Genomic DNA, 72089 nt, shown 5'->3' on the forward strand with positions numbered 1-72089 from the left:
TTTGTCCTACTGATCTAGGTGCCACACTTCAGGCCGTCTCCCTAAACTCTGGATACAACGACCCACAATGGTACATGGACTCAGGAGCCTCGTCTCACTTCACTGCAAATCCAGGTAAGATTCACGTCCCATCTACTAATTTTTTTAAAGGTGATATATTTGTTGGTAATGGTCAAACAATTCTTGTAACCAGGTCGGGCAACACATCCGTTAACCTACCGAATTCCACCCTTAAATTTAAAGATATCCTTTTAGCACCCAATATTATTAAAGATCTTATTCCTGTTCGTAACATGTCTCGTGATAATTTATTTCCATTGATTTTTATCCTTGGGGTTTTTCTTTGAAGGACCTCACGAGTGGAAAGATCCTTTCGCGCCATGATAGCATTGGGGACCTTTACCCGTTTACAACACCTCAAGTCACATGTCTACTCACAACTTTCGCCCACAATTGGCACAATCACCTTGGTCATCCAGGACACAATATCTTAAATTTACTTTCTAGTTGTCAATTTATTTCTTGTAATCGTACTTTATATAATTTTTGTCATTCTTGTCAAATTTCAAATAGTAAACGTCTACCATTTATGGAATCTCAATCTAATACTGTTGCCCCTTTTGATATAATACATTGCGATTTATGGACCTCGCTGGTCTTAAGTAAATCCGGATATAAATACTACATGGTATTAATAGACAATTTTTCACAATATGTTTGGGTTTATCCGCTTAAATTTAAATCCGAGGCATTTACTAATTTTTCCAAATTCCATAAGCTTATCGAAACTCAATTTCATCGAAAAATTAAAACGTTTCAATCTGATCTAGGAGGCGAGTTCGACAATCATAAATTTCACAATTTTGCCAGTACTAATGGACTCGTCTTTCGTTTTTCATGCCCTCAAACCTCTCCACAAAACGGACGGGCGGAACGCATGTTGCGACGCCTAAATGACATTTATCCGTCCACTCCTCATGCATGCACGCTTACCTCCCGAATTTTGGGTGGAGGCACTACACACAACAACCTATCTCCATAATATCTTACACACTAAACGTCTTAACTTCTTACTCCCACATATGCCCTTTTTCAACAACACCTCACTTACGAACACCTTCGTGTTTTTGGGTGTGCATGTTATCCAAATATGTCCGCTACCATGCCACACAAACTTCATCCCCGATCCACGCAATGTATATTTCTCGGGTACCCCGCAAATTTTAGGGGCTATCGTTGTTTTGACCCTCAAACCGGCAAAGTACTTATATCCCGACATGTTATCTTTAATGAATCTCTCTTTCCATTTTAGTGATCCCCTTCCCGAATGTCGTTATCAATTTTTCGGATGATGATCTACCATCACACTCATCATTCTCATTTTCTCCTACTGATACACATCCCAACTTTACAACCCCACAGCCACTCCCTCACCCCCTACACCACGCCAACCCACACCACACTCTACTACTACTAGTACTGATCAATCTACACCGGACCCTCAACCCAATACCAACATTGAACAACCAACGCAACCAGTAACCTCCATACCACATCCCATGACCACTCGTGCCAAATCAGGCATAATGAAACCTAACCCTCGTTATAATCTTCACACCAATCATTCACCACCAATCTCCCCAATACCGGCCAATTACCAACAAGGCTTGTCCGACCCTAACTGGAAACAGGCCATGATTAATGAATATAGAGCTTTAAAAGAAAATAGTACATGGGATTTAGTTCCTTACCCGGATGAGCAACTGGTTATTCGTTGCATGTGGCTTTTTCGTCACAAATTTAAATCTGATGGTACGTTAGAGAGATATAAAGCCAGATTAGTGATTAATGGAAAGTCTCAAACATTAGGCATTGATTGCCTTGAGACATTTAATCCGGTGGTTAAACCAGCTATGATACGCACGGTACTTTCTTTGGGTCTTAGCAGGTGTACATGTCTCAACCTCCAGGATTTAGAGACCCTGCAGCACCAAATCAGGTATGTCGTTTGCGCAAATCGCTTTACGGACTTAAACATCCCCCCGTGCATGGTTCGAGCATTTTTCGACATTTATTTTATCTAAAGGGTTTAAAGGAAGTGTTTGTGACACTTCCCTTTTTGTTTATCGGAATGGAAAAGACATGGCATACTTATTACTGTATGTGGACGATATCATACTCACTGCATCCTCCACTTCCCTTCTTATTAATATAATCTCTTCCCTTTCACTAGAGTTCGCCATGACAGATCTAGGGGCCTTACACCATTTTTTGGGTGTCACGGTTGAATGGGATGCTAACGGATTGTTTTTTGTCTCAAGGCAAATATGTCGCAGATATTCTTCAATGAGCCAATATGTCGTCATGCAAACCATGTGCTACTCCTGTTGAGCCTGGATCCAAGCTAAATGCTGATAGCGGCCCACTTTTGGAAGACAGCACCACTTATCGTAGTCTCGCGGGGGCTTTACAGTATCTTACGTTTACACGACCGGACATTTCATATGCAGTTAAACAGGTCTGTCTTTTCATGTATGCACCTCGTGCACCTCATCTCTCATTTTTGCATCGTATTTTACGCTATTTGCGTGGCACTATTGATCATGGTCTGTTGCTTACCCCATTGTCCACGATTTCTCTCACAGCATATTCCGATGCCGACTGGGGTGGTTGCCCAAAGTCTAGACGCTCTACCTCTGGGTATTGCGTTTCTCTGGGAAATAATTTAGTTTCGTGGTCATCTAAGAGACAACCTACGATATCTCGATCTAGTGCTGAAGCCGAATATAGAGGTATTGCTAATGTCGTGGCTGAGACAACGTGGCTTCGTAATTTACTACTGGAACTTCATGTTCCTTTGATTCGGGCTTCTATAGTCTATTGTGATAACGTATCTGCTGTTTACTTGTCTGGCAATCCAGTTCAGCACCAACGCACGAAACACGTTGAAATTGATATCCACTTTGTTCGTGAAAAGGTCAGGATAGGTCATATTCGAGTTCTTCATATAATCCGGCTTCCTATCAGTACGCCGATATCTTTACCAAGGGCTTATCAAGAGAATTGTTTCAGAATTTCCGATCCAGTTTGAGCGTGCTTTCCGCTCGAACTGAGGGGGCGTATTAACGGATATATGAAATATATCTATTAGGAATTATATTTGTCATAGAATTGTATACATATTGGTATTTGATCTAGTCCATAATTATATGTCGGTTAGTTGGAACTTCCCCCTATATATAAAGGGGTTCTATGTATTGTTTATTCATCAAATAATATGGTACCATAATTACTTTCATAATGCTGCTGTATGAAGATATAATGTCGCGGCAAAGTCTCAAATCAGTCCGTTTGTTAACCAAAATTTCAATTTATTAGTCTAATTTGTTTTCATCCAAATTATCAGATATATGATTTTTTTTTCCATATTTAGCTCACCCATACGTGTAGGTACTAGGTACATAGATAGTGTTCCAGGTCAGTGGTAAAATTAATATAAGCTAAAACTATGTAGCCATTTAATTCTTTTTAACACTAATTAAGTCTTGCAACTAAATGATCAAACCTGAAAGTAAGTGATTGATGTTCTCATCTTCATATTCATATAGTTCTCTTTTTTGTTTTCCTTGTATTTTGTTTCTTCTTAATTTCATCACAATTATGCCTGGGTTTAGCAGTTAAATCTTCAATCAAACTTTTGCATATTTTTTCATAATAAAATAAAACATATATACTACATATATACTAACCACATACTCCGAAAGATGTCCTGTTAACCTAGCTACCTATATTCTTTAAGTTTTTGTGTGAATTAGAGAGAGTTGTAAAACTACATTACAACCAAGGTTACAAAAGTCGCTAGGCGGACCCTAGACGGTCGACTGGAGAGTTGGGTGTACTCGGAGTACTCGGGGAGTACACGGAGAGTACTCGGACATGGTAAATATAAAGAAAATTAGTTTATGGATATTATATATATGTCGAATATCACAAATTTACTAATATTTATAACAAAATAGGTAAAGATCAATATAAATAAGAGAAATACATTTTTAAATAATAAATTGTTCTAAAAATTGTTAGTCATTAAGTAAAAAAATGATATTTATTCTTTAATTTTAAAGAAATATGAGTTATGTTTTATTTTTTCAAGCCAAAATCGGCTCAAGTTCACCGACTAGTTGCGATTATGACTAAGGTTCACCATCTTTAGTCAACACTTAGTAACTAGGCGGAATTATAGAAACTCGCCTCGGCAACATACCTTGTAGCGAGTACTCGGGGAGTGTTCGGCCTTGGAATCCTACTTTTACAACATTGATTACAACTTTTATGCGTTAATATGTTAAACATCAATGTTTGATTTTATTATTTTAATACTATATTGGACTACAACTATGTGGAATTGTATGAAACATAACTTGCCCTTATCAACAAAATTTGAGAAAGAAGATAGTAAAAACAACCTACAAATAAATAGAACACAAAATATAATCCACTAATTTGTAACACAAAGCTTACAACTTTTTAATAATGCCCTTAAACAAAGATGGAAATTTATAAAGAATATTGTCAGTAAATCTTCAATATCCATTGGCAAAGCCAAAGCTTTTATAACATTTAGGGTTTGGGAGGTCGTCGGTTAAGTCTCATAGATGACAGAAATTCAACGTTAAAAAAATCTAAAAACAAAATTAATTGCTATAAGAAATCTTCTTGCAACAATAGAAATTAAGAAACATAATAAACATATAGGGCATGTTTGGCAAAACTAGCTGCTGGCTGTTAGCTGTAAGCTGGAATCTGAAGGTTGGAAGCTGGTAGCTGGTAGTTGTTAGCTGTAGCTTTTTAATATATTTAGGTGTTTGGCAGAGTAGCAGAAACTTTTAATAAAACTAGCTGGGTGCCTGCGTGGTGCGGCGGAATGGGCGCACAACCTAACATTTAACCGCATAATCAGTGTTGGTACATGATTCCCTGATGACAGTGCATACATAACCTGAATGTAGACGTGTAATTCATGGAAAGGTAGTAAGCGTGTAACTGATGGCGAAAATCATGAAACAAAGCTGAAATATACAGTAATTTCAAATAGATAATTTTTTAAACCAACCTATATTGATATGAATCCCTTTCTGAACATGCACTGTTCTAATATGAAACATGTTATGACCTGACCCCTTTCGACTCAAAAGCGTACCGACACGAATCGAACTATTTTAACCCTTTTTGTATCGACTCGTTCTGACCCTAATCTGGTCTTACACATGACTCAAGTTCATCTGTCTCGACTCCTAATTTGGTCTTACACATGACTCGAGCTCACCTGACTCGACTTGTTATCGATCATAACCGATAATCACGTGGTATGTTAAATTTTTAAAGTTAAAGAAGTATAACAATATCATACTTAAATTAAAGAGAATAAAATGCTCGTTTTTATGATGGAATTTGTTTAAAAAATTATTAACGTGCGAAAAAGTTGCAACACCTAAAAAAGTCGCGGGGGTAGTTAGTTTTGAATAAGGGTTAAATGTGTAACTATTATATAAATTAACAAAAGTTGATAGAAGTTCAAGTACCAAACTTGTAAATTCAAATGTAAAAGCTTGTAGATAGCTTTTTCTCAAACGCTAGTAATAGTAGCGTTCAAATATGAAGCTTTTTCTACCAACCTAAAAGCTTGAAGCTACCTTAACCAAACAAAGCTTTTTATTGAATATGAGCTTTTTCTTAAAAGCTTGAAGCTTGAATCTCTTAAAAGCTCCTAAAAGCTCATTGCCAAACATACCCATAGTGTATGTTTGGCAAAACTAGCTGGTAGCTGTAGCTGGAAGCTGCTAGCTGGTAGCTGGTGGCTAGAAGCTGTAGATTGTAGCTGTTAGCTGTAGCTTTTTAAAAATATTTAGGTGTTTGGTAGATTAGCTAGAGCTTTGAATAAAACTAGCTGGGTGCTCGCGCGGTGCATCATTCTAATCCGAAACCTATTCTGACTTGGCCCCTTTCGACTCAAAACCGTACCAACATGAACCGGACTAAATTAGACCTTTTTGCATCGACTCGTTCCAACCCTAATTTGGTCTTACACATGACCCGGGCTTGCCTGCCTCGACCTGTTGCCGATCTTAACCAATAATCACATAATATGTTAATTTTTAAAGTTAAAGAAGTATAACAATATGATATTCAAATTAAAGAGAATAAAATACTCGTTTTTATGATGCAATTTTTTAAAAATATATATTAACATGTGAAAAAGTTATGGTATTTTAAAAAGTCACGGGGGGTAGTTGGTTTTGAATATGGTTAAATATGTAATTATTATATGAATTAACAAAATATGATGGAAGTTCAAGTACCAAAATTGTAAAATTTGAAATACTAAAAGCTTGTAGCCTTTTCTGAACGCTACTAGTTGGAGCTTTTAGCTTCAAGCTTTTTCTCCTAACCTAAAAGCTTAAAGCTACTCTAACCAAACAAGACTTTGAATAAATTTAAGTTTTTTCTTAAAAGTTTGTAACTTAAAGCTCATTAAAGCTGCTAAAAGCTCTTTGTCAAACATACCCATATTCTTATTAAATATAAAGTTCACAACCTTGCATAACTATAATAAAAACATGAATGATAAAAAAAAGATTCACAATATTTAATAACAGTATCATATAACCACATTTGATGGTGTGTAGAACTTGTTAAACCACTTTTAATACTCTAAAACACACTTTAAATCACAATTAAGCTTAAACCGACAATCAATGGAAAGTAACGACGATGTTGTTATGGTCATCGAAACAACACGATGCCCCGAGGTTTGGGTTCATTATGCTTTGTGTGTCATGACCGACTCACAAGAGATGGCCCGATGCAAGTATTGTTCCGAGTTTCTGGAAGCGGGGTCGAACTCCACCCTACGCAAGCATACCAATAAGTATTGCCATGATAAAAAAAGTTTGTATGCCAAGAAAGAGGTAGCGGGAGAGTTGTCCGGCTCTACAACTCAAGCACCTACCGCCGTCGGTAACAACGCTTAATCGTTGTAGAGCGCGGGATTAAAACGACGGACCTTTTTTTTTGTTTTAAGTTGTTATGTTTAATAATGTTTGTAATATGTTGTGTTTTTTATAATAAAATGTTCGTCGTTATTATAATCAATTGAAATCGTATCAAAAAATAAAACATGACTAATAAGAAATAAAACATTACTAGTAATAAACAAAACAAAACTAGTTAATAAAAAAAGCAAAACTAAAAATTACTTGAAATTTGATCGTGTTACAAATTAAGTTACTAAAACAAATAAAAATTACAAGTCTTCAAACTCTTCTTCTTAGACTTCATCCCCGTCTTCTTCACCACCCGGCATGCTAAACTTTCTGACACATAGTCAAAGATGAATTAGAAGGGAAAATTTTTGGAATTATTAAATTTGAGGGACAAAAACAGAATCTCTTTTCAAAATATGTTAGTTTTAGAAAATTTCAAGTTGTAATATTGATGCTCATCGATTATACATATAAAGCTAATTTCTATTGTGTTGGCTAATGATTATTATCACTTTTTAAGGTATTACAATAAACGAAAAAAACTGGATTAAAAATCCAATAACTAATATGGATTTTGGAGGATCATAAATTGATATTAGGTATTACTATTCTTAGTGTTAGAGCATTCATTCTCGATATGTCATTTACTTTTATCTTTATAATTACATTAAAAATCACTATATTTTTAATTAAATAATACACTTTTTTACATTTATCATTATTTTTTTCTTTCATCCACTCACAGTCATTTTTAACAAATATTTAAAAATTATGAAGTTTGAACCGTGTTTCTCCAAATTTATTCATGAAATTTAACATTTTTTCTATTTTCCACTTACAACCAGTCACTAAAAATTGAAGTACACAATCACATCTTAGAGCGTTTGTATCCTATCCAATATATTTTATGTGTGAGATTTTAATAATATAGGGAGTAGTTTAGGTTAATGTGAGTGAATGAGTGAGAAACGGTAATTATATTTATGTATATTTGAAAAACCACTGTTCATAATTTATATTTTTTTAAATATTTTTTTAAAGTGGTTGTGGGTAGAGGTGATAAAAATTGTAATGATAAATGTGTATAAAATTGTCATTTAATTGAAAAAAAGAGAAAAATATAGTGATTTTTAATGTAATTTTAGATTTGAAAGATAAAAAAATAAATGAGAATGCTCTTATAGGAAGTTGTTCTGAATGCTCTCAGTAATATAAGATTTTGTTTTTCTAATCATAATATATGGTTATGTAAGACCAATGAACATATCATTAAAAGAACATACTCTTAAGTCTAGCTAGGGTGGGAGTCATTTTGGGAGTCATTTTAATCTTTTTGTAGTATTGGATACTTGTAGAACTTGAGGTGTCGTTTAGCTAGCCTATCGTTTTGGGCTTTTTTACATACACCATATGGTGTTTCTAAAACACCCAACTAATATGTCGCGGATCGGCCGATATGCGGCGTATTGCTTGGGTGTTTTGGAAACACGTGTTTTTTTGTCATTTTGCTGTTTTTTTTTGTTTTATTATGTTTTTGTCTTTTTGTTGTCTTTTCTTTTATATATTTTCTTTTGTTTGTTTTGTTTTTTTGGTTCGGGTAACCTTTTTTTGATCGGTTTTGGAAGGTCACAACGAACCAACAATTTTAAAATTAAAAACGAACAAAATAAAACAAACGACTTTTATATAATAATTAGTACATAACGACTTATGTTTGCTTTCTTTTTTTGTATTACAGGTGTAACAGATTTTTTGTCTGTTTTAAAGTAATCACGAAACAACAATTTTAAAATTGAATACGAACAAAATAAGCATAACGCATAACCAGATTTATAAAATAATAATAATTAATACATTACGAGTTCGAAAAAAAAACCAAACGAATTCGGGAAAAAGTAACAGCATACAAAAAAGAAATCTAAAATGCGGCACCACCCGCGTCGTCATCGTTCCCCTCCTCGTCGAAACGTGGCGGTGTTACTATGTACTGGGCTCCATGCTGCTGGACAGACATATAACCAACCATCCAGCTGATTTGACTGCGAATCTGTGACACGTCAAGCTCTAGTCTCCGCAGCCAGGAGTCAGTGGCCGCATCCAAACTCATGGCGCGATGTGTACGCGGAACGTGCTATGGGTGCTGATGCGGTGGCTGTTAGGAACACGATAAGTTAACGTTATTAAGACGAAGATACAAAAAAAAATTAAAGGATAAAATATAACGTACCTGATCACCGTCCTCCTCGGCGACCTGAATATCCACCTCCGGCTCCTCGATTGGCGGAGGCTCAAAAAGTGGGACCTCTACGTATGGGCGAGAATCGAAATTAGTGACCAGGTGATACCGGCGGTTAATCTTCTTGACGATTTGCATGCCCTGTGCCCGTGCACGGTCCAGCTCTCGCGGCGAAAGCGGCGGCGGAATGGTTAGGTCTTCCGGTCGGTTCTCGTAGCCCAAAGCAATCGCAATCCGCGTAACGAACGTGCCACCGACCAATTTCCCGCGGCGCTGCCTGTGCTAGCAAATGGCGAAGTAGTCGCTGAAACTGCGAGCTAGGTTGCAGTGTCTCCCCGTAAGCAGGCATTGCAAAAAAAAAAAAAAAAAAAAACCGGTCACGGAGGTTGTAGTGCTCTGCCCTGTGGTGACGACCCTGTACGGTCTGAGCGATAAGCCTGTGTAGGTACCTGTACAAAAAAAACAATAAAATATTATTATAATATAATATAATATAATATATTATATTATATTATATTATATTATATTATATTATATTATATTATATTATATTATATTATATTATTATATTATATTATATTATATTATATTATATTATATTATATTATATTATATACAAACCTGTGCAACGGGTCCCTGATGGCTGAGGCTTTGCAGTCTGCCGCGTATTCTCCGCGGATTATAGGCCAAGGTGTATCGCTAATCGCCGTCCAAAAACGCCTCAACACGTCATCTGGTGTTTCGTGTATGCTCGCCGTCCAAACTGGGTCGGTTAAATCCTGAAATGTGTACAAGCCCAGCGCTAAGGCAAACTCCTCCATTGATAGAAAACGCTCCACCCCGAACATACGGAACCGAACCTCCGCCTGACTGGTATCCGCACCATCAGCCAACATCTCGACCTGCCGATCTCCCTCCGGGCGTGGTCTGAAACAATATTTACACGTTGGTTAAATCTACTTTATTTATAAGTTAATTGAAAAGGAAAAAAAATACCTGAAAACGAACGTAGAGTAAAACTTGAGCGTGAGAGCCCGGTACGATGGATGCAGGGCGGTAAACAATGTCTCCCATGGTGTATCCGTCCCAACAATTCTTTCTATCATGTCTTCCGCCCAAACCATTTTTATAAACTCCCAAGACAAGGTCGAGGAAGGTTGTGGCTCCATTTTCCGAAGCTACGTAAACCGGATATGATATTGGGACTCCGGGTCAAACCTCAAATGATTGTAATCATCAAGTAGTTCATCCCATTCAATGTATCTATCCGCCATCTATGTTTAACATATAAATATAACCCGTTATTGTCAAACCCGTTTCATTATCAACCCAAAATCCCGTAACCGAACCCGTAACCAAAATCCCGTAACCAAACCCGTTTCATTATCAACCCCAAAATCCGACCAAGTTTGTTGAACACATATGTATTAAACAAATTTGGTCAAACCCGTTTCATTATCAACCCGTTATTTTCAAACCCGTTTCATTATCAACCCCAAAATCCCGTAACCAAACCCGTAACCAAAATCCCGTAACAAAACCCGTTTCATTATCAACCCCAAAATCCGACCAAGTTTGTTAAACGCATGTGTATCAAACAAACTTGGTCAAACCTGTTTCATTATCAACCACAAAATCCCGTAACCAAAATCCCGTAACCAAACCCGTTTCATTATCAACCCCATTATCAACCCCGTATGATTATGAATCCAAACTAGATGTATCAAACAACTTTGTTAAACACATATGAAAACTAAACACATATGAATCCAACCCCGAATCCTGTAACTAAACCCGTATGAAACCCGTTTTGAAAACCTATATCAAAATCATATGAAAACTAAACACATATGATATAAATAAAGACGAAGTTACCTTATTATTGCCGGGTCATATGGATTTGGTGTTGTTAAACAAATACGATGTTCGGGACGGCGGACGGCGATTAGGGTTTGTGCTTGAAATGGGGTCGGGTTTGAGTGTGAATGTGTAACAAGATGGGGGAGGACGGCGATTAGGGTGACGTTTATAATTTGATATGCCGCGTATCGATCTATATGCGGCGTATCTGATCTACTTTTAATTATTTTAATATTTCTGGTTTTATATTATTTTTAATTTATATAATTTGTCATGATAATTTTAATTTGTTCAAAAAAAGTATATTATCGAAAGTATTTAAGTTAGATATTTTATCATGTTTTATATTTTTAAATATCATGTTTTATATTTTTAAATATTTTTTTTAATTTATTATGGAAAATATTATTTTAAAAAATATATTATTTTAAAAAATATATTTTTAAGTTATACATTTTATCAAGTTATTTTTATTTAAAAATTGTTGATAACACAAACATTTTATTCCTAATTATTCATAATAATACAAAACATTTTATTGATAGTATCTCAAACATTTTACAAATCATCCTAAATAAGTTGGCTCTTCAGTTTGCACTCGCCAAGTTTCCCTTATTCGCAGATACTCTTTTATACGATCTTCGTACAAAGACCTCCATTCGTGCGCCGCTGCATTGGCGTATCCTTCCCATTGACGTGCTGGTAGCGGCACGGGGAAATTCCCTTCTAATTGTATGTTGAGCCAATGATTATCCTTAACATTTAAGACTACTATTACCGGAATATGAGATAGTGGTTTCGGACTCATTCTCATTGGGAAGTAACTCTTACTGGAAGTCAGATGGAGATTGATTAAAACACAGTCATACGTTTAAGCCACTACGTGTCCGTGCCCAGGTAACGTAAACCACCTACTCTTTTGCTGGAATAAAGCAGACGTTGAGTAGTCCAGCGAATCATGACCGTGTCATAATTACCGGTTATCTCATAGTTCAACCTGTGCCTCCACCACGATTTGTTAGTGTCTATCTCATTCCTCATGCTTGCTCTGACCTCATTCCAGTTCATTTGACGCATGCCTAAGCCGACATCGATTGCTCTGAAACCGTAATTACCATATGGCTTTACATCTATTATTCCTAAAATGAACGGGTATGCCCAGGTGGGAATTATGTGCCTATAACGTTCTATGATTGGGACGTCCTTTGGGTCACGCAGTAATGGAAAACCAAGGTCGGTTGGAATCTCTTGATTTTTAGATGAGCGTTTCGGTGGTTTAGGTATCTTAAACCGGGTCTGAGACTGGGAAAGCGACAACGAATGGGTGGGGGTTTCGGGTGTTGGTTCCCGTGACAGGGAGGGGGCGTAGGAGTTGTGTCTGTTGGGATCAAAAGACGGGGAGGGGGCGTAGGAGCTATGTCTGTGGGGATCAAAAGACGGGGATGGGGCGTAGGAGCTGTGTCTGTGTGGATCAGTTGACGGGGACGGGGAGTACGAGCTGTGTCTGTGGGGATCAGTTGACGGGGAGGGGGAGTACGAGCTCTATCTAGGGGTTTCTCTTTTCTTGGCTTGTTGGTTTAGATTTGGACGCCCCCTAGGGTCCTCTCGTTTCTCAGACTCCTCCTTGTTTGATTTCCCAGGAAGAACAGACATTATCTTTGAGAATAGACTTTTTTTTTTGCATTCGGTTGTTTAGTCCTAGAACTTGTTTTTTCACATCTTCCAGTTCCGCTTCATAGTCTGGTTCTTCGTGTCGAACAAACGCCGGACTGAAATCGAGCTTCCTCCAAAAGGGGTCTATGTCTTTTAATGGAATACGTATATTGTTAATAGTGTACCAGTTAAGCTTACAAGCACACGACAAGCCCCATGATGTTTGTAACCGGTGGTCGCACCCCGCTCCCGTATCTTGCAATGTGTAAAGCAAAGTCAGCTCTTTGTCAAGTTTAGCGATAGAAAAAAGTGACACCCTATTATGTAGCTTTTCAAACAAAGTCAACTTGTGGAACTTCTTGATCCTAATACGGGAGTCTTCAAGGGTTGCACCGATTTCTTCCATTTGGGAATTCACCACTTCAAGGGCAAATGCCGCAATAGAATCCAGCGAATTGTTCAGCCTCGCAAGGTATCTCTTCAAGTTTGCGTGCTGGCCCTCTACTCTGTTTTTTGTATGCTCGCCGAAGTTTAGTCGGCCGTCAATCCAGCAGGACACGAACTTCTCTTTGTAGGGTACCAACCAGTTATCACGAATATAATACCAAGCCTCTACAAACAAATAATAAAAAAAACATTTTAGGCAATATACAACTAGATTCTAAAATCATGTGTACATACGGGACATAAAAAAAAAGCATTTTACCATGCCTGCCGTGTCCAGCTAACGTTGCATCCATTTGACCGCAGTTGTACTCGAACATAGATTTTGTTGGCGACGAGTAGAGTACTTTCCACCAGTAAGAGAATGACTCAAAGATATCTGTCTGAAAAAGACTCTTATGTTTTTTCTGTATGTTCTGGAAGATGTGCCACCTACAAAGGTTTTTGGTAGCATTGGGAAAGACTTTTTCACAGGATTTCATCAAGGCTTGGTCCTTGTCAGTCAGGATGACACGCGGCTCCCTACAATCGACGAGCATGCTCCCTAAAGATAACCGTGTGCGCAATACAGAAATACTTTGATGTCGACGTCACACCAACAAACTGAACAAACGGCCACCTGTACATGTTGGTGTTGTACGTCGTGTCAATCAGCAACAAATCTGGGAACACACGCCACATGGTATGCAACTTCTCGTGACAAAAGAAAACATTCTCCGTCCTATTGATGGAAGGATTCTCCCATGTATAAAAGGTAAACCCATGAGTTTGAAGAAAGTTTTCAAGTACCTACGTTGGGTTCAACAAAAAATTAATAAATATTACAAGGATTCTTATTAAACATCAGAATTATAATAAAATTAATATAATAAAATGATATTATAAATAATATTCTTATTAAATCTTACAGAATATATATATTTTATATATAATAAAACAAAATAATATATATTCAAAATAATAAATATTAAAAAGAGTTTTACAAAATAATAATATTCTAACAACAAGTACCTGCATGGGGGTGTCACCAATTTTATCTTGGTCATCAACAAGCTTCACGACGTTGTATATATCCCTAGTAATACATTTGTTACCGGGAAAACGTTTCTTTATGGCTGACTTAATTTTAGTAGGCCTCAGACCCTGCCTATGCAACGCCGCAACCATATCAATTTCCTCGTCGGTCAGTTTCCTTAGTGCCGGGTGCCCCTCCTCAAACAAAACGGGATCGTGGTTGTGCGTCTCGTTGACAACCTCTAGCTTCCAACAACCACCTGGCGCGTTGTACCTACCGACAAGTTTACATGGACAACCCCTTTTAATACTCCCGGTATGCCTCACCGTTGCCTTGAGTTTTCGTTCCCCACCTCGATTGCATACAAGTTCAACACTTCTGTTCCTTGAACGTTGGACTGAGATAACACAACCATGCTTACGTCCTGTCTTCTTAACCCAATCCACCAACTCAGCAACAAAATCAAAATACTGAAATCAAGCAATGTTAATAAAGTAATATTTAGTAACGTGTTGAAAAAGAATAATAGTAATTATTTTTTAAAAAAATATGGGTTATACATTATTAGTTACATAAGAAAATGTCGTCTCCCGTATGTAACGATCACCATCATCATCATCATCATCATCATCATCAACATCCTCATCGCCTCCTTCGCCGTGAGCCTCTTGAATGCCATCAACTACGTTGCTCATGACTGGTCTTGACACGTATGGTTGCTCTCCTAAAGGTAACTGGTACGAATTTGAGTTCCGTAATACGGACCGTCTACATGTAACCGCTGGTACGAATTTGAATTCCGTAATACTGACCATAAGACTCCTCGACTCTGGCCTCATATGTATTCGACGATGTCCTATTATCCTCCGGCCACGAAGGGTGACTACCTCCGTATATGATATACCCCTGATAAAAATGTTGGCAAGGCAACGTATAATATTTAAAATATAACTAACGCGCTATTGTAGTATATAAATACACTAAATAACCTAGTCAGAATTTGGTAAGTCAAACTGCTTGATATTTCCATACCCCGGCTCATGGTTCGAGTCATGAAGTTCATTCAAATCTGGCAAGCCCGACTGCTCCGGCTGATCGTTGTGTTCGTAGCCCGACTGCTCGTCGTTCCCGTCACCAAACAAAATATCATATAAATCCATTATATTTTAACAAACACAAAACACAAATCTGCACATTAGTCTGGGAAGACACGATATATGTAGAGAAAGGGAGACGGATGTGACCAAAATCAAATTATTATGTTTGTATTCTATACGCGGCGTATTGATCGATCCGCGGCATATTGAGTACAGTCAACCTGGGACTATCAAATCAAGTCATACATCGTACATGATACGCCGCCTATCGGCCGATACGCGACAGATCAAGTCAATAATTTGATTTTGGTCACATCCGTCTCCCTTTCTCTACATATAACGATATATGTAGAGAAAGGGAGACGGATGTGACCAAAATCAAATTATTGACTTGATCTGTCGCGTATCGGCCGATAGGCGGCGTATCATGTACGATGTATGACATGATTTGATAGTCCCAGGTTGACTGTACTCAATATGCCGCGGATCGATTAATACGCCGCGTATAGAATACAAACATAATAAGACAAAACCTTTGGACATAATAGGACAAAACCTCTGATACGCCTCATATCGGCCAATACGCCGCATAGTGAGTGAGTGTTTAAATTTTTGGGTGATGTCGATAGTAAGACCCATCGTTTCTCAGCCCATCTCTTTGAAAACAAATAAATTCTTCAATTATTGTTCGCTTTCTTTTTCTTTTTATAATATTTCCAAGTAGTCTCACATGTCAAATTAATTATTGTGATACACACAGTCACCCTAGCTTTTTCACAAATTAATTATTGTGAAACGCAAATAGTATGGTTTTTTTATATTATAATTACTATTGTATTATATATATATTTTTTTGTTTTTAACTTAGAAGAAAATTTATAATATATCTAAACCTATTTTAATTATGTTTGGTTACATTTTTTTATATATTTAGTTTAAAATAAAGTATTAAATGAATCATCTATGTGTTCATTTAAGTGTGTTTGTTTATATCCGTTTATGTTTGTTTGTGTTCGTTTACGTCTGTTCATATATGTTCATTTATGTTCGATTTTGTTGATGAGCTGTTATTTAAATTTTAAATTAACGCACATTTACACGGGTTTGTTAAGAGATTATTAAGATTATAAACTAAGTCAGGCATGCTTTTATAAATTTAAGACAACACAATTAGTAATCCGCCACCAATAACACCCACTATAGGCATGGAATCAAGGTTGGCATGGTGGTAGTATGAATGATTAAGATGAAAACAAGTTGATCCAGATATGGTTTCATAATTAAACAAAAGATAAGGTGAGACCAGATCTGAACCGGTAGCCGATTAACCAGTGTTTATTTGCCGATTATAGAGAAATCTAACAAAGAATGGGTGGTTAATTAAATAGGTGACGATGGTGGTTGATGCATGAGAGGGGATGTTGACAATAGTGGGTGGTAATAAGAAGTTAACCAGTGATGGTGAGGATAGACCGACGACGGAGACTATGTAGAGAGGTTAAATTAGGGTATGATGAAAGGTTTAACAAATAAATGATATGTTATAATTCGTTTAAGGGATATCCGGGTTTGGTGAAACTCATGTCTCGCGAAAATTATTGTTTGGTGATGAAAGAATTTCACCAATAAATGAGATGTTGTACCCATTTAAGGCCCATCCGGGTTCAATGAGACCTATGACCCGCTTATTATTATTATTTTTTTAAACTTAAACGGGTTAAACGTATAGAATTTCACCATTCAAAAATGAAGCATTCCGGTGGTGCCGTTGTGTGTGTGTGTGTGTGTGTGTTGGGGGGGGGGATGTTAGGGAAATTAGAGAGCGACACCCGAATTTTTTGGTAAACAATTATAAAAAGAATAAATATATTATATTTAATAAAAAAATTTATAATTTTTATCACTTGTCACTCTCACGTTAAACCTCATCATTTTTAAACTTATGTTAAATAAATTTATAATAATATTTATCACAACCTATGAAAATTAAAAGACAGATAATTGAAAAAGTTATATACAAGGTCTCGAAAACTTACCATTTCTAAAATATATTCAAATGATTTTTTTGGTGAAAAATGTTGGTACATTGACAGTTTGGTAATTTTCCATTATAAATACCCTCTAGCTAGAATGATCCAACTTCATCCACACCAGCAACAATGGAATCTCTTTCATGGCTTATTCTAGCCACTTTAATCTCTCTACTTATAATATTTAAGTTACTAAACAACCATCATGGCCGTAAAAACTTCCCCCCAGGCCCTCAACCATGGCCTCTCATTGGCAACCTTAACCTCATTGGCCCTCTCCTTCACCAATCTCTACACCAATTGTCCCAAACATATGGCAAACTCATGTACCTCAAGTTCGGTTCGACTCCGGTTGTAGTTGCATCATCCCCAGAGATGGCTAAGCAGTTCTTGAGGACCCATGACCGTATTTTTGCCTCTCGCCCACCAACTGCATCCGGGAAGTATTTAACGTATAACTATCGCAATATCACATGGTCTCCTTATGGACCTTATTGGAGACAAGGCAGGAAAATATTTCTTGATGAGGTTTTTAGCTCAACTAGGCTTGGTTCTTCCCAATACATTCGTGATGAAGAAATGCAAAGTTTTCTCTCTCGGCTACACAAGTTTTCGGGAGATCCTATCGTGCTAAAAGACCATGTGTCACGTGCGAATCTAAGTGTGATTAGTAGGATTGTTATGGGCCGTACGTACTATAGTGAGTCAGTGGACGAGAAGGAGATCGTGAGACTTGATGAGTTTCAAAAGATGTTGGATGAAGTGTTCGAGTTGAGTGGAGTGTTAGTTATTGGGGATTGGATGCCATGGCTAAGGTTTATGGATATTCAAGGGTATGTGAAGAGGATGAAGGCTTTGTTTAAGAGATTGGATAGGTTTTATGATCATGTGTTGGAGGAGCATAGAGCTCGAATGAAGGCTGTAGGGGACGGTTTTGTAGTGAAAGATATGGTGGACTTGTTGATAAAGTTGGCTGATGATCCTAATCTCGAGGTCAAGCTCGATCCTGATGGCGTCAAGGCGTTTATTCAGGTACAATTCCTCGGATAATCCTTTTGGGATGTGTACTAATCATTTTTAAATTAAGTAAATAATCGGTGCTACTCCAAATCTATATTCGAATAGTTCAAAAGAAACCACGAGTGAGTATGGAAGTTCTGTTATGAAAAACGTACATGGAATTAGATCAAAGATCGTCCATAGAATTATCTTCTTTTTTTTAACTAAGAAAACAAACTCTTTTTTTTTAACTAAGAAAACAAACTTTCATTTCACAAAAAATGATTGCAATTATACGACATTTAACACACGCAGGAGTTGAGATTGATCAAAATACCCTGAGATGCTGCTATACAGACAAACCAAATAAAACTCCCAATGTTGTGTAATTATTAAGGGGTACCCTTCTTTTGACTGAGGCCACGTGTAGGCAGGGGGTGACTCAACGCGTTCAGAAGCTTAAAATTAAATAAATAACTAAAATGCAGAGGCTTTTACTTTTCTTTTTATATATATATATATATATATATGATAATATGCAGTGATAATGGGTACGTGACATTCCTCTTTAACGTGTGGCCCATAATTGAATTATTAATTCTAGAAAAAACCCATAATACAAACCTCTATTTTAAATTGAGACCCTATAAAACTGGAGGCCTAAATCCTTATTTGATTTACTCACGAGACTGTCCTGGCAGGGGCCTCTATGATAACAACCCTGTTGTTAGCATCTTAATATTTATTGCTATATCCAATTGGATGTAGTGGATATATCTAACTATTGATTGAACTTCTTGAGTTGTCAGCTAGTTTGGGTTGTTTTTCTCCAGCCCATGTTGAACGCTTTGCCACTCTTGTTCTTTTGCAGCTGGATTATCAATCAGCTGTATAAATCATAACTTTCTTTCTTCGTATTAATTAAGATTACCAGCTCTTGCATGAATAGATTCCTGTTGAAGTGTAGAAATGCCGTGGCTCTATTTTGTAGAATTATATATCTAAGGGATTTACGCGTACATATATTAGTTCCCGAGTTACAGATAATTATGCAGGAAAATACGAACACATTTATAGAACTATGAGAACCATGCAACTTATTATGCGTTGATGATTAACTATTTATAGGAGTACAACGAGAATAATCATTAAGAAATTAAACCTAATCAAATGAGAATATTCAGTGATATATAAAAACCTAATCATATATGTTACATACAGGATCTGATAGCTGGTGGAACTGATACAGCCTCAACAACTGTGGAATGGGTGATGTCTGAGCTAATCAAACAGCCTCATCTAATGAAGAAGGCAACCGACGAGCTTGATAGGGTTATTGGTAGAGAAAGATGGGTCCAAGAGACCGATTTCCCGAATCTCCCGTTCATAAATCTATTTCTAAAAGAAAGCATGAGGTTGCACCCAGTGGTTCCCTTACTAGCACCACATTTAGCCCTTGAAGATTGCAAAGTGGCAGGTTATGATATCGCAAAAGGCACGGCGGTTTTCATCAACACATGGAGCATGGGGCGAGACTCAGATTTTTGGGAGGACGCAGAGAGTTTCCGACCCGAGAGGTTTTTGGGTAGGGTCATCGATGTTAAAGGCCAGCATTTTGAGTTGTTACCATTTGGATCGGGTCGGAGGATGTGCCCGGGTTATAACCTTGGATTGAAGATGATGAGGTCATTACTTGGGAACTTATTGCACGGGTTTAATTGGAATTTACCTGACAATATGAAGATCGAAGATATAGATATGGAAGAGGTGCATGGCTTGACTACGCAAAGGAAGTTCCCGTTAGTTGTTGTCCCGAAGCCTCGGTTAGCCACTCATTTGTATAACTAAATACTAGATTGATGTCACACCTTAATAAACTAGCGTAATATGTATGCCGATACATTTAAACAGGGTCCCAATGCATCGGCACAAGTAATAAACAGGGGCATTTCTTTGAATATTTTTGAAGTTTTTCTTTCGTCTTTGAAATCATATCAACTGTACGTTTGCCTCTAAATGACAACTCCTTTTGTTACACACTAAAAGTAAATTGCTAATACTAAAGGACTTATGGGATAATAATCTCCTGATATAGTAGTTATTGAGGTGTTGAAAACAATAAACATACCAGTTATTTGTTTGATAATGCCCAACTCAATAGAGTGAATTCCTTATTGAATCGCCATTACGACCTTCAAGAGTACCATGATATTGGATTAATCTTTCTTTTTACTACATACCTTTTTCAAACATGTTACATGTTGAATTCCCTCTTGTAGCCTTGTAGGTACGTCCCTAGTCGGACCTAAGCAAATGAATTTGCTTCTTTACAAAAGTTTTGTTATCTACAATATCTTTTGTTCGAGCTAATTATATCACGTAACATTTGTCTAAAAGCCTCTTTTGCATTTTTAATCATTTTTAGACCGTCTTGTTTTATGACGCGCAACAATTTAATATATCTATATCTAAGCAAATATATCTAATCAGTCTATAATTAAGCTAATGTATTTCAACCTGTGCCTCCACCACAATTTGTTAGTGTCTATCTCATTCCTCATGCTTGCTCTGACCTCATTCCAGTTCATTTGACGCATGCCTAAGCCGACATCGATTGCTCTGAAACCGTAATTACCATATGGCTTTACATCTGTTATTCCTGAAATGAACGGGTATGCCCAGGTGGGAATTATGTGCCTATAACGTTCTATGATTGGGACGTCCTTTGGGTCACGCAGTAATGGAAAACCAAGGTCGGTTGGAATCTCTTGATTTTTAGATGAGCGTTTCGGTGGTTTAGGTATCTTAAACCGGGCCTGAGACTGGGAAAGCGACAACGAATGGGTGGGGGTTTCGGGTGTTGGTTCCCGTGACAGGGAGGGGGCGTAGAAGTTGTGTCTGTGGGGATCAAAAGACGGGGAGGGGGCGTAGGAGCTATGTCTGTGGGGATCAAAAGACGGGGATGGGGCGTAGGAGTTGTGTCTGTGTGGATCAGTTGACGGGGACGGGGAGTACGAGCTGTGTCTGTGGGGATCAGTTGACGGGGAGGGGGAGTACGAGCTCTATCTAGGGGTTTCTCTTTTCTTGGCTTGTTGGTTTAGATTTGGACGCCCCCTAGGGTCCTCTCGTTTCTCAGACTCCTCCTTGTTTGATTTCCCAGGAAGAACAGACATTATCTTTGAGAATAGACTTTTTTTTTGCATTCGGTTGTTTAGTCCTAGAACTTGTTTTTTCACATCTTCCAGTTCCGCTTCATAGTCTGGTTCTTCGTGTCGAACAAACGCCGGACTGAAATCGAGCTTCCTCCAAAAGGGGTCTATGTCTTTTAATGGAATACGTATATTGTTATAGTGTACCAGTTAAGCTTACAAGTACACGACAAGCCCCATGATGTTTGTAACCGGTGGTCGCACCCCGCTCCCGTATCTTGCAATGTGTAAAGCAAAGTCAGCTCTTTGTCAAGTTTAGCGATAGAAAAAAGTGACACCCTATTATGTAGCTTTTCAAACAAAGTCAACTTGTGGTACTTCTTGATCATAATACGGGAGTCTTCAAGGGTTGCACCGATTTCTTCCATTTGGGAATTCACCACTTCAAGGGCAAATGCCGCAATAGAATCCAGCGAATTGTTCAGCCTCGCAAGGTATCTCTTCAAGTTTGCGTGCTGGCCCTCTACTCTGTTTTTTGTATGCTCGCCGAAGTTTAGTCGGCCGTCAATCCAGCAGGACACGAACTTCTCTTTGTAGGGTACCAACCAGTTATCGCGAATATAATACCAAGCCTCTACAAACAAATAATAAAAAAAACATTTTAGGCAATATACAACTAGAATCTAAAATCATGTGTACATACGGGACATAACAAAAAAAGCATTTTACCATGTCTGCCGTGTCCAGCTAACGTTGCTTCCATTTGACCGCAGTTGTACTCGAACATAGATTTTGTTGGCGACGAGTAGAGTACTTTCCACCAGTAAGAGAAGGACTCAAAGATATCTGTCTGAAAAAGACTCTTATGTTTTTTCTGTATGTTCTGGAAGATGTGCCACCTACAAAGGTTTTTGGTAGCATTGGGAAAGACTTTTTCACAGGATTTCATCAAGGCTTGGTCCTTGTCAGTCAGGATGACACGCGGCTCCCTACAATCGACGAGCATGCTCCCTAAAGATAACCGTGTGCGCAATACAGAAATACTTTGATGTCGACGTCACACCAACAAACTGAACAAATGGCCACCTGTACATGTTGGTGTTGTACGTCGTGTCAATCAGCAATAAATCTGGGAACACACGTCACATGGTATGCAACTTCTCGTGACAAAAGAAAACATTCTCCGGCCTATTGATGGAATGATTCTCCCATGTATAAAAGGTAAACCCATGAGTTTGAAGAAAGTTTTCAAGTACCTACGTTGGGTTCAACAAAAAATTAATAAATATTACAAGGATTCTTATTAAACATCATAATTATAATAAAATTAATATAATAAAATGATATTATAAATAATATTCTTATTAAATCTTACAGAATATATATATTTTATATATAATAAAACAAAATAATATATATTCAAAATAATAAATATTAAAAAGAGTTTTACAAAATAATAATATTCTAACAACAAGTACATGCATGGGGGTGTCACCAATTTTATCTTGGTCATCAACAAGCTTCACGACGTTGTATATATCCCTAGTAATACATTTGTTACCGGGAAAACGTTTCTTTATGGCTGACTTAATTTTAGCAGGCCTCAGACCCTGCCTATGCAACGCCGCAACCATATCAATTTCATCGTCGGTCAGTTTCCTTAGTGCCGGGTGCCCCTCCTCAAACAAAACGGGATCGTGGTTGTGCGTCTCGTTGACAACCTCTAGCTTCCAACAACCACCTGGCGCGTTGTACCTACCGACAAGTTTACATGGACAACCCCTTTTAATACTCCCGGTATGCCTCACCGTTGCCTTGAGTTTTTGTTCCCCACCTCGATTGCATACAAGTTCAACACTTCTGTTCCTTGAACGTTGGACTGAGATAACACAACCATGCTTACGTCCTGTCTTCTTAACCCAATCCACCAACTCAGCAACAAAATCAAAATACTGAAATCAAGCAATGTTAATAAAATAATATTTAGTAACGTGTTGAAAAAGAATAATAGTAATTATTTTTTTAAAAAAATATGGGTTATACATTATTAGTTACATAAGAAAATGTCGTCTCCCGTATGTAACGATCACCATCATCATCATCATCATTAACATCCTCATCGCCTCCTTCGCCGTGAGCCTCTTGAATGCCATCAACTACGTTGCTCATGACTTGTCTTGACATGTATGGTTGCTCTCCTAAAGGTAACTGGTACGAATTTGAGTTCCGTAATACGGACCGTCTACATGTAACCGCTGGTACGAATTTGAATTCCGTAATACTGACCATAAGACTCCTCGACTCTGGCCTCATATGTATTCGACGATGTCCTATTATCCTCGGGCCACGAAGGGTGACTACCTCCGTATATGATATAACCCTGATAAAAATGTTGGCAAGGCAACGTATAATATTTAAAATATAACTAACGCGCTATTGTAGTATATAAATACACTAAATAACCTGGTCAGGATTTGGTAAGTCGTACTGCTTGATATTTCCATACCCCGGCTCATGGTTCGAGTCATGAAGTTCATTCAAATCTGGCAAGCCCGACTGCTCCGGCTGATCGTTGTGTTCGTAGCCCGACTGCTCGTCGTTCCCGTCACCAAACAAAATATCATATAAATCCATTATATTTTAACAAACACAAAACACAAATATGCACATTAGTCTGGGAAGACACGATATATGTAGAGAAAGGGAGACGGATGTGACCAAAATCAAATTATTATGTTTGTATTCTATACGCGGCGTATTGATCGATCCGCGGCATATTGAGTACAGTCAACCTGGGACTATCAAATCATGTCATACATCGTACATGATACGCCGCCTATCGGCCGATACGCGACAGATCAAGTCAATAATTTGATTTTGGTCACATCCGTCTCCCTTTCTCTACATATATGTTTATGTAGAGAAAGGGAGACGGATGTGACCAAAATCAAATTATTGACTTGATCTGTCGCGTATCGGCCGATAGGCGGCGTATCATGTACGATGTATGACATGATTTGATAGTCCCAGGTTGACTGTACTCAATATGCCGCGGATCGATCAATACGCCGCGTATAGAATACAAACATAATAAGACAAAACCTTTGGACATAATAGGACAAAACCTCTGATACGCCTCATATCGGCCAATACGCCGCATAGTGAGTGAGTGTTTTAATTTTTGGGTGATGTCGATAGTAAGACCCATCGTTTCTCTGCCCATCTCTTTGGAAACAAATAAATTCTTCAATTATTGTTCGCTTTCTTTTTCTTTTTATAATATTTCCAAGTAGTCTCACATGTCAAATTAATTATTGTGATACACAGTCACCCTAGCTTTTTAACAAATTAATTATTGTGAAACGCAAATAGTATGGTTTTTTTATATTATAATTACTATTGTATTATATATATATATTTTTTGTTTTTAACTTAGAAGAAAATTTATAATATATCTAAACCTATTTTAATTATGTTTGGTTACATTTTTTTTATATATTTAGTTTAAAATAAAGTATTAAATGAATCATCTGCTTAATGTTTTATACTTATTCATATGTGTTCATTTAAGTGTGTTTGTTTATATCCGTTTATGTTTGTTTGTGTTCCTTTACGTCTGTTCATATATGTTCATTTATGTTCGATTTTGTTGATGAGCTGTTATTTAAATTTTAAATTAACGCACATTTACACGGGTTTGTTCAGAGATTTTTAAGATTATAAACTAAGTCAGGCATGCTTTTATAAATTTAAGACAACACAATTAGTAATCCGCCACCAATAACACCCACTATAGGCATAGAATCAAGGTTGGCATGGTGGTAGTATGAATGATTAAGATGAAAACAAGTTGATCCAGATATGGTTTCATAATTAAACAAAAGATAAGGTGAGACCAGATCTGAACCGGTAGCCGATTAACCAGTGTTTATTTGCCGATTATAGAGAAATCTAACAAAGAATGGGTGGTTAATTAAATAGGTGACGATGGTGGTTGATGCATGAGAGGGGATGTTGACAATAGTGGGTGGTAATAAGAAGTTAACCAGTGATGGAGAGGATAGACCAACGACGGAGATTATGTAGAGAGATTAAATTAGGGTATGATGAAAGGTTTAACAAATAAATGATATGTTATAATTCGTTTAAGGGATATCCGGGTTTAGTGAAACTCATGTCTCGCGAAAATTATTGTTTGGTGATGAAAGAATTTCACCAATAAATGAGATGTTGTACCCATTTAAGGCCCATCCGGGTTCAATGAGACCTATGACCCGCTTATTATTATTATTTTTTTAAACTTAAACGGGTTAAACGTATAGAATTTCACCATTCAAAAATGAAGCATTCCGGTGGTGCCGTTGTGTGTGTGTGTGTGTGTGTGTTGGGGGGGGGGATGTTAGGGAAATTAGAGAGCGACACCCGAATTTTTTGGTAAACAATTATAAAAAGAATAAATATATTATATTTAATAAAAAAATTTATAATTTTTATCACTTGTCACTCTCACGTTAAACCTCATCATTTTTAAACTTATGTTAAATAAATTTATAATAATATTTATCACAACCTATGAAAATTAAAAGACAGATAATTGAAAAAGTTATATACAAGGTCTCGAAAACTTACCATTTCTAAAATATATTCAAATGATTTTTTTGGTGAAAAATGTTGGTACATTGACAGTTTGGTAATTTTCCATTATAAATACCCTCTAGCTAGAATGATCCAACTTCATCCACACCAGCAACAATGGAATCTCTTTCATGGCTTATTCTAGCCACTTTAATCTCTCTACTTATAATATTTAAGTTACTAAACAACCATCATGGCCGTAAAAACTTCCCCCCAGGCCCTCAACCATGGCCTCTCATTGGCAACCTTAACCTCATTGGCCCTCTCCTTCACCAATCTCTACACCAATTGTCCCAAACATATGGCAAACTCATGTACCTCAAGTTCGGTTCGACTCCGGTTGTAGTTGCATCATCCCCAGAGATGGCTAAGCAGTTCTTGAGGACCCATGACCGTATTTTTGCCTCTCGCCCACCAACTGCATCCGGGAAGTATTTAACGTATAACTATCGCAATATCACATGGTCTCCTTATGGACCTTATTGGAGACAAGGCAGGAAAATATTTCTTGATGAGGTTTTTAGCTCAACTAGGCTTGGTTCTTCCCAATACATTCGTGATGAAGAAATGCAAAGTTTTCTCTCTCGGCTACACAAGTTTTCGGGAGATCCTATCGTGCTAAAAGACCATGTGTCACGTGCGAATCTAAGTGTGATTAGTAGGATTGTTATGGGCCGTACGTACTATAGTGAGTCAGTGGACGAGAAGGAGATCGTGAGACTTGATGAGTTTCAAAAGATGTTGGATGAAGTGTTCGAGTTGAGTGGAGTGTTAGTTATTGGGGATTGGATGCCATGGCTAAGGTTTATGGATATTCAAGGGTATGTGAAGAGGATGAAGGCTTTGTTTAAGAGATTGGATAGGTTTTATGATCATGTGTTGGAGGAGCATAGAGCTCGAATGAAGGCCGGCATTTTGAGTTGTTACCATTTGGATCGGGTCGGAGGATGTGCCCGGGTTATAACCTTGGATTGAAGATGATGAGGTCATTACTTGGGAACTTATTGCACGGGTTTAATTGGAATTTACCTGACAATATGAAGATCGAAGATATAGATATGGAAGAGGTGCATGGCTTGACTACGCAAAGGAAGTTCCCGTTAGTTGTTGTCCCGAAGCCTCGGTTAGCCACTCATTTGTATAACTAAATACTAGATTGATGTCACACCTTAATAAGCTAGCGTAATATGTATGCCGATACATTTAAACAGGGTCCCAATGCATCGGCACAAGTAATAAACAGGGGCATTTCTTTGAATATTTTTGAAGTTTTTCTTTCGTCTTTGAAATCATATCAACTGTACGTTTGCCTCTAAATGACAACTCCTTTTGTTACACACTAAAAGTAAATTGCTAATACTAAAGGACTTATGGGATAATAATCTCCTGATATAGTAGTTATTGAGGTGTTGAAAACAATAAACATACCAGTTATTTGTTTGATAATGCCCAACTCAATAGAGTGAATTCCTTATTGAATCGCCATTACGACCTTCAAGAGTACCATGATATTGGATTAATCTTTCTTTTTACTACATACCTTTTTCAAACATGTTACATGTTGAATTCCCTCTTGTAGCCTTGTAGGTACGTCCCTAGTCGGACCTAAGCAAATGAATTTGCTTCTTTACAAAAGTTTTGTTATCTACAATATCTTTTGTTCGAGCTAAATATATCACGTAACATTTGTCTAAAAGCCTCTTTTGCATTTTTAATTATTTTTAGACCGTCTTGTTTTATGACGCGCAACAATTTAATATATCTATATCTAAGCAAATATATCTAATCAGTCTATATTTAAGCTAATGTATTTCTTATGTATAGGGCTGTAATTAAACGAACCAAAGTTCAGCAACAGTTCGTGTAACATTCGGTTGAAAGTTCGTTAATGTTTGTTCGTTTAATAATGAACGAACATGAACAAGAAATTCCGTTTAATAAATGATATTACAACTAGTTACATCCAATTAATAGTAACAAATATTTTTACTTGTGTGTTACGTTGTAGCGGGTTGAATGTATTACATGTTCAAAAAAATGCATTATATGTTCGAAAGTTATCATGCGTTGTGGCGGGTACGTCGCACGAATCCAAGTGGTATCGATTTAATTCGCTATGGTAAAAGTTTGGTGGCAAAAGTTTCATTACTAAAGTTGAGGGGTCAAAAAGTAAATATGCAAGTTGAAAGAACAAAAGTCTTATTACCAGAGTTAACGGGTCAAAATGTAATATGTAAAACTAACTTGAGGGACCAAAAAGTATATATGTGAAACTTTTATTACAAAGTCTATTGAACCAAAGTTTGTAAGGTGCTGCTTGTTTTTTTCAGGGGTAAAATATCTGCAGTCTGCGGACCACATCTACAGACATCTGTAGAGGAGGTGGACCAAATCTTTGCAGTCTGCAAGAAGAACACTTTTTGTTTTTTAACGTCTATAGATTGCTAAAATAAACTGGTGGTGGTTTAAGAACTGTGGTAGTGGGTGATGGTGGTGCTGAATGGTGATAGTGGTAGTGGTGGTAGATAGCGGTGGTGAACGATGGTGGTAGGCGGTGGTGGGTGGTGGACGGTGGTAGTGGCAGACGATGGGTGGTGATGTACGATGGTGGTGGCAAACGGTGGGTGGGTGGTGGGAGTATATGGTGGTGATGGCGAATGATGGGTGGTGGCGGTGGTGGTGGTGGTTGATAGCAATGGTGAACGATGGTGGTAGACGGTGGTGGTGGGTGGTGGCCGGTGGTAGTTGCAGACGGTGGGTGGTGATGGACGATGGTGGTGGTAAACGGTGGGTGGGTGGTGGGAGTATATGGTGGTGGTGGCGAACGACGGGTAGTGGTGATGGTGTTGGGTGGTGGCGGGAACGGTGGGTGGGGGTGGTGGACAGCGGGTGTTGGTTGGGTTTGGTGTTTTAACCTTCTGCAGACCTTTATAGATATCAGAATTGGATGCACCAAGAAGAGCTTGCGCATACATCTTTTAATTAAACGTCTTCGATAAAACAAACATTCTTCAGATAGCAATGTCTGCGCGTGGTCTACGCGACACAGACAAAAGAGGCTGCAGAAACCTTTTAAAAAAAACAAACAACACCTAAATATAGTTAAAAAGCATGTATACCATACCCCCAAAGTCTAAATAACCTAGCAACCTGTAAACTATTTGTTTATTTCCACACCACTGAAAGAAAGCAATATAAAGTTGATAGAAACCTAACATTGGGTGATAAAATAATCTCTTAGAGTAAAAAAAACACAAATCATGCTCAGCTGCAGCTGCAGCTGCAGCTGCAGCTGCTGAAGATATAAGGTGTTTACCCGATGTTGACTAAAATAATGTTACGTCATCACAACCTCGCCAGGTCCTGACGATATATGTTGGCACGTATGTATGTATCATACATGAGCAAAATAAGTATGAAACAATAATAGGCAAAATGTATTTCTGGTCAAGCCAACTTTGACCCGTATAAAAATTAAAAAGTTATCGTGTGTAACCAGATAAACAATTTTGGGCAAAATGTAGAGCCAGTCCAACTTTTATCCGTAAAAAACGGCCATTTTGACCCATTACCCGACAAACCTAGTTGGCTAAATGATGATGTAGCTAGTTTCAAATGAGTGAATGCTTGCCACACCGATTTTATTTTGATGCGCTACACATGGAAATAACATGCAACTGTAAGAAGTATTGGGCTTTAATAGTGAAATTAAGAAAACAAATAAAGGTTAGAAAGTGGAGTCCAATTATTCCAATCATTAAAAACAAAGAGTTTACTTAAGACAAATGCAACCAACTTTGCTATGGTTTCGTATACCTTCCTTTACTTTCTCTTCAGAGCTTGTCCTCTTCCTTCTAATGAAATTTCTTAAATCTGCACATGTTGTTGCATGACTATTATATATCACATATGGGCTACTTAAAGTTAAAACATGAGAAAATAATAATATGCACATGTTATTGTTGCATGACTACCATATATGGAAACATTTATTTTGGTATGATTATGATTGGTAGGCTGGTCCACTGTAGTAGGGGTTTTAATTTGGTATTTTCAAGGGGTATCATGGGGTTGGGGTTTTTCTAAAAAATCCCACAAATTTGGTCTTATTATGTTTTTTATTTTAATTTTTTATGTTTTTTTCTCTGTTTTTATGTTTTATGTTTTAATTTTTTTTTTCTTTTTTTTATTATTTTTATATAATAATTTTGTTTAAAAAGATGTGTTTTTATAACAAAATTTTTTTACCATAACAATAAACACATATATACATCAAATCGAAACATTATTATATACAAAACATCGAGTTTGTACAAACTAAAACAAATATATTCAAACTATAGAAACAGCGTGTTATCGATGTCGGGGCTGTAAATGTCGCATCGTGAACATCAACGTGGTCGTCGGCCTTGCGTCTGACGCCCGATCCCTGACCGTCGTCGTCCACATCGTCGTCCCATCCGCGTCTAACGCCCAACGTGCTTGTCTCATGATCAAAAGTAGGTGGAGGTGGTACGATGGTGTAACGTACTCGACCGCTCGATCTCATACGTCACAAGCCACTAAAAATGATCAACTGATGACAGTGTTGTAGCGCGGTGTCATCTGTTAGAGGCGCAGATACCTATGGGAATGGTCGGTATAAGCCTGAAACTGTAGATATGGGTACCCAACTAGTATATCGTCACCCTCTACCAGATTCGGCACCTGGCCCTGCTCATGCTCATGCTCAATCTCCATCTCCATCTCCATCTCCAGCTCGTCCTCCATTTTTGATAATTAAATAATAATAAATATTGTAATAATTAAATTATAATAATAACAATAATAATAATAATAATAAGATATAACGGTGGTAGTAGTAGTAGTAGTAATAATAATAATAATGAATTAATAATAATATTCACATCCATACATGGCCCTTTTAACAAGAGGGGGGGTTAAAAGGGCCCTTATATGTCGCGTATATGTTATATGCGGCATATAGGTCCCCTTTAACCCCATACATGGCCCATTTTAACAAAAGGGAGGTTAAAAGGGGACCTATATGTCACGTATAGCGCTATAAGCGATATATAGGTCCCTTTTAACTCCCGTTTTATTAAAAGGGCCATGTGTAGATGTGAATTTATTTATTTATTATAATTATTATTATTATTGTTATTCTTTATTATTATTGTATATTATATATTATTGTTATTAATATTATGTATTATTATTATTGTTATTACGTAATATTATTATTATTATTATTTATTCATTATTATTTTTATTACTACTACTATTATTATTATCATACAAACAAACACCCACTCGTTCTACAACTTTTTACAGAAATATGTGAGTCTATATACAGAAATATGTATAACGATATTCCAACTTTTATACAGAATTACGTCAATCTAAAATACAATTGTTTAGGCGGGGCGGGGCAAGCTTGACTTATGTGGTATGAAGAAGACGACTGGCCTCCATAATCCGACCTGTCAATAGGTAACCGGTACATTGGCTCACTGTAAAATTGTTCAAGTTGACTCTCGTAAGCGAAATACTCCTGAAAAACGTAATGGTAAGATATATTAGTTAAAAATCAAATAACGACTTTATATTAAACGCATTCATAAGGGCTTGGTCCGCGTCAATCAGTATCACCCGTGGCTACATACTGTCACACCCCGACCAAAGGCGGCGAAACATGCCGGGGTGCAACGGATTGCCCAAAACACAAGACACTATTAAAGTGACAATATTTAATCAACTCATTTAAATTCATAAAATCATAACACATCACATAACTTGTTCACACAATAACCGATTTCAAACATAGTAAAGAATATATCGTTCGTTTTGCTAATATCCTATAGTCTTGACAACGTTTTTCTTCAAGTTCTCGAGTCAACCTAAATTCAAACCTGTAACATTGCATAAAATAGAATTTGTCAACACAAAGGTTGGTGAACAATTTCATAGTTTTGAACAATAAGTATGTAATAGGAAATTCCACAACTTGTATACAAAACAATAAATAATAGCAACAATTTAGATAATGAAATCGTTAATAAGAATACATTAACGACACCTTGCTATGAGAGAATACCAAATAGCTTCGGATTTATATGAAATCGTTAATAAGAATGCATTAATGACACCTTACTATAAGAGAATACCAAATAGCTTCGGATTTATATGAAATCGTTAATAAGAATACATTAACGACACCTTGCTATAAGAGAATACCAAATAGCTTCGGATTTATGAATCAACCAACCAAAAGCGGTAAACACATTAGCATATAAGCATGTAAACATAGAACACCAAATCGAGCATTTATTTAAGTAAAGTATACAATAACATTTGTGGTTTAAGACTCAAGTATAAAACGTTTAGTCTAAATAAGTATGCAATATCACTGATGCGTGTGCGAGTGTGGCTTGTAAAATATGATGGATTGGATATTTAGCTTTTGCACAAGATCGTGTTTTAAATTTATAAGAATGATTTCTACAACGACTAAACGCACACAAAATAGGCAAGTGTACCTATCGTATATGTAGAATAGTATTGGTAAGAACCAAGTATCGATCCGTGGACACAAATGTTTCTAATAATGAATATTCGTTTTACTTTAATCGGAGGTTTTAATCATTTTGAGGTTAATTTTTAAACTTTTATAAAATATATATACTTAAAAATAATATATAGGTGACCAAGACAAGAGATTCTAAACAAGTAATTCAATTATATGAAGGTTATCATCTAAGATCAAGAATCCACTCCATTTTATCATTGATAATTAATACGTAAACATGTGGTAAAACTTGCCGTAGTAATATATGATAGATAGCTCCTCATTTCTAAGCGAGCATCTATGACAAAAAGGGAGTAGCATGTGCATTTTAAAGTCGACCCTTTCCTAATGTCATGCTACCTCGAGAATGTCAATTTAAGTTGGCAAGTAGTTTCGTAAAGTAGAAAGATTATGATTGACTCCGATTTCTCAAATACCAATTCTAACAACTTCGGGTGGTTGTAGTTAACTCACACAACCTCCCCTTGGTTGATTTAAGTAGGTTATACTTACACATTCCATTAACATATGATTTCTTTAACTAGCATGATATCCTAAGCAAAGCCATTTTCGGATTACCAATACTTAGAGCAATAGATCATAACTTATATCTAATCATTTCTAAATACAATATAAGGATCCATGTTTCGATAATTTATCAAAGTATTTCTATCTTTCAAGAACATGAATCGATCATGAATGATTGCCAATAGAATTCACAATCACCAACTTTGAATTGTTGATTTAAGATGGTGAAACATTTCTCATCAAAAGCTAATTGCAAAATAACCATGTACTTTACTAGACTAAACCACATGTTTTATATAATTACAAGTAAAACAAAGCTTCTTCATAGATTTAAATGGTAAATGGAGTTTAGCTCATAATGAGCATAGTTATGAACATTAGAATGGATGATGATAACAAACACATGATTAAACTAGAACAATCTAACCAAATGTGGATGAATCTTCCTTCTTAATGATGATGATGATGGATAATGATGATGGTCTCCAAGCCTTCTAACTCTTCACTAGATCTTCAATATGAGTGTTAGTGGGTGTTTTGATAAGTGAAAACCGGATAGAACTCTCTTCAAGGCACACCAAATGAGTGCAACATGAGCCACTATTTATAGGCAATCTGGAGTGAGAAGCACGGCCCCGTGCTTACGTAGGCACGCCCCCGTGTTTTATTATGACATGTGGCAGATTTGTTTTGTCGTTTCTCATGTATGACCAGGCCCGTGGGCAAGGGGCACGACCTCGTGCTTTTGTTCCCAATTTTTGTCCTTTCTTGTAGTTTTTTTATCTTTTCTGGTATTCAAAATCACGGGGGCGTGTTTCTTGAGGCATGGGGGCGTGTTTCTTGCTTTTCTTGTGTTTTCTTCCGTTTTTCTTCGTCTTTTCGCTTGTTTCTTCGTTTGGGACTTGGTTTCACCTAAAATTGTATTTTATTATGACAAATAGCCTTCTGTGCTATGTTATTTGATAGAAATTGCAGTTTTTAGAGATTATTTGATGTTATAAAGATGCATAATTTTATGTAAATCAAATATCCTCACACTTGAACATTGCTTGTCCTCAAGCAATCTATTTATAAATACTCTCTAAAAACAGCAAGCTTGGATTATAGCCTAAACATCCCCTAAAAGAGTTCCAAGAAAATAGAAACAAAATAACCAACCTTAATTTATAGGAATATATCTAGTGATAAATAAAAAGACAATTTTGTTTTTATGAGCTTCTGTTAATGCAGAACGTCACGTTCTCATAATGTTCACTCTCACTCAGTTTTATATCTGGTCATACATGTGATATATGTATGTGAACACTCTTAGTCAATACGTAACCTGTGATAAATAAGCTTGTAATAAGTTCAAATCTCCACCTTTTTGAAGGGTTGCATAAATCAGAAGGTAATAATTGTTGGTTTTGGGTGTGAAGGGATTTAGGTATTTGGTGATGCAAGGGTTAAGGTTAATGGTGGTGAGGATGGTAAATAAAACTTTCTATTGATTGTCGAGAGTCATAAGATGGTTAGCTCTTTCTCCCATTGCTGAAAACTAAACTTTTTTTTACAAACCTAGTGACTCTTTTAAGGTCAGATCGTCAAGACCAGTTTTGTCGAGGATGTGGATTAGTTCTTCCTCAATCCTGTTCTGAACATAACTTCCAACTCAAGTGGATCGTTCGGCTTTGAGCCTAATAGCCCTCACCCTCATTAGTTCGTTATATTCATGCTGAGACTGAGTCTGACTTTTTCTACGTCTTCCTTCGTGGGACTAGTTTCTGCAGTCTAAACATCGTTCATATCTTTTTGCTCTTCTTTTCATTACGCTTTTGGAAACTATAAAAAATGGTGGCCTTTGTTCGTTTTGGCGCCACTTTTTCCTCACCTCATTGCTAAAGAAAAAAATCATCTCCTTAAGTTCTGGAGGCAACCTAGGTTTTGCTAAATGTATGCAGCAAAGGAAATTGAAATCGAAAGAATGCATTTTCTAGTCCTTTAGGGTTTGCTGGTAAAAGACCAGTGTTGTATTTTACCGGTGAGATAGATAAAGTGGTGAAGGTTTTTGGGTTTTGTGATTTGGGGAATGATTTGAGGGAAAGGTGAAAACATTACCTTCTTCTTTAAATAACTCTTCATGCGGTCTTGAAATGATTAGCTGTGACAAGTTCTAAATTACACGAAACATATGACTCACTCAAAACTTCCGAAAAAAATATTTATATGGCATGAGGTTTATCTCACAGTAACAGAGGGATTGCACTACGTGAAAATCGTCTTTTAGCCACACATATGGTCCGGGCGATTTGCCACACTCCGGCTTAAATGTGTGGCTAAAAGGTCTTTGACCATGTTTGAAAACCTTCCAGAATGTTTTGGCCATGCATGTTATTCTTCATGTGACCATTCTATACCTACTCAGGTACTTTTCGCCATACTTTGAAAAAAACTGTGACAAAAACTAGCCACATTAGTGGCGAAATGTGACCTACAGTCATAGTTTGTTTGATCTTTGATACATGTGACCAAAAATACATGCATTAGCCACAAACTGTGACAGTTAACTAGCCACATGTTTTAATAGTGTGGCCAAATGTGACGAGCGGCTACTTTATTGATAAGAGATGTGTCTAAAAGGTAAAAGATATAGCCACTTATATTACGTTGTGTGACCTAATGTCACATTTGTTAGCCACATTTTTAATAATGTGGCGAAATATGTCGAACAACCATTTTATTTACTAGTAATGTGGCTAAAACGCTTAAAATATATTGCCACTTATACGAGGTTGTGTGACCAAAGAGCAGTTTACTTTTATTTTTCCTAAGTTTTTTATTGTCACAGATACACTTATTATGTGTGGCTATAAGTGACAAATGGTCACACTTAAATATTTTTAAGTGTGTCCAAATGTAATTAATGGCCACTTATACGAGGTTGTGTGACCAAAGAGTATCTTAGTTTTATTTTTTCTAAGTTTTTTATTGTCACAGATACACTTATTATGTGTGGCTATAATTGATAAATGGTCACACTTAAATATTTTTAAGTGTGTATAAAATGTAATTAATGGCCACTTATACGAGGTTGTGTGACCAAAGAGTATCTTAGTTTTATTTTTTCTAAGTTTTTTATTGTCACAAATACACTTATTATGTGTGGCTATAAGTGATAAATGGTCACACTAAAATATTTTTAAGTGTGTCCAAACGTAATTAATGGCCACACGTTGATTTGACGAGTGGCTACGTCATCATTGTCTTTTCAGTTTCTTGTGCCTCCAATTTCAAATTGCTAGGGAGATGTACCGCCGGGTTCCGATGGTGTTTAAATACCAGTCACAATCCACAATCACAATCACAATCACAATCCAGCAAATCACAATCACAATCCACAATCACCTTCTTTCGATTAATTTTCGAAAAATGGCTTCAACATGGATCGAACGTGAACCGGGTACTCATGCCCCCATCTACTACGACCCCACCTTTTTCACCATTCTTTTCCACTTTTCTTCCGGCGCCGTTCGGAAGAATCAAAGGGTGAGGTTTGTGGACTATGTCCACCCTCAAACCTTCACGTACCAACAATTTAACCGAATGGTTAGGTTGCTTGGGTACACCACTGCTGACTATTTCAGCATTGATATGGTAGTCCCGGGAATCGAAGTGGCGCACATTGAGTTGAACTCCGTAGAGGACTTCAAAGCTGTGTCCCTTTATGGGGCATTCCATACTCAGGTGAACCTTCGCCTCCAAAGGCTTAAGGACTCCACCTTCACATCGGACGGCATGTGGGAGAGGATCATGCCCTCTCATACTCCAGAAGAGAATCCGGATGTGGATTCAGATACGGAATCTGATGGTAGGACTCCAGAAGCTGAGAATCCGATGAATGTAGATTCAGATATGGAATCTGATGCTAGGAGTTAGTTTTTTTTAATTAGTTTTTCTATATTAATGTAATGTAATTATTATATTTTGGTATTAAATGTAAATGTTATTATTATATTTTGGTTTAAGCGTATGTAAAGCGTATTGGATGTAGTTTTTTTTAATTATCTTTAAAATAGATGTTAGTGTGAGTGAATAACAAAATAGACCTAAAATTTAATTTTTGGTAGTTGAGACAGTAATTTAATGTAGTTAAGTTGATTTGTAGCCTATCTAGTAAGATATACTCCCTTCGTCCCTTTGGAAGTGTCCACATTTCCTTTTTATTTTATTCCATTACAAATGTCCACTTTCAAACTTTATTAATTAATTTACAAATTTACCCTTAAAATGCAATCATTCAAAGTTTCTTAAATTTTGTCTTTTTATATATGTCAAGGGAATTATAGTCATTTGTTAAGAAAAAAGTGTAATAATTCAAACTTTCTTAAATTTTGTGTTTTTCAAACCATGAAACTTGTAGAGGGACGGAGGGAGTAGTTTATTTAAAGCGTACTACTAGCGTGATTTATATTTCCAAGATATATTAGCTTGTGAGCGTTTCCAAAGCGTTTGGAAACCATTTTGATAGGTAGTATGCAGTTTTACACTCAACAACTAACTATAAAACAACAGAGACTTTATTGACTGCAATAAAACTAGTGACTGAAATTTAATAGGCTTTAATATATGTTATGTGAATTCCAAACTTGGCCAAGCAGAAAAGATCTAAGGTTTCCACAGATCTTAAACTTCCCAAAGATCTTAAATTTTGATAAAATCCCTTCCAAAACTCAACGCCATCACCAAATCTAAAATTAGGTTACTGGTGATGGCATTGAGTTTGGAAGGTGTTTTTCAAAACTGAATTTTATTTGTTCAAAGGCTTCTTCAAAGTCTAAGACCCATAGATGCTTTGGTCAAAGATCTGAGTATGGAGGGTACAATTTTGGTATGCAGGTTAGTGAAAAGAAGGGCATAATGGTCTTTTTTTTATAAAATGAGTTGATAATGTTTTGTAGGAAACCAACTGTTAAAAATTATGTTGAAACATAACCAAATAGAGGTTGTTCAAGGAACAAAACCATCAGACGAGAAATGATGACTGTCACCGATGGCCGGTTTGGGCGGTTTCGCAGTTTCCAACCGAACCATGAACACCCTAGACAACATGATGCATTTTTGGGCTTTCTTTGTATTAATGTAACTTTGATATAGCACGAGTCAGTTATGAGTGTAATGACTTTATTGATCTTACTATGATACACTACAAGTCAATTGTGACTTTTATCGATGTAACATGATGTATGTTTGAACTTGACACCAATTGACCAAAATAGCCAGAAGATGAAATGAATTCAACAAACCGGCCTGTATAAGTAGTAATAGTATTAAAAACAATAAATATTTCTTTAGTTTGAATTAATAAGTACAAAGTAAAGAATGGTGATATCGTGTATCACAACTAAATTTAAACATATACTTACATCTAACTAGCCGAACGAACACAACTGCTGGGTCGACAACCCCGACGTCGGTGTCAATCTCCATTGCGAATAGTTGTAGGCTTTTTCCCGGGCCTCCAGTAATCATCCGGGGACTCATTACGAAGCAGTTGATTTGGTTGTACAAGTGGCAATGTATTACCCTCATGAGGGAAAGTTACCGTACTAGATTCCTCATGGACGTCGTCATACGAATGCCTATAATTCTTGGGTGGAGTCATGAGGACAACATGCTTTTTTCTATCCAGCTGATCTTGAACATAAAACACCTGGCGTGCTTGCGAGGCCAATATGAACGGATCATCCTTGTGGCCAAATTTGTTTAGGTCGACCGACGTGTAACCAAGAATATCATGTTTGACATGTTTACGGTCAACCCATTGGCACATGAAGACCGAAATTCTTTTAGTATGATAATCTAAGACCCATATCTCTTGCAAAACCCCAAAATAAAAGTTTTGTCCATAGGTCACCACGTCTTTTTTGATGTGCATGTCATCCGCCTCTACACCAACCCCGTTGTTCTGTTAAACTCTAACATCATGAGATTTTATGCGAAATTCAAAACCGTTGATGTCGTATAAGTCGTATTTCTAAACGTGCGGTGTGCTCCGTGTGTAATCCACTTTACGGTTTCCGATATAGAACCTGGGGAGCCCGCTAGCTCTCTTTCAACCTGAATTTCATTACAAGGATTAGATTCTTCACCTACATTGCAGGAACTATAAAAGATTTTTAAAAATTATAGAAGACTTAATAAATTGATCTACCTTGTCGCATAACCAATCACCAAACTTTAAAGTATGCTCCTTCTCCTGCAATGCTTGTCGTTTACCAGACATTTGGTTTTTCAAAGAGGTCTTGTGTTGTCTACAAGTAGGAGTATAATATATTGTGAATTTATATATATATATATATATATATATATATATATATATATATATATATATATATGGGTGCAGTTACTGTACGCTAATGCCTTAACGTACGGTATATTCTGAATTAATATATATATATATATATATATATATATGGGTGTGTTTGCTGAGCGTTTAAGTTTTCTGAGTGTTTAGGTTTTTTTCTTTGTTTTTTGCCTTTGAGCGTCTCGCGTATCTATTGTACGTTAAGACATTAGCGTACAGTAACTGCACACACTATATATATATAATGTAGAGTATATATGTTAGTAATACTTACTCGATATACGACGCTATTACAGGCGTATTCTGCAGCACATAGAAATGTGCTCTCTTGAAGAGATCAGGAGAAACTTCAACTGATTTAGCGCATGTGACAGGACTTTTCTCCCCATTATCATCATGCTTATCATGTGGAATACCAACAGTACTCTTGATGTTTTTTTGGTATTCGCTCAGAAACTCGATTGTTTCTTCCGCAATGTTCTCCTCAGCAATACACCCTTCTGGATAAGTTTTGTTTCGCACATGCCCTTTGATAACCTTCATACACCTTTCAAAGGGATACATCCAACGAAAGCATGGTGGCCCACATAATTTTATCTCCCTGACAAGGTGCACGGTTAAGTGAACCATGACATCAAAAAATGATGGAGGAAAGTACTTCTCCAGCAGGCACAGTGTAACTATTTGCTCTTCCTGCATCTTATCAAGCTCTTCTACAATATGATTTCTTTGCTACAAATTGACTTGAAAAAAAAAACAAAGCCTGATTATAGCATTTCTCATTGGTTCTGGCATGATGGACCGTATTGAAAGGGGCATAAACTATCGCATAAGCATGTGATAATCATGTGATTTAAGGCCTTGTAGCTTCCTTTCTTTAAGATTCACCAAACTAGAGAAGTTAGAACAATACCCTAGTGGAGCCTTCAGTTTATACAATGATTAAAGAAACATGTCTTTTTCTTGTGCTGATAATGTGAAGCATGCTGCAGGCAGTTCTGTATTCTTGTTTTTGCTTTCGGTTGCAACTCCTTTTTAATCCCTAAAAACTCCAAATCCTTTCTAGCTGCCAATCCGTCTTTTGTCCTACCGGGAATGTTCAGCAACGTCCCGACAATACTTTCTGCCACATTCTTTTCAACATGCATCAAATCAATACAATGTTGGACAGGTAAATACTTCCAATAGCTGAGCCGTTGGAACCATATGTTGAACTTCTTCCAATAGGGCTGCGGCGTTGTGTTATCCCTTTTTCTCTTACTCTCACTTAGGGATTCAGATCCCTTTCCCCATTCATTGTTAATGTTTTTGACCTCGTCGTAATCTCTTCCCCTGCCATAGGCTCTTTTGCGGTAAGGGCAACCACTGTAAGGGCAACCACATAAGGGCAACACATAGTTTACACACTGAGTGTCACCCCGACACACTACACAACCTTTGAATCCACTGTAAGGGCAACCACATAGTGTACCAAGAGCAGGGTAATTATTAATCGTCCATAACATAACTGCACGTAGTGTAAACATTTTGATATAATGCTAAATGTTTATGTTTCCTGTGTATATATTAATTAATATTTTAATTGTTTTTATTCGTTTTTAGTCGATATTTGTATACTACTAACATTTTTATGTTTCTTAGGTTCCGGGATTTGATCGTGATTAAAAAGGGCGAAAAACGAGCTAAAACGAGCCGAAACAGAGATCCGGAACGCGTTAGGAAGGAGTCAGAACAGAGAACCGGTCAGACCGGGCCGGTCTGACCGGCCCCCTTGGTAGATCACGCCGCGCCGTGTGACCGGGGAAGCCAAAGCCCGTCGCGCGGCGCCTAGGCAAAGCTGGAGGATTTTTAATTTCGTTTTTTATCACTTGTTGGGCCTTGTTTTGGGTATTTAAACGTCTTTAACTTAAACCTGAAAAAAACCTGAACCTCATACTCGTTTTTAGCAGACCCCAAACCTCTTTTGCTACTGATTTCAAGAGAATTGAAAGTCTTGGAGGCTTTGATCGAAGTGGTGAAGCGCAAGACACATATACGCGAAGACTACGGGTTTTATCACCTTTAATCTTTTGTTTGCTTATTGTTTATCATGTCTTGCTATTTTGTTATGTTTGTTTTTGATTATATGATGCTAGGCTAAGATCTTAAAGCTACCTAGGCTATGATGAACCTTTGTTTGATTGTCGTTTGATTGGGATTTTTTATGTTATGAATTTTATGTTTTAAGTAAATTGCTATGTTGAACTTGATTGATGCATATGTTTATTTGGTTTTGTTTGTTTAGATTTATTGTTTCACATTACCTTGGTTGCTTGTCGCATAAGGCTAGGGTTTTGTTAGGTCAACTACTTTGTGTTATTGACTAGTTTATGATTGAATCGCGAATAAAATCATAGAAACAATAAACCTAATCAAATAAATAAAAGTGAGCCGATAGTCTAAAAAGCTGTAAGGTGATAGGCTATTGATAGATCTTTGCTTGTCGGGATTACTAGATTGAGTTCTTCGTAAGGAGTCCGTCTAGATTTTTTTGTCAGCTTAGTCTATTAAGTTAATTGAGTCTGCTTTGCTATCTTTGAATTCCGCGCTGTAAGGTAGGTTTTCGTCATAAAGATACTTAGACATAAGTTATTAAATAACCGTAAGGAAGTTTAATTCATGAAACTGGTGAGTCCTAAAACTTGTTAGAAATCCACAGGTGTCTTCTTGAAGGTCAAGGGTCATGTTCGGGTTTTCAGTCAAGGGTCTATTTTATGAACTCAGTTCCATACCTTAAGTTTCCCATTTGATTGACTGCCGTAACATTGAGGATTCTAGCCTAGGTAGTTATTTTCATCATCTGAGTTAATCTAAGTGTTTTAATAGTTTATTATATTTTATTTAATTAGGGTTAGGGTTTATTATTTAAGTATTAGTTTAATAATTAGGTTTATTAAGTAATAATTAGTTAATCATTAGTTATGTTTTAATTAAATAGTTTAAAACTCCCCCCTTAAATAATATTATTAAATAGTCGTGTCAGTAAGTCGAGTCTAATTAGCTAGTATACGTAACTTATAGAGTCTCGTGGGTTCGATATTCGGACTTACTTAGCTGTACTAGAGTCGACCGGTACACTTGCCGGTTAGTAGTTTAAGAGTCTAGAGTATTATTTAGTATCTAGTTTAGCGTAATTTTAATTAATAAATTATTTGACTACTTTTAGCACATTACATTTCTTGTTTATATGCATCTTATGTTGGCTCCCCGACCTCAAATAAATATGATAGATCGTCAATTAAAGGCTGTAAAAACACATCAATATTGTTACTTGGCACTCTGGATATTAATAAGGAAAACATGATGAATTTTATTTTCATACACATCCAAGGTGGAAGGTTGTAAATGACTGCTAAAACAGGCCAGACACTGTGATTTCTGTTTCCTCTATGGACGTCAACCCCATCAGTGCAAATTCCTAGACGAAGATTTCTTGGATCGCTTCTGATGGTATCGGAGTACCTGTCATCTATGGCTTTCCATGCTGGTGAATCTGATGGGTGGCGTAAAACACCGAGTTTATTGGTACTCGTGGCGTGCCATGTTAAATTCTCTGCTGTGGTCTTTGATTGAAAGAGGCGCTTGAATCGTGGAATAATGGGAAAGTACCACAATACCTTAGCGGGCGTGTTTATGTAAGTTTTATTAGTCTTCTCATCCACCTTCCACCTTGACTTGTTACAAACTGGACATGCTTCCAAATCCTTGTATAATCCTTATAGTAAATAATGCAGTCGTTGATACACACATGTACCTTTTCGTATCCTGAGCCCATTACCATTTCGTTATCTGCAGGTAGCATCTTTTTCAATAATTTAAGAAGTTCATCAACGAACTTATGAGATACCCCGTGCTTGCTCTTCAAGTTGAGTAGTTGTACTAATGCAGACAACTTGGTGAAGTCAGGACTTCCTTTATACAGGGGCTTCTTAGCGTCATTAAGTAGTTCAAGAAAATTGTTGATACTTCTTGTCGCCTTTGAAATTGTCTTTTGTAACATTTACCATTTCTACAGTTTCACAGGCATCTGTCGGAATGTTGGTGTCAGCAAGCCCAGTATTATTATCATAATTAGTTGGAATGCAGGTGCAGGCAAACCCAGTATTATTAACATAATTAGTTGGAATGTTGGTGTCAGCTTCTCCATGTTTTATCCAAGTAGTATAATTCTTATCAATTCCAAACCTGTACAAGTGATGTTCTACATCGTCTACACTAAGAGATACGTGGTTCGCACACCAAACACATGGACATGAAATAGAAATTGGTGGTGATGTCTCCTTGCAATTACGAACCGCAAAATCTAGAAATGCCCTAAGACCATCTTTATATGCTTTACTGCACATGTCGCCTACTGACATCCAAGACTTATCCATCTTCCAAGAATTTTTTTATTAACTATATCATCAACGATATATATATATATATATATATATATATATATATATATATATATACTAATTAACGCCAATAAATTTAATTGAGATTTTATTATGTATGACACTAAAAACAAAAATATTTGGTACTGACCTGAGATTAATGAAGCTGTTTGGTAGGAATTAATTGATAAGAGTTCAATAAATACACTAACAGATCATTTATTAGGTTTTAGTGAGATTGTGAGATTTTATTTGGTCAATACTAATTGATTTGGGAGTCTTCCAGAAGATAAGTCGATTAATTGGCGGGTAAAAATAAAAATTTTAAACATCGAAATTTTGTTATATAAATATTAGAAGAGGTTTTGCTATGTTCTCAGGATGTACCTCAAACGGTTGAGGCGCTTGTGATTAAACATAGATTGCAAATATCGCGGGTTCGAAACTCAGGAGGGAACATATTTTTATTAATTTTTTATTATAACCTCTTTTTAATGAAATAAATATACTGTGATTTTGAAAACACTCAAACTAAACTACTCATTAAAAGGCCTTTAAATCCGTTCAAAAACATAAAAATACATCATAATAGCTGGTCTAAAATCATAACAAAGTTTCTTAGCTTTTAATTACAAAACTAATTAAAAGCCCTAAAAACAACAAGAAACAAATAAAATATAATATCTTCACTTTTTTTTTCTGATTCAATCAGTGAAGCTACACTCCTTGCAAGTTGATCCTCTAATGACTTATTTGCCCTTATCAAGATAGGAATTATGTCTGTACATCTTGTGCACACATCAGAGCTTGTGGACGAAACACAATCAGACCATGTAAAGAAATCACATTTTTTGACCTAAGTTAAAAAATATAGAGTTTAGGGTCAACAATTGTAGATGAATTCCAACTTTATTTGCAATTTCACTAACCTGAGATGCACAATTGTAGAACCTTCGACCTGGATTTTTGGTGGTTCTTGATGTTCTTAGAATGGCTTCTTGACCACAAAAACAATAAACCTGAGATCGATTGTTACTGGATGTTGTGGTCCGCGATAAGATTTCTTCCATGGATGTTGTGGTTTTTTTAAGTGTTTTATTTTAGTGTTTATGGGGGTGAAAAAGGAGTTTTTATTGAAAACAAAACTAGATATACATGTATGTATGTATGTATATATATATAGGAGGGTTTAGAAAGGAGTTATTGTACAGAAGCGTGCTACTAGCGTATTAGGATATTTATATATGTCTTTGTACATTAGCGTGTTACAAGCGTAATAGACTCGTTTGAACAAATATATAACATATTTTAACCTAATCGATTACATAGTGTTTTTTGTTTTATTTTTAGATTTAACAAAGTGTTGTTTATGATTTAATAAGCGTATCACAAGCGTTTTTAACAAAGAAAGAGATAGCCATTAGATGATCCATAAAACATGTTAAGAAAGCATTTTAAGATAATCTATAGTTACCATTCATCAAAAGATGCCATACAAAAAGTACCATTAATTACAATACATCACAAACAAACCAAAAAGAGAGAAGCTAACATCACCATCACTCCGCCCTGTCCACAATCTCCTTCCCCAACTCCTTTAAACTCATGTTGGTTGACACCGTAGTTACGGTGTCCACCAGAGTCCCGCACACTGAGTCGTAGCATGCAGACTGTTGTTTCAGATAATCAACAGCCTTTGCCTTAAACTTAGTGTCTAGTTCAAACAACATGAGTTTACATGAGTCGAGGGTCTTTGATTTTTCAAACGTGAGTCTAGCCCTAATCCCTTCGACTTTCTTCAACAAAGTGTCGTCTTTCTCTTTCTCAAGATTCATCCTTGCTTTCACCATGTTCTTCACGGTTTTGTCATAAGAATACATTTTTATTATCTTTTTGAAAATGTTTGTGTGATTGAATAACAGATTAGACAGGTGAGTATATCACTACGTGAAAATTGACCTTCGGCCACACGAAAAAAGTGTGGCCGTAGGCCTTTAGCCACACACATTTGGTTCAGGTCATATGTGGCCAAAGGTCGCAACACCGTGGGTATGATATGGCTACACACAGTTTTTAGTGGTCTTATGTGATAATAAGTGTGGCTAAAGGGTACAGGCATTAGTTGTTGGCCATCAAGAAGCCTCTCCAATAAGTGTGGCTAAACGGTAGAAAATGGCCACATGACAAATTACTATGAGTAACCATTGCACGTATATAGCCACATGAATTCATGTTTCAGGCACATGAATTTTATATTATTGTGGCCAATATGGTTTTGTTAAGCTTGCATTGTGACCTATACCATGTGGATATAGCAAAGAAATGGCCACTTAAATTTAATAATAAAGTGGCTAATTATATGATATAGACACTGGATATTACATTAAAAGTGGCTAAATATGTTTACTTGCCACTCAAACACTCCTTTGTAGATTATAGTGTGGCCATTGACTTACCGTTTGTCACACATAATGCTTTTCGTAATTTAAAGTTTGGCTATTGTCAAACTTTTCGTCACACATAGTGAGGTACTGTGTGGCTAATAATATCACATAGACACTGGAGGTTGTTGTCAATGTAGCTAAAAATGTGAAGTTGCCACTCAAACACTCTTTTTTAGTTTGTGGTGTGGCCATTGTCTTACCGTTTGTCACACATAATGCTTTACCTAATTTAAAGTATGGCAATTGTCAAAATTTTCGTCACACATAGTGAGGTACTGTGTGGCTAATCATATCTTATAGACACTGGAGGTTGTTGTCAATGTAGCTAAAAATGTGAAGTTGCCACTCAAACACTCTTTTGTAGTTTATGGTGTGGCCATTGTCTTACCGTTTGTCACACATAATGCTTTTCCTAATTTAAAGTGTGGCTATTGTCAAACTTTTCGTCACACATAGTGAGGTACTCTGTGGCTAATCATATCTTATAGACACTGGAGGTTATTGTGAATGTGGCTAAAAATGTGAACTTGCTAGTCAAAAACTCTTTTGTAGTTTGTTGTGTGGCCATTGTCTTACCGTTTGTCACACATAATGCTTTTCGTAATTTAAAGTGTGGCTATTGTCAAACTTTTCGTCACACATAGTGAGGTACTGTGTGGCTAATAATATCATATAGACACTGGAGGTTGTTGTCAATGTGGCTAAAAATGTTAAGTTGCCACTCAAACACTCTTTTGTAGTTTGTGGTGTGGCCATTGTCTTACCGTTTGTCACACATAATGCTTTTGTAATATAAAGTGAGGCTATTATCATACTTTTCGTCACACAAAAATGTTTATGTTGTGGCTAATGGTCATTTATAGACTCTAATTTTTTTAATTTCAGGTGTGGCTATTGTCTTAATTTTGGCCACACCTATTTAATGTGTTCTATGTGGCCAAATTGTGTGTAATTAGGCAATATATAATTATTTTTATTTTTGTGCAGTAATATAAAACAGCTATAAGCAAGCATGACAAAACAAAATTAGAAACAAATTATAATAACAATAATATTCACTTAAGAAAATGTATATGCAAAATATCATACAAAATACAAAAATAACGACTACCTATATACTGGCTAAGGCGTCGGTTTTCTTGGCACTACTCCTTGTCTTCTGTTTGGTCACCCGGTCTATAGTTGTGTACTTTGCCTTTGCTTTCTTGCCAGCTCTGTCTGGCTCTTTTGAGGATGGGAGTGGTGGTAGCTGGAACAACAGAATATGAAAAACAAATATGTATAATTAATGTCGTATTTTGTAATTGAATAGAACAAAATAGTAGGCCTGCAGACGAACCGAACGTTCGTTTAACTGTTCGTGAACCTTTCGGCTGGATGTTTGTTTATGTTTGTTTATCTTTGTTCAATTACGTGAGTTTAGATTATAAACAAATGAACATAAACGAACATACGTGTTCATTTTTTAAACTAAATGAAAATGAACATAGATATTGGTTCGGTTAAGTTAAAAGGGAACCAACCACCTGGTCACATAAGATTAGGTGTTCTGGCCAAGCAACAAAAGTACCAATTGCGTCGACAACAGTCGTAATTTCACCTGCCTCACATGGAATAATTGCTTGTTCCTTTATAACTCCATCAATATTAACTTTATAGCAACCCTCCGGGATTGCTTTTCCATGCAACTGTTGTGGAACCGATGACCAATGAACTTTACCATTTGCCACCTTGTTACCCTTGTCATGCACACACAAACGACACTCATACACCTATAAACCAGCATGTGAAATTAAGATGGCTTAGTTGAAGTCAATATATAAGTACATACCCATGTTGGTGGGAAATTAACAATGTTTCGTGCAGTACATACCTTTATGTCAGCAGGTGGGGAAGCTTCATCCGTAGATACATCAACTTTTCTTTTACGGCTTCTTCGTTTTACCTAAAAACCATTAAATGAATCAATCAACAATTAAAGGAAAAACTGAAATTGCCAAATACTTACTGATGGTTTTTTCGAGCCGTTACTATCCGGAGTGTGGTGTAGTTGTGTTGATGCTTGGTCAACATTGTTCTTTATAGGCTTCATTGGTAATATAAAAGAAATTGGAATTGTTAGACTTATTAGGTTATAAAATATAAAAACTGAAATTGCAAAATACTTACTGATGTCGCGCTATGGGAATCGACTACCGTTTGGTCAACACTTTTTTCCACAGACTTGGCCTGCAATTCGGTAATAGAAAATGAGCACACTCACATTGGAAATGAATTATAAAAAGTACTGAAATTGTCAAATACTTACTGATGTCGCGATATGGGGAGCAGGTACCGTTTTGACAACTATTTTATCCGCAGACTTGGCCTACAATTAACTTATGCAAAATCAGCACACTCACATGGAAAGTTAATTATTAAAACAAATCAATTAAACTGTCAAATGCTTACCTGAGAAGCGGATTCTTGTTGCACAGCCTCACCCGAGGTTAAGATATTTCCCACAGAACTGGCCTACAAATCAATTTATTAGGTTATGGAAAATGAAAAATCACATGGAAAGTTGTAATAAACAAAGAAACTGTCAGATACTTACTGGTGCTGGCATTTTATTTTGTGCCACAGCACTAGTACTTTGGTTAGAACCAACCTGGTTGGGATCAGGATTTACCTACGAATTGTGACAAAAACAGTGCCAATTATGTATGTCGAATGCATTAATTAATATGTAGCATACGTCACTTACTTGACTTGCCGACATTTGCGGCAACAATCCTTCGAGATGTCTGAACCTGGCCTCAAATGCTAACTGTTTCTTCTCACAGCTTGCTAGCATAGCATTCGTGGATTCTAGTAGAGTCGTCAACCTATTCACCACTTAATCTCTCTGCACCGTCTCATACTCAAGTTGGGCAATCCGTTGCTTAAACGAGCCTTTTACCCGACTCACACCCCAATATTTACCTGTTATCAATCCGTACCCAATCCCTTTTAAAAACCCACCTTTCTCTTTGCCAAGCACTAAGGTGACGACATCTGTGCACGGTTCAAATGCTAGGGTTCTGGAGGCGATCTGCTCCTCATGCTGAACCTTCAAGAAAACAAATATTCTAATACACTTGTAACACGCTTACGTACAAAAACATATATAAATATTCTAATACGCTAGTAACACGCTTATGCATCCACATCAAGTGTTGAGACAAGTTATACAGGCTCAAGTTTTCTTGACACCAATATAAGGCAATGAATTGACTATAACATGATTTAAAAAGTTTAATACTAAAACATACTAATTTTGCTGCCTCGCCTTCGACAACAACATTCTTGTATGCACCATCTTTGTCCTCCCTTCCTTTCATCCACATTAATGCACGGCCGGGGATCTCATCCAGTTCGATTTCCTTCTTTTTGACCTTGTAAAATATTCAAGAGAAAGCAGCTGACGGTCATGCGTTAGACACATAACCAACAAATCATTGAACTAGAGAGAAAGCAGCTGACGGTGATTACCAGTTTTTCTCGAAGGTAGGTATAACCCCTCGTCCCATGTGATGATCAAAAACATTCTTTCCTCGAGGTCCCTTTTATGAAGCCGATTTTTCTTCAACCACACATTATAATCATTTCATTATATTTAAACAAAAAACATAAACCATATATAGTCAATCAATCTACGTTTGCAGAGTAGAGGATTTATACCTGAAACTGCTCTGATTGCGTGTACTCAACGAAGCGATCCCAGTCTTCTTGCCTGATCATCGTCCTGTGTCCCTTGGGTATCGCCTTCAGCTTCAGAGGTTTACCGATGTTCGGCATAATGTATTTGGCATACATTTTTCTTCTGAAATCCCGAAGAAGGCGTCCAAGCCATTCATCACAGAAGGCCTGTGAGACGCCTCAATCTCAAAATATTTCTGCATAATATAATACAATAAAGGTAAATTACTTCTCAAATTATAAAATTCACAAATAAAAATTAAGAATAACCGTTATTTGTTCCCACAATTTATCTCTAAGCTCCTTTGTGACCTCCCTCCAACTTAAATGTCTTAAGCCAACTATTTCCCTTACAACATCCCCTAAAAAACTTGCAAACTTTGATTTGTTTTAGCCAGTGAACCTACCCAGATTATCAAAATCCACTACCAGTCTGACACCACCAGAGTTTGAATATTCGGTACGTAGCTTAGGTAACCTCGTCAACCTCCGTGTAGGTTTTTGAGTAGTAGCAAAACTGTTGATGGGTTAGATAGCCATCGTCCCTATATCATCGTCCATACCAGTCTCACCGTCGTTGTCGTTGGCTTCCTTGCTAAAGTAGCCTTCAGTGTCGTCTGATTGAGCGTCGTCATCGTCGTTGGCTTCCTCATCGAAGTATAAAACATTATCTTCTTCGATTCTTTCATCTATAAGCTTCATCATCGATTGTTTTTTAATAATTTGAAGTGTAATTTGGAGTATAAATCACTGTCGTGCTGATTTGTGGAGTGGAAAATTTTTAATAATTTGGAGTGTAATTTGATTTTGGAGTGTTAAATGTAATTTGGAGGTTTTGAATATTTGGAGCCAATATTTTGGAGCTTTTTGAGTTTTGCCTCCCTTTTAGTTAAGAACCAATAGATTATTGGCATAATTTTTACGACAGAGAACCTGTGGCTGAAAATAGACACTTTGACAGAAGATGGTTGGATAAGTGTGTTACTTGCGTATTAGGATATTTATATATGTTTATGTACATTAGCGTGTTACAAGCGTAATAGTGTTTTTTAACAAAGTGTTTTTTGTTTTATTTTTAGATTTAACCAAGTGTTTTTAGTTTTTTCGATTTGTTTTAAGATACTCCATAATTACCATTCATTAAAAGTTTTCATACAAAAGGCACCATTACAATACATTCCATGAAACAAAATAAGAGTGAATAACAAAATAGATGATACAAGAAACTATAAAAGTAAAGCATTTAAAAGCTAACCAACCAACATTCAACACAATAAACTAAAAAGTGTATCAATACAACCATACAAATATTACCCAGAGTGACCAAATCACAAATGTTCCAAAATTCACAAACACATCACCAAATATTCCCAAATGTTCCAAACATCACCAAATCACTAATCAACTTTTGAAATGAACAAAGTACCTTCATTGAAGTCATATTCAAATATTCACTTATCACCAATCTGTAATTCATTTTCCTCCTTGAAAATTTTCCATTTTTTAAAGAATATCTGAATTTCAGCTTCGACACTTCACCATGGAGTTTCATTTTTTTTACGACCTTCGGGATTGACCAAAGTGATTAGCATTCCATCATAGGCATCATTCTTGGTAGCAATGTGACCCGGAAGACGCTGTGAAAATCAAATTTCAAATATACTTGTAAATAAAAAAGAAATTTAAAAATTCAATTTACCAATTTTTGGTGACGTTCATGTGGAAGACGATTTTAGAGTCATCATTTTGTTCATCAAGATGAATTGGGTTTTGGGAGGAACTACCTTGATTGCTTAATTGATAGTTGAGAAACAGCTGATTTGGACCAGGAATGATAAATTCTATGCCATCTTCATGAAAGACATTAATATGAAATGTCTTATCTGATATGATTTCAAACACAAAAAACGAACCACCTTTCAAGTTGGTTTGTTTAAAAACCTCAATCCATCCATCCTCTAGCCTACAACCCATTCCATCCCAAAGACATGAAACTTTAAACATATATCGATCTGGAGCAATAAGCTCGAAAAGCAAATTCATGTAATTGTCACCAAATTCTTGAATCACGTACCACTCAGGGAAATTCTATTAAACATGTTAATTAAAAGACATTTGAATTTGGAAACAATCATTAAAAACAAAAATTAAAACTTAATAAGTAATGGACGTGTCGGTTTCTGACTGGAATACATATCATAGTACCGAATTGATCATTTACATTTCTTTTGAAAGTAAACATATTCAACATAGATCTTGATTTAAGCTCAAAAACAACATATGTTCCAGCTTCTATACAACATTCTCTGATTAATTCAGTCCAACCGGTTCCAAAATAAAAGTCATCAGGTACTTTGATTATAACAACATAAAACGTTCTACCACTTTGATCATAAATCAAACAACAGCCGGTATTCGATTTCATGTCAGCAAACATTGGTTGAACAGCTTTAGGAATGAGCTATAAGTAACACAAAAAATGTTCTTAGAATGTATATGTTGCAAAACTGTAAAATGTTTCATAAAAAAAATTAACCAGATAACATTAACATACCATCCTACTCATGGAATCGCTGTCGATATCTACCAGGAACTTAACTCCATTATTGAGACGTGGCATTTTTATATTCTTACCAGGATAAGCGATGTCTATGAATTACAGTAAAGCGAAGCAGAAGTCGATTTAGGGTTTTGAAGTTAAAAGGGGTTTGAATTTTGGTTTTATTTATTTCTACACATTTAATTATATATATATTTTGGTTTTTGTTTTATAACTTTTTAAAAATAGTATAAAAACATTTACTTTTAGTTTTTTTTATTAACATTCCGATATTAAATTTCGATAAAAGTTGAGTTCGTTTAATAAATCGTATTTTTTAAATAAAATTAAAATTTTTTCCATTATTGAAGTATTATCTTAACCATTAGTAAGATTTTCTGGATAAGATTTACAACTTCGTAATAGAGAAGCTCATAACATTCTAGTGTTATCATTATCATATGTAGTTTTGTATCATTATCATCTTCTAGGTTATCATCATCACCATATGTGTTATGATGATGATCAACATCATAAAGTTATCATGGTTATCATGTATTATAGTGGTTATCATCATCATAATCATCAATCACCGTCACCATGAAATGGCATCATCATCAGACGTGCGGGTAATCAACGTGGTCATTGTATAGGCTATCGTAGTCGGCGTTGATCATACGGGTAACATATATCTTGCTATCAGTGTCGTCATCATCGTCACACATCATCATCATCAATATCATCGTCAGCATCATCATCATCATCCGATTGCCATGTACAGGATGGAGTCAGCATCGTATGGGTTATCGTAAACAAAACGCCCAATATTAACGATCACTGTCAGCACCGTCTTATGAATTGTTGTCGTCATCAAACGACATCATCATTCGTACATGCTACCATCAGTATGACCATCGTATACGTTATCATGGTCGTCGTCGATCATACGGGTTACATGTCATTAAACATCGGTGTCACCATCATCATCAACATATACATATGTGTGTGTGTGCGCGCGCGCGCCTGTGTGGCGTATTGTCATATAGGTACATATAATTGGTCATCATCATATATGTGTGATCATCATCATAGACGTCATGCTCTTCGTACAAGCTACAATCGCCATCGTATGGGTTGGCGTAAGCAAACCGTACCATATAGGTTAGCAGCATCAATATGATAACCACCAATAACCCAGGTTGTTATATTAGCATCGTCTCGTCATAATTGGGCCAATCATCACGGTCATCATACGGGATAGCACCGTCATCGTCTCATGTATTACATATCCACAATCATACTACACACCACCTACTACCACCATCCACCGCCCACATTCTCCACAACGACCTCCAGCACCGACCACTAACCACACTCCACCACCACCCACCACAACCACCCACCACACCACCACCACCCACTAATATTATATATAAATATATATACATTTGTTTATACCCATCCACCACCACCCACTGCCCAACACCACCACCACCCACCCGCCACCACCGACCTCCGCCACCACCACCCACCCACTACCACCACCACCGACCTCCGCCACCACCACCCACTGCCCACCACCACCACACATCCGCCACCACAAACCACCACACCTCCGCCACCGTCCACCACCATCTAATATTATATATATATATATATATATATATATTGCTACTATGAAATACAAACCGTACGATTAAAATTTAAAAGCACGCGCCTTTTTGCTGCTATACAATACTAACCGTACGATTAACTAATCTACTTCTGGAATGGCGATAATTATTCCCAAAATTCAACCTCGTAACTCAATATTCCTAAAAACCGTCGACGATTCGTTTCTACTGTGAAGCACAAGCACAAGCCCGAGTGGTTTAATTATTCTGGAACGGAACCAAAATGAAGAACCCTAACTCATCTACTTCTGGAACGGAACCAAGGACGAAGCAAAAGCACGATAGGTCTCAGAATAAAAATGGAACAGGTGTTAATTTATGATTTTTTAGCATTTTAGGTTTACTTAATCTTAAAATGTAAGCATTTGTTTGAATCTTCGTATGTATTAAAGCGTTTGATTAGTGTGTTGTTGTAATACATATCTTTGTTTTTTTAAATCTATGTATAATATTAAAGCATGTTATAAGTGTATGATTAGCGTGCTATGGATTTGGTATGAGAATTATCATTGTGATGTTTGATAAGAGTTTTCTGTTTCCTTGTGATTCGTGTTGTTATCCCCTACCCCCGTGTTTTATTGTATGTATGTGATTCAGTTGTCGAAAAAAACAAGACTGATAAAAGGAAGACTAAAAAAGTTGCTCCGGTGGGGAAAACAAAACATGTTGTGGAAGCAGACTCTGATTCAGACCTTGACACAAAAATCGACAGGTTGTTGTCAAAGCGGAAACAGGTGGAACACAGCACCTCTGGCCCGGACTTCCAGCGTTCGAAAAAGAGAGCCATTAAAGAAAAGAAGCCAGCCGAGAGGGGAAAACCTTTTGTTGAATTTGTAGACAAAAAATTGAAGAATAGATGTGCACCTATTAATGTTGTTGATGCAGTGAAGGCAATGACCACTGCCCTAAAAACTTGTGTAGAAGAAATGGGTTTCGGGTCAATGTTAAGACTTCAAGTAACCCAAACTCCAACAACTTTGGAATATTGGTTGCTCATGAACTATAATAACCGTTTAAATGAATTGAACATTGGGAGCGGTGTTATTAAGATAACACCACAAAAAGTACATGAAGTGTTGGGGATATCAATGGGTAAGATTCCTGTATTAGATAAGAGTAGACCAAGATTGAGGGAAGATGTTAATACAGATTTGTTCAAAAATCAATTCCTGACAAATTCAAGAATAAGTATAAAGCATGTGAAAGACAAACTGGCCGCGGATCAAGGAGTTGGTGAACTGTTTAAGATTAATTTCCTTGTGTTGTTCAACACCTGTATAGGATTTGTGACAAAATCAACAACAGTCAATCAACGATTCATCTCCGCAGTTGATAAAACCTCGGATTTTCCAAATATGGACTGGTGCAGCTATGTTATTGAAAACTTGAAAATGACAAAGGAAGAATGGAGAGGTATCAACGCTCAATACAACGGTCCGATCACCTTCCTTGTGATGCTTTACACGCATGAATACCAGAAAAAATATGGTCCATTTAGGACTCCCGTCACAACGCCTGCAGTCAACTACATAACAACAACTACTATTAATAAGATGGAAAAACACTTGGAGAATAATGGTCCTCCCTTAGAAGAAGATGCTACTGAGGTTGCTGCTGTGACGTTTAGTGTTGACGGGAAAGGGATTGATGCGGATGCTGCTGCTTCTGCTGCTGTGACCGTTAGTGCTGCCGGGAAGGGACTTGATGAGACTGCTAATTCTGCTATTGCTAATACTGCTGCTGTGACAGTTAGTGCTGCCGGGAAGAGATTTGATGAGACTGCTGCTGCGGCTGCTACTGCTACTGCTGCTGTGACAGTTAGTGCTGCCGGTAAGCCTGGAGTTGAAGAAAACACTGCAGTTGAGGAGAAACAAGAACATGGTATTAAACTTGTTATTTTCTTCTAAAAAACTCTCATATCTCTTATCTCTACATGCATTTTATGTAATACAACATTATATGTAATTAAAAAACAGATGGTCAAAGTGCATCTGAAACAGATAATGCCGATCAAACAGCTGAACAAGATTTGGATGATTATGTAAGAGATTATTCACCTTTAAGTTTGCAAATGCCTATCGTGCTTGTTGACTATTATTTAACTCCATTACAACTGGCTGGGATAAATATAAAATGTGTTTGAATTAACAATAACTACATTTTCTTTTTACAGTCTTGGAATAAGGAAATGGATAACAAGTTGAAGAAATTTGATAAAATTTTCTCCGGGAACAACGAGTTGGTCCGTCAAGGAAAGGATAGACATCCATCAAATGAGAATATCTTTGCTAGATGTCGTGAATGGGAAAACAGATTCACTAATAATGTGGTCCCTAAAACACAAGATTCAGATGTTGGTGTTGGTGGTCCAGTGGCTGCTCTAAAAGGTATTTGGGCTAAATTAATTATTAGTATAATTAAAACGCTCTTAAAACACTTATGTTGTTATTTTAAACTTATTACATTTGTGTGATGCAGTTGATTCAGATGTTGGTGTTGGTGGTCCAGTGGATGCTCAAAAAGGTATATCATATATGTATCAGCTTAATTATATACCAGCTTAATTATAATCACAATTGAACATATTACATCTTTGGCTGTCGTAAAAAATGATGCAAGTGATGCAGGTCAAGAAAACAATGTTGCAGATATTGATGAAGTTGTTAATACAGTGATTGCGTAGGCAAAAGAAGGTATTTAATTATAAACAAAAACCAAAAGGGGTTGAAGGTATTTAATTATAGTTATAATTATTTTCAGTCAAATTTAATGTGAGTTGTTTTATGTTTAACAGTTGACACTGGATTGTCAACAAGTGATAGCCTCATTACACTAAACTCTCCATATCTTCTGAGAGAGGTTGACGTATCCGCTAGTGTCACAGTAGATGAAGAAATAATTTCAGAGTATATATTTTTTTGTCTTGAAGACATTTGGGAGGAGGTCTACAAGTCCACTCACACATAATCGTTCAAGGTGGTCTTTGAAAGTTTCCACCAATGCAATGGATGCATTTATATAGCCATCAATGCAATGGATGCATTCAGTGAAGTACTGAACTATGAAGAAAAGAAAAAATCTGCAGCATCACCGTTCAGATTCTTTGCTTCAAACACTGTGCTGGTACAAATTAATCTATTTTGTTTGTACTATTAGAAAACGCACAATAAACGCTTTAATCATCTGCATTTTAATATTATATAGACAAGAGACCATTATGCTGAGTCAAGGGGTTACACAGACAAAGAAAGACTGGATGTGTTTTCAGACAACATCGAAACAGAATTGGCAAGGAGTGGAATTTTATCACTCAAGGAGGTTGCTATAGTGCTCGTGCCAATTCTACAACGCGATCATTTCTTTGTGGTTACCTTCAAACTTTAAACATGAGTGATAGAATTACTTGACAACAGTGCAAATCAAGAAATACCAGTTGATGCAAAGTTTAAAAGCTTAGAAGACAAATCAAAAGCAATTAGAGAGAATTTTGAAGAAAGATACGGAAAGACTCCTGATATATTGGTAAACATATATACCTTTAACCCAAAAAACATACATACCTGTTATAAAAATTTTCAATAGATTGAAGATGACATGGAGAACAAGAAATAATGGAATAGATTGTGGTAGTTTTGCTATGAGACACATGGCGACATATGATGGAAAGAGACCATGGGGGTGTAATTTCAAAAAGGAAGGTCATAAACAACAAAGACAGCTAAAATGGTTGAGGTCAAAGTATTTGTGAAAAATCCTCCTCTCGGATATAAACCAACACAGAAATACTCTTATCAAGAAAGCACTGCTATTCTATGAAAATGACGACACTCATTTAACCAGAGAAGAGTTGATTGCTGAACTTAAGAAAAGGTAACAAAAAATTTGAATGATTTCAAAACTGACTGCTATGTACTTTAAGATACTTGTTATGGAGATCTCTAGTCTTCTGTTATCAGTTTGTAATGCACTTTAAGATAATAGTTACATGTTGAATCAATGTTTTAACACAAACATAAAATTTTTATTATTACCAAAACACACATATAAACACACCATCACAAACATACAAATTTTATTACTACTAATCTCTGGGTGACACAGATAAAAACACACCATCACTACATCATAAACACTCATGAAACACCATCACATACTAATCTCTGAGTGACATAAGAAACTTCAACTTCAATTCCATTGATCAATTCAGTTCAAGAATTTCCTTGCCCAAAAGTTTTAACTCGTCAAGCTCACTCTGTCCTACATCAACCATAAACAAAACAGCAAGATCTCGGATAGTACTAGCGGGCATTCGAGTAAGAACTTTTGCAATGACATCCCTGGCATCCAAGCTGTTGCTAGTCTTTAAAAATTCTTCAGTAAGAGTTTTCCGACAAGCTTTATCTATCTCGATTTGAACCTCAATATGCCTTCTGAGGGCAGCCTTGTAGGATCTGGATGATGATGATGATGATGATGATGATGATGATGATGATGATGATAACGAGCAATCCATTATTAACTAAAAAAATAATTTAAAATTATGTAGGTATATGAGTTTCACAAATGTGGTGTGGGTATATATAACCAAAAGGCTCACAGACAAAACAAAAGGGTGTCCCACGCTTGGGAAACGCAACCGGACGAATAGTAACTCTGTAATAGAAAAACAAAAGGGTGTCCCACGCTTGGGAAACGTAACCTGACGAATACTAACTTTGTAATAAAAAAACAAAAGGGTGTCCCACGCTTGGAAACGCACAAACTTGTCTCATGTGTTTTTGTTTAATCAAGAGATTACTTGCATTTATATCACCTGTCAGAATTAATTGATCACAGTTATACTCACCTGTCAAAAATGCCGGGAAAAATATTATGGTAATAATAGCCTACATTAAAGTTAAGCTATATCTTACTAGATCTTACTATATCTTACTACAAATCAAACTTACTAAATTACTGCTTATTCAATCACACTAACAGTTTCAGAAAGATAATAAAAACGTATTCTTCTGACAAAACCGTGAAGAACATGGTGAAAACAATGATGGATCTTGAGAAAGAGAAAGACAACACTTTGTTGAAGACAGTCGAAGCGTTTAGGGCTAGACACGCATTCGAAAAAACAATGTAGGTTCCCAGCCGGATCTACACGAGATATCGCGTTCTACGTAGGTGCGGAATCCCTACGTAAGACGTTACGAGTATAGAAAACAATACGAGCTAACACACGATACGATAATCAAACACACGTTGTATTCCAACCGTAAACACGTGATACTATGATCACTGAATACAAACTCTCTGACTCGAATACACGAATAAACTGAATTCTTAATTAATCTATAAGCCGTAAACAAAACAGCTTATATAGACACGACAACTTCGCCTGGCATGTTCAGGCGAAGTTGTCCCTAACTTCGCTTGTCTAACAAGTTCGCCCATATAATGTTAGCAACTTCGCTTACATACAAAACTCAAATCTAACTAACACGATTACAGACACTCGACATGAACTACTGACATCATGCACCAACAAACAAAGACCTTCGACTCTTGTAAAATCATGTTGTTTGAAGACGACAATGAGTTTCGAGAAATGGTTGCTGACTATTAGAAACAACAGTCTGAATGCTATGACTCAGTGTGTGAGACCCTGGTTGACACCATAACTACGGTGTCAACCAACATGAGTTTTAAGGAGATGGGGGCGGAGACTGTGGACAAGGCGGAGTGATAGTGATGTTAGCTTTGTTGGTCTTGATTTTTTTGTGATGTATTGTAATTAATGGTACTTTTTGTATGACATCTTTTGATGAATGGTAAATATGGATTATCTTAAAATGCTTTCTTAACATGTTTTATGTATTGTAATTAATGGTACTTTTTGTGATGAATCTTTTAACGAATGATAAATTTGGATTAATGGTTCTCATCTTTCTTTGTTATAAATGCGTGTAATCAATTAGCTTAAAATATGTTATATATTTGTTCAAAAGAGTCTAATACGCTTGCAACACGCTACTGTACAAAGACATATATAAATATCCTAAAACGCTAGTAACACGCATGTGTACAACAACTCCTTTCTAAACCCTCCTATATATATACTTATATATCTAGTTTTGTTTTCAATAAAACTCCTTTTTCACCATGGAAGAAATCTCATCGCGGACCACAACATCCAGTAACAATCGATCTCAGGTTTATTGTTTTTGTGGTCAAGAAGCTATTCTAAGAACATCAAGGACCACCAAAAATCCAGGTCGGAGGTTCTACAATTGTGCATCTCAGGTTAGTGAAATTGCAAATAAAGTTGGAATTCATCTACAATTGTTGACCCTAAACTCTATATTTTTTAACTTAGGGCAAAAAATGTGATTTCTTTACATGGTCTGATTGTGTTTCGTCCACAAGATCTGATGTGTGCACAAGATGTACAGACATAATTCCTATCTTGATAAGGGCAAATAAGTCATTAGAGGATAAACTTGCAAGGAGTGTAGCTTCACTGATTGAATCAGAAAAAAAAGTGAAGATATTGTATTTTATTTGCTTATTGTTGTTTTTAGGGCTTTTAATTAGTTTTGTAATTAAAGGCTAAGAAACTTTGTTATGATTTTAGACCATCTATTATGATGTATTTTTATGTTTCTGAACGGATTTAAAGGTCTTTTAATGAGTAGTTTAGTTTGAGTGTTTTCAAAATCACAGTGTATTTATTTCATTAAAAAGAGATTATTATAAAAAAATTAATAAAAATATGTTCCCTCCTGATTTTCGAACCCACAGTATTTGCAATCTATGTTTAATCACAAGCGCCTCAACCGTTTGAGCTACACCCTGATAACGTAATAGAACCTCTTCTAATATTTATATAACGAAATTTAGAAGTTTAAAATTTTCATTTTTTCCCGCCAATTAATCGTGTTATCTTCTGGAAGACTCCCAAATCAATTAGTATTGACCAAATAAAATCTCACAATCTCACCAAACCCAAATAAATGATCTGCTAGTGTATTTATTGAACTCTCATCAATCTCAATCCTACCAAACAGCTTCATTAATCTCAGGTGAGTACCAAATATTTTGCATTTAATTAGTCGGTTACATTTATTGGCGTTAATTAGTGTGTATATATATATATATATCGTTGGTGACACAGTTAATAAAAAAATTCTTGGAAGATGGATAAGTCTTGGATGTCAGTAGGCGACAGGTGCAGTAAAGCATATAAAGATGGTGTTAAGGCATTTCTACATTTTGCAGTTCGTAATTGCAAGGAGACAGCATTAGTACAATTACTCAACTTGAAGAGCAAGCACGGGGTATCTCATAAGTTCGTTGATGAACTTCTGAAATTGTTGAAAAAGATGCTACCTGCAGATAACGAAATGGTAAATAATATGTATGATGGCAAAAGGATGATGAAGGCAATGGGCTCAGGATACGAAAAGATACATGTGTGTATCAATGACTGCATTATTTACTATAAGGATTACAAGGATTTGGAAGCATGTCCAATTTGTAACAAGTCAAGGTGGAAGGTGGATGAGAAGACTAACAAAACTTACATAAACATGCCCGCTAAGGTACTATGGTACTTTCCCAATATTCAACGATTCAAGCGCCTCTTTCAATCAAAGACCACAGCAGAGAATTTAACATGGCACGCCACGAGTACCAATAAACCCGGTATTTTACGCCACCCATCAGATTCACCAGCATGGAAAGCCATAGATGACAGGTACTCCGATACCATCGGAAGCGATCCAAGAAATCTTCGTCTAGGGATTTGCACTGATGGGGTCAACGTACATAGAGGCAACAGAAACCACAGTGTCTGGCCTGTTTTAGTAGTCATTTACAAGCTTCCACCTTGGATGTGTATGAAAAGAAAATTCATCATGCTTTCCTTATTAATATCCGGAGTGCCAGGAAACAATATTGTTGTGTTTTACACCCTTTAATTGACGATCTAGCATCCTTATTTGAGGTCGGGGAGCCAACATATGATGCATATAAACAAGAAATGTTTACACTACGTGCAATTGTGTTATGTACGATTAATGATTACCCTGCTCTTGGTACACTATGTGGTTGCCCTTACAGTGGATTCAAAGGTGGTGTGGTGTGTCGGGGCGACACTCAGTGTGTTCGACTTTATCACACAAAGAAGCAGAGTTATGTTACCCACATAAGGTATTTATCACATGACCACCCTTTCAGAAAACAAACAAAGACGTTCAACGGAAAAGAGGAGATGAGAACCGCTAAAGAGCCTATGACAGGGGAATAGATATACGACGAGGTCAAAAACATTAACAATGAATGGGGAAAGGGATCCGAATCCCTAAGTGGGAGTAAGAGGAAAAGGGATAACAAAATGCCGCAGCCATATTGGAAGAAGTTCAACATATGGTACCAATGGCATAGCTATTGGAAGTATTTACCTGTCCAACATTGTATTGATTTGATGCATGTTGAAAAGAATGTGGCAGAAAGTATTGTCGGGACGTTGCTGAACATTCCCAGTAGGACAAAAGAGGGATTGGCAGCTAGAAAGGATTTGGAGTTTTTAGGGATTAAAAAGGAGTTGCGACCGAAAGCAAAAGACAACAATACAGAACTGCTTGCAGCATGCTTCACATTATCAGCGCAAGAAAAAGACATGTTTCTTGAAACACTGTATAAACTGAAGGCTCCACTAGGGTATTGTTCTAACTTCTCTAGTTTGGTAAATCTTAAAGAAAGGAAGCTACAAGGCCTTAAATCACATGATTATCACATGCTTATGCAACAGTTTTCGCCCCTTGCAATAATGTCCATCATGCCAGAACCAATGAGAAATGCTATAATCAGGCTTGTTTTTTTTTTCAAGTCAATTTGTAGCAAAGAAATCATTGTAGAAGAGCTTGATAAGATGCAGGAAGAGCAAATAGTTACACTGTGCCTGCTAGAGAAGTACTTTCCTCCATCATTTTTTGATTTCATGGTTCACTTAACCGTGCACCTTGTAAGAGAGATAAAATTATGTGGGCCACCATGCTTTCGTTGGATGTATCCCTTTGAAAGGTGTATGAAGGTTATCAAAGGGCATGTGCGAAATAAAACTTATCCATAAGGGTGCATTGCTGAGGAGAACATTGCGGAAGAAACAATCGAGTTTCTGAGCGAATACCAAAAAAACATCAAGAGTATTGTTGGTATTCCACATGATAAGCATGATGATAATGGGGAGACAATTCCTGTCACGGGCGTTAAATCAGTTGAAGTTTCTCCTGATCTTTTCAAGAGAGCACATTTCTATGTGCTGCAGAATACGACTGAAATAGCGCCGTATATCGAGTAAGTATTACTAACATATATACTCTAAATTAATATATATATATATATATATTAATTCACAATATATTATATATACTCCTACTTGCAGACAACACAATACCTCTTTGAAAAACCAAATGCATGGTAAACGACAAGCATTGCTGGAGAAGGAGCATACTTTAAAGTTTGGTGACTGTTTACGCAACAAGGTAGATCAATTTATTAAGTCTTCTATAATTTTTAAAATTCTTTTATAGTTTCTGCAATGTTGGTGAAGAATCTAATCCTTGTAATGAAATTCAGGTTGAAAGAGAGCTAGCGGGCTCCCCAGGTTCTGTATCGAAAACCGTAAAGTGGATTGCACACGGAGCACACCGCAACGTTTACAAATACGACTCATACCACATCAACGGTTTTGAATTTCGTACAAAATCTCATGATGGTAGAGTTTACCAGAACAGCGGGGTAGGTGTAGAGGCGGATGACATGCACATCAAAAAAGACGTGGTGACATATGGACAAAACTTCTATTTTGGGGTTTTTCAAGAGATATGGGTGATATATTTTCATACTAAAAGAATTCCGGTCTTCATGTGCCAATAGGTTGACCGTAAACATGTCAAACATGATATTCTTGGTTACACGTCGGTCGACCTAAACAAATTTGGCCACAAGGATGATCCGTTCATATTGACCTCGCAAGCACGCCAGGTGTTTTAGGTTCAAGATCAGCTGGATAGAAAAAAGCATGTTGTCCTCATGACTCCACCCAAGAATTATGGGCATTCGTATGACGACGTCCATGAGGAATCTAGTACGGTAACTTTCCCTCATGAGGGTAATACATTGCCACTCGTGCTATATCAAAGTTACATTAATACAAAGAAAGCCCAAAAATGCATCATGTTGTCTAGGGTGTTCATCGTTCGGTTGGAAACCGCGAAACCGCCCAAACCGGCCATCGGTGACAGTCATCATTTCTCGTCTGATGGTTTTGTTTCTTGCACAACCTCTATTTGGTTATGTTTCAACATACTTTTTAACAGCCGGTTTCCTGCAAAACATTATCAACTCATTTTATAAAAAAAAAAGACCATTATGCTATTCTTTTCACTAACCTGCATACCAAAATTGTACCCTCCATACTCAGATCTTTGACCAAAGCATTTGTGGGTCTTAGACTTTGAAGAAGCCTTTGAACAAATAAAATTTAGTTTTGAAAAACCCCTTCCAAACTCAATGCCATCACCAGTAACCTAATTTAAGATTTGGTGATGGCATTGAGTTTTGGAAGGGATTTTATCAAAATTTAAGATCTTTGGGAAGTTTAAGATCTGTGGAAACCTTAGATTTTTTTCTGTTTGGCCAAGTTTGGAATTCACATAACATATATATTAAAGCCTAATAAATTTTAGCCACCAGTTTTATTGCAGGCATTAAAGTCTCTGTTGTTTTATAGTTGGTTTATTGTTGTCATTAAATTTCAGCCACCAGTTATATATATCATGCTTTGGAAACGCTCATACGCTTTACAGTTAATAATAACATTTAAAATAATAACATTCACATAATATAAGTGATTATGTATTTAAAAAAAATTAAATACGATTAATCAATTCACATAACATATTAGTACCAAAATATAATAACATTTACATTAATATAGAAAACCAAATTACATAAAACTAACTCCTAGCATCCGACTCCATATCAGAATCTACATCGACATCCATTGTAGACATCCTGTAGATTCCGTATCCGAATCTATATCCGGATTCTCTTCTGGAGTATGAGAGGGCATGATCCTCTCGTACATGCCATCCAAGGTATAGGTGGAGTCCTTAAGCCTTTGGAGGCGAAGGTTCACCTGACTACGGAATGCCCCATAAACGGACACGTCCTTGAAGTCCTCCAAGTCGTTCAACTCGATGTACGGCACCTCGATTCCCGGCACTACCATATCAATGCTGAAATAATCAGCAGTCGTGTACCCAAGCCACTTAACCATTCGGTTAAGTTGTTGGTACGTGAAGGTGTGAGGGTGGACATAGTCCACAAACCTCACCCTTTGATTCCTCCGAACGGCGCCGAAAGAAAAGTGGAATAGTATGGTAAAAAATGTGGGGTCGTAGTAGATGGGGGCATGAGCACCCGGTGCACGTTCGACCCATGTTGAAGCCATTATCGGAAATTATAATCGGAAGAAAGGTGGATTGTGATTGTGATTGTGGATTGTGATTATGGATTGTGATTGTGATTTGTGGATTGTGATCGTGATTGTGACTGGTATTTAAACACCATCGGAACCCGGCGGTACATCTCCCTGACAATTTGAAATTGGCGGCACAAGAAACAGTAAAGGCAATGATGATGTCGCCACTCGTCAAATCAACGTGTGGCCATTAATTACGTTTTTGACACGCTTAAAAATATTTTAGTGTGACCATTTATCACTTATAGCCACACATAATAAGTGTATCTGTGACAATAAAAAACTTAGAAAAAATAAAACTAACATACTCTTTGGTCACATAACCTCGCATAAGTGGCCATTAATTACATTTGGACACACTTAAAAATATTTAAGTGTGACCATTTCTTACTTATAGCCACACATAATAAGTGTATATGTGACAATAAAAAAACTTATAAAAAATAAAACTAAGATACTCTTTGGTCACACAACCTCGTATAAGTGGTCATTAATTACATTTGGACACACTTAAAAATATTTAAGTGTGACAATTTCTCACTTATAGCCACACATAATAAGTGTATCCGTGATAATAAAAAACTTATAAAAATCAAAAGTAAGATACTCTTTGGTCACACAAACTCGTATAAGTGGCCATTAATTACAGTTGGACACACTTAAAATATTTAAGTGTGACAATTTATCACTTATAGCCACACATAATAAGTGTATACGTGACAATAAGAAACTTAGGAAAAATAAAAGTAAACTGCTCTTTGGTCACACAACCTCGTATAAGTGGCCATATATTTTAAGCGTTTTAGCCACATTACTAATAAATACAATGGTTGTTCGTCATATTTCGCCACTTTATTAAAAATGTGGCTAGAAAATGTGACATTAGGTCACACAACGTAATATAAGTGGCTATATCTTTTACCTTTTAGACACATCTCTTATCAATACAGTAGCCGTTTGTCACATTTGGTCACACTATTAAAACATGTGGCTAGTTAAATGTCACAGTTTGTGGCTAATGCATGTGTTTTTGGTCACATGTATCAAAGATCAAACAAACTATGACTGTAGGTCACATTTCGCCACACGTTTTTATAATGTGGCTAGTTTTTGTCACAGTTTTTTTCAAAGTGTGGCGAAAAGTACCTGAGTAGGTATAGAATGGTCACATGAAGAATAATATGTGTGGCCAAAACATTCTGGAAGGTTTTCAAACATGGTTAAAGACCTTTTAGCCACACATTTAAGCCGAAGTGTGGCAAAACACCTAGACCACATGTGTGGCCGAAGGTTGATATTCACGTAGTGTATATAGAGTATTTATTTAATTTTCAGTAGTTGAGCTAATAATTTAATGGAGTTAAGTTTGGTTGGTGCAAAGAATTCATTGGCAAGAGGTGCCTTTTATAGCCAACCAGATACCCAAGCACGGCCCTGTGCTTTTAAAAACACGGCCCGTGTTCTTACTCTGAAAATTCTGTTAAGAACCAGTCTGACTGAGATTTTTGCAGCGAAGATTCTGGCCCGCATATTGCGGCACAGCGTTGTACTTTCTTAAGCACGCCCCCGTGTTTTTTTAAACAAATATTTACAAGGCCTAGTTTGTAAAGGTATTGGCCAGACCTTGTCTCCTTAATTTTCTATTTAGGGAGTTGGAGGGTCACTTCCTCCGAAACTTCTTCAAATGGTCCATCGATATATGGTTTTAATCGATGTCCATTGACTTTAAACTTTTGGCCGTTTGAATTTGAAATATCGACTGTCCCATAGTCAAAGACTGACTCAACTATGTATGGGCATGTCCATCGTGATTTCAATTGTTTTGGGAAAAGACGTAAACGTGTGTTATATAACAGTACACGATCGCCAACTTGGAATTTCTTGTTTCCTTTTAAATGGGCGTCGTGCAGACGTTTAGTCTTTTCTTTGCAAGACCATGAATTTTCATAGGCCAACGTTCTTAGTTCTTCGAGTTCATGAATTTGATCTTCCCGGTTTATGCCAGCGGACATTAAATCGAAGTTCACTGCTCTGAGAGCCTAGTAGGCTTTGTATTTTAATTCTACTGGCAGATGACATGCTTTCCATAAACTAGTTTGAAGGGTGTTGTTCCCATGGGGGTTTTGTAGGCTGTCCTAAGGGCCCACAAAGCGTCATCTAACTTTTCTGCCTAATTTTTGCGATTCATCCCTATGGTTCTTTCTAAGATTCTTTTAATTCCTCAATTTGAGACCTCTACCTGCCCACTGGTCTGAGGATGGTATGGTGTTGCTGCTCGGTGTTGAACTCCATATCGTGCTAAGACTTTGACCATTAAAGCATTACAGAAGTGGGTACCTCTGTCACTGATTAGGGCTTTTGGAGTACCGAATCGTGAAAATAACTTTTTCATAAATCGTACAACTACTCGAGCATCGTTAGTGGGAAGAGCTTGTGCTTCTACCCATTTAGATACGTAGTCGACTACTACAAGGATGTATTTACTTCTGAATGAGTTAAGAAATGGGCCCATGAAATCTATTCCTCATACATCAAATACTTCACAAATTTGAATGCCTTTCTGAGCCATCTCATTTTTTGCTGAGATGTTTCCGGCTTTTTGACAAGCATCGCATGCTTGGATCAAAGCATGTGTATCTTTATATGGTGGGCCAGTAAAATCCTGCATCAAACACCTTTCTGACCGTAGTGGCGGTACCGTGGTGTCCCCTAGTAGGTCCTTCATGGCAGTGTTTGAGAATATCTAAGCTTTCATTTCCTGCTACACACCTACAAATAACCTGATCGGCATCTATCCTAAACAAGTATGGATCTTCCCAGAAGTAGAACTTAAGGTCGGAAAAGAATTTTTTTCGTTGTTGATGAGCAAGTCCTTTTCTTAGGATTCTACAAGCTAGATAGTTTGCGAAGTCGGCAAACCAAGGACTTTCGTCTTATCCTGTATGACTACTTGGATATGCGTGAGAACTTAATGTGGAAAATTATCATTGATGATTTCCTCATGATGTTCCTTTGAAATTGGGCATTCTAAGCGTGAGAAATGGTATGCGGCTACATTCTCTACTCATCTCTTATCCTTGACTTCTATGTCGAATTCTTGGAGTACTAGGATCCATCGGATAAGTCTGGGTTTGGCATCTTGCTTGTTGAAGAGGTAATGTATGGCGGCATGGTCGGTGTATACTATGGTTTTGGAAAGAACGAGGGAATGATCTAATTTTTTCAAAGGCAAAGACTACTGCTAATAATTCTTTTTCTGTTGTGGTATAATTTTCTTGTGCATCATTAAGAGTTTTACTAGCATACTAAATTGGGTGAAAGTGTTTTTCCTTGCATTGTCCGAGTACGGCACCAACTGCAAAGTCACTTTCATCGCACATGATCTCGAATGAAAGGGTCCAATCGGGTGTAGTCATGATTGGTGCGTTGACAAGTTTGTCTTTCAATATGTTGAATGATTCAACACATTCTTCAGAAAAGACGAAGGGTGCGTCTTTCTCCAGAAGTTTGGTCATAGGTCTAGCTATTTTGGAAAAGTCTTTTATGAAGCAGCGGTAAAATCCTGCATGACTTAGAAAACTTCTAATGGCTTTTACTGAGGTTGGGTGCTGAAGTTTAGGGATAGCTTCTATTTTTGCTTTATCGACCTCTAATCCCTTTTGAGAAATCATGTGGCCGAGAACGATGCCTTCTTTAACCATAAAGTGACATTTCTCCCAGTTGAGCACTAGATTTACTACACCTGGCTAACATTTTATCGAGGTTCTTCAAGCAATGATCGAAAGAATCTCCAAAGACTGAGAATTTGTGAAATATGGCCACCATGCATCGCTGGAAGGTGGCTGGGGCATTGCATAGTCCAAATGGCATTCTTCGTTAGGAGAAGGTTCCGTAGGGACATGTAAAAGTGGTTTTCTCCTGATCTTCAGGAGAAATGGGAATTTGGAAATATCCGGAAAATCCGTCAAGAAAACAGTAGAACATTTTTTCCCGATAATTGTTCAAGCATTTGATCGATGAAAGGGAGTGGAAAATGATCTTTTCTTGTGGCGTCATTAAGTTTCCGGTAGTCAATGCAAACTCGCCAGCCTTTGATGGTCCTCATTGGTATTAGCTCGTCCTTCTCGTTCATTACAACTGTCATTCCTCCCTTCTTGGGTACTACCTGAATGGGACTAACCTAAGGTGAATCTAAGATTGTGTATATTAATCCGGCATCAAGGAGTTTGATTACTTCTTTCTTCACCACATCTTGCATGTTGGGATTGAGACGTCGTTGATGTTGGACCACGGGTTTGTATTCTTCCTCCATGAGAATTTGGTAAGTACAAAACGAAGGACTGATTTCCTTGATATCCATGATCTTCCATGCGATGGCCTTCTTATGGCTCTTGAGAACTTTAAGGAGTTCGTCTTTCTCTTCTTTCGAAAGGTGAGATGAAATAATTACTGGGAGTTGAGAGTCTTTTTCTAGAAAGGCGTATTCGAGATGGTTTGGTAGTTCTTTTAACTCTAAGGCTGGTGGTTCTTCAGTTGATGGTTTTGATTTTTCATTACATTTAATGATTTCATATATTACTTCTAATGCTTCCTGATAGTCATCATTGATATTTTTGTTTTCTAAAACGGGTATGTTGAGTGTTTTGTCTAAGACTTGTGTTTCTAGCGGTTTATCGATGGAGGAATTTCACATATAGCAACTCACGATAGAATCTATGATGTTGACACAATATAATGTGTCATCATGATGTTGCGGATATTGCATAGAATTTCCTATGTCAACAGTGATTGCCTCATCATTGACCCTGAGAGTGAGTTTGCCGGTGAAAACGTCAATAATAGTCTTTACAGTGGCTAAGAAGGGTCTTCCTAGAATCATAGGTACACTTTTGTCTTCCTCCATGCCTAGAATTACAAAATCTACTGTGAAAACAAACTTGTCAATCTTGACAGGCATGTTTTCAACAATGCCCCAAGGATATTTAATAGATCAGTCAGCTAACTGAATGCTCATGCGGGTGGGCTTTGGTTCTCCTATCCCTAGTTTTGTAAAGACCGCATAAAGCATTAAATTAATACTAGCTCCTAGGTCAGCTAGGGCATTGCTAACAGAAAAATTTCCTATAAGACAAGGAACAGTAAAGCTCCCTGGATCGGTCATTTTTGGTGGCAGCGTTTTTTGGAGGACTGCTGAATATTCTTCACTTAGGGTGACATGCGAGAGCTCCTCCAGCTTCCTTTTGTTGGTTAGCACTTCTTTGAGAAACTTGGCATATTTCGGCATTTGAGCAATGGCTTCGATAAAAGGGATGTTGATTTGGAGTTGTTTGAAGAGTTCTAAAAACTTCCCGTACTGAGCTTCCAATATCTCCTGCTTCAGCCGTCCGGGGTAAGGAATAGGTGGAATATAAGTTCGGACGGGCTCCTTGGGTTGTACGGTGCCTGTTGGAATAAGTCTTTCCTGCGTTTTACCATGGGATTCCTTTTTCGTAACTGGTTCTGAAGTGGGTGAGGCAACAGTGGTTGAACCGCTTCTGAGTGTAACAGCGTTAGCTGTCGCATTCGGGTTGGTGATTGTGTTGCTTGGAAGAGTGCCAGGTGGTCTTTCGGATAATTATCCGGCAATTTATCTGATTTGGGTTTCTAGGTTCTGAAGTGATGCTTGTTGACTTTTGAGATCGACCTCATGTTTTAATAATACTCCCCTGATATCAACAGCTCTTGAGTCGGCTTTCTTCTCTGCTTCATTTGTTTTAGTCATCAATTGGATTAGCATTTCTTCGATCTTCGAGTAGCTTGGGTTTTGATGGCTACTAGAACTTTGATCTTGAAATTGAGGTTTACGTTGGAAGGGTTGATTCATCAGTTTCTTTTGAATCCGGGTAGGGTTTGAGTGTTACCTCCGTCTTTCCAGCTGAAATTCGGGTGGTTTCTCCATTCTGGATTGTAGTTGTTGCTGAAAGCGTTATTCTGACGAGCGATGAAATCGACTTCCTCCATGGCCATGATGACTTGTTTACAGTCACTTGTTTTGTGAGTTCCACCACAGGTGTCACAGGTGATCTTGGTTTTCGATAGTTCGGCTTGAAGTTGTTCGACTTTCTTAGAAAGGGCTTCAAGCTGTGCGGTGACAAGAGTGTTGGAATCCACGTGGTGTAT

The 72089-nt window shown here is 36.9% G+C and overlaps 1 protein-coding gene and 1 pseudogene across 1 annotated transcript; both read left to right on the forward strand.

The window, feature by feature from the left end:
• The first annotated feature begins 17477 nt into the window (after window positions 1-17477).
• On the forward strand, window positions 17478-20335 carry LOC143581530 (trimethyltridecatetraene synthase-like). The gene is made up of 2 exons (XM_077064295.1): window positions 17478-18410; window positions 19599-20335. The coding sequence occupies exons 1-2, from the start codon at window positions 17508-17510 to the stop codon at window positions 20223-20225; spliced, it is 1530 nt and encodes a 509-aa protein (XP_076920410.1). The 5' UTR covers window positions 17478-17507; the 3' UTR covers window positions 20226-20335.
• Window positions 20336-26248: 5913 nt separating this feature from the next.
• On the forward strand, window positions 26249-27136 carry LOC143581537 (flavonoid 3'-monooxygenase pseudogene; annotated as a pseudogene).
• The last annotated feature ends 44953 nt before the right edge of the window (window positions 27137-72089 follow it).

Source organism: Bidens hawaiensis, unplaced genomic scaffold, assembly GCF_021521415.1.
Source record: "Bidens hawaiensis isolate Kalapana, Puna unplaced genomic scaffold, B.hawaiensis_p1.1 tig00031093_1, whole genome shotgun sequence".
NCBI lineage: Eukaryota > Viridiplantae > Streptophyta > Magnoliopsida > Asterales > Asteraceae > Bidens > Bidens hawaiensis.

What these genes read in the sequence shown, in the direction of transcription:
- LOC143581530 (XM_077064295.1), top strand. Translation starts at nt 17,508, where the DNA reads ATGGAATCTCTTTCATGGCTTATTCTAGCCACTTTAATCTCTCTACTT. An exon ending in GCGTCAAGGCGTTTATTCAG is followed by an intron (nt 18,411 to 19,598) that starts GTACAATTCCTC and finishes TGTTACATACAG; the next exon opens with GATCTGATAGCTGGTGGAAC.